Source organism: Thermobia domestica, chromosome 13 (assembly GCF_964235325.1).
Source record: "Thermobia domestica chromosome 13, izTheDome1.hap1.1, whole genome shotgun sequence".
Classification (NCBI taxonomy): Eukaryota; Metazoa; Arthropoda; class Insecta; order Zygentoma; family Lepismatidae; genus Thermobia; species Thermobia domestica.
The window spans coordinates 33,009,979-33,072,703 of record NC_137466.1 but is presented as its reverse complement, the minus strand read 5'-3'; the positions used below and the strand labels follow the sequence as shown (position 1 = coordinate 33,072,703).

General features: G+C 36.2%; 1 protein-coding gene and 1 long non-coding RNA gene across 3 annotated transcripts; one reads left to right on the top strand and one right to left on the bottom strand.

Annotated features, from left to right (window-relative positions):
- Positions 1–7,683: 7,683 nt before the first annotated feature.
- On the top strand, positions 7,684–28,250 carry LOC145669157 (uncharacterized). Of its 2 annotated transcripts, none has more exons than XR_014128152.1 (3): positions 7,684–7,874; positions 22,230–22,335; positions 27,872–28,250. It is a non-coding gene; the product is annotated as an uncharacterized LOC145669157 (long non-coding RNA). The 2 variants fall into 2 exon arrangements; XR_014128153.1 differs by lacking the exon at positions 27,872–28,250 and adding an exon at positions 23,192–23,845.
- On the bottom strand, positions 10,590–19,785 carry LOC145668085 (uncharacterized). Its single transcript, XM_081735598.1, has 2 exons — positions 18,429–19,785; positions 10,590–13,543 (listed from the first exon to the last, which is right to left on the bottom strand). Exon 2 carries the CDS (start codon positions 13,530–13,532, stop codon positions 11,550–11,552), a length of 1,983 nt encoding a protein of 660 aa, XP_081591724.1. The 5' UTR covers positions 13,533–13,543; positions 18,429–19,785; the 3' UTR covers positions 10,590–11,549.
- Positions 28,251–62,725: the final 34,475 nt, after the last annotated feature.

The following is a 62,725-nucleotide window of genomic DNA, read 5'->3' as shown; positions in this document are numbered from 1 at the left end:
TACTTCTTAGTGTTTTGACATGTAATTGAAGAACTGAATACCTTTCGAAAATTCGAGGAGGCAACTGCTCCCTTGCACCCATGTTTAATGTTCTAAAAAATAGCTCCCCTACATCTCTTTAGAAAGCCCTGCACTTTTACCTACAGTTGGCATTGAATCAATGGAATGCGGATTTTCTTTTGTCAACTCAAATCTTTATTTGCTGCCAAAGTATCAGAATTTCTAACGTAGCATCTTTACGCCCCTTTGGCGTGGGAGACCCGGGTTCGATTCCCGGCGGGAGCTCATGTGGTTCGGATTCCACGTTAATCAGTAGGTCCACGTCTGATATAGCCTCGCTGCTGAACGGGACGTTAAACTCAAAAAATCAACTCAACTCAACTCAGAATATGGTAGCCATTCTAAAGCAACATAGTGTCCAAGATTTATTGAACAAAAACTGTACATATCAAGTTTCATTAAAATTGAATAAGTGCTACTAAAGTACTCATGGAACAGAGACACGGACAGATGGATACACACACAAATGTTAATTGAGTCGAATAATTGAATCTTTGTTTAAGTTTACAACTATGAACAATGTATCCGGGCAACGTGAAATATTCAGATAGCGACAAGAACTTCCTTCTGGTGGATGCGAAAAAGCTATCACTCCGCTATCTTTAGAATGTCAGTGACATTTCGATCTAGATTTTATATCGGATCACCCAGTGATCCTGATTTGATGACTTTAAGTGAAATAAAGCAGGAAATTGAATTCCGTGCCAAAAGAGGATACGATACTCTGATTATTCTTCCAATTAGAGGACAAAGATGGGTTCGTCGTATGTTATTGTTAGCAAACACGCTACGGTCAGCAACCGTATTGTCATCGTGTGGAGTTGTTGTGACCCATTGGATGGAATTGCGTCCTACTCTTACATGTGGCTTTGTTTATGGATCCGTAGGATCGATGTTAGCCTATGAATTGCTGCGTAACTACACAAATGTCTGCCGATATAAATTGTTTTGGTCTCCAGAGTCAAACATGCCTGTTCCAAACTATCTCTTCGGTCCGTGGAGATCCTCTTTGGTTGTTGAGAAGCATAATGAACTGAAAAAAAGACTTCTTCACATAGCCATGTGTTTAGCTGCTGTTATTTGGTGCAGTGTATGATCACAAGTAGAAAATTGTTCTATGCGAATTATTATATTCAATGTGTTATTCTGTCTAGTTGTCTAACATAGTATATGCCAAGAAATTAACAAAATCATGTTTATTATAACTTAATAAATGTATCTTAACTGTTCAAAACGGTAGTTCTTTATAGACTTTTAAACTATACTATGTATAGGAAGTCTTATTGCAATTACTATGTCCCTCCATTATCTGTCTGTTGATAGATATTGGAGCAAAACTGATTGAAGGAAGCGAACTGTTGACAACGGACAAATAGAAACATTGATGGTTTTACAGATACACCACTCCAACTTACAGCCACGGTGTAGTTTCCGACAACTCGGTTTTGGTTGTTTATCGCGATATTGTTATTGCTGATTAATCTTATCTCATAATCGTAAAGATTGATACAAAATCAATTCATAAGCGAAAGGTTGCCAGATGACTATAACAATCTGTAAGATTTATAACCGGAATACATACTGATGGCGCAAAGCATTTTATTGTAGTACTGCTCTATCAACTGTCAACCTCACATTTAAGTTTGTTTCACCGAGTTCAAGCTCTCTAGGTAATCATTTGCGTGGTTAGAAGGCAACCAAATTAATATGACTTATATTTTGAGTATGTTTGAAGGTGTAGTCAACGTTGAATCTAAGCATATCATCTGAACCACCCATAAGGCGGTGAGACAGATCTTTGAGAAGGAGGTGCCGTTAAAAGTTATCTTTTCTTTTAATTATTCATAATTTGATTACAGATTAAATTAAACAAAATTATATTTCAATATTTAATTTAAAGATTTTTTAAAACATTCTTTGGCAACAAGAATAAAGTTTACTCCAATGATAATACAGGGTGGGCAGGGAAAAGGGAAACTTTTAATGTTAGAGTTTGCAACACTATAGTCGCGACAGTCGTTGGAAACTAATTCGTAGTTGTGATGAACGCGTTGCAGTTACTTTATTTACCTTGTTAATAATCATGCAGCATTCGACTTGTGCGGAACGTGCTATCGCTGTGAGAGCGTTTAACAAGGATAGTGATAGTATGGCTGCTGTGCAAAGGGTATTTCGACAGCATTATTACTTGACCAGCGAACGAGTGCAGGCGGCCAGTTTTAGAACTAAAATGCAAGCAGCAGTGTTTCTAACCGGATTACTTGTAATCAATCTATCACAGTTCTTTTTGTTCTGTTCGTAGTAAACCACTTCACGCATATGCTCAAGTCAGGGGCAAATCCAGGAGGCGATCGGGGCGATTGCCACCCCATAATATGATATTTTTTTTTATTTTAAAAATACAACCTAAGAATTTTCACCTTTGTATTATAAATGTAAAATAAAACTCAAAATAGGTAGGCCTTACTTATTTTGTTTTACGTTGCAGAAGTCAAAGCAATAAATTGCAAGAAATTAGTTACATTGGCGTTCTTGCTCAAAAAAATGTCCACCTTCGAAATCGCAGGTGGCCATTTCTGTTCTAGAAATTGCAGACAGTAGCTACTTCTCCTTTTCTAAAGTTTTTACTTTTTTTTTTTTTTTTTTTGCAAAACACTCTTACCTTGATTTGACTTCGAAGGACAGACCCCCGAAACATTCAGCCTGGATCAAGTTAAGACAAACAGTTTCAAAAGTTATTGAAGTTATTTGCAGAACATATTAAGTAACAAGCAAAAAAAAAAAAAAAAAAACTACAACAAAAATACACCCTCCATATTAACTTGCGAACAAACTAGCGAGCGTTTTACAGGCTGCTCCTGTTTTATAATGACACCGAATAAAACGTAATCAATTTATATACAATCTGCTTAATACATGGTAGAAGCTCACTGAATTGTCAATTGTGCTATGTTGTTCTTAAATTGGTAATTTCCATTCATATATCACTATTCACAGTACATCTGCATTACTGCAGGAATAGTTCACTACAACCACATAATTTACGGCGTTCTTTATTAAGCGGAAAGAGATTAGGCTTTGCATAACATCCAAACGGCAACTTTTAGAAACCGTTGGATACACTGCAGAGTGAAAGTCTCCGCTCCCCTGTCCCACCGCGCTTGCCAAGAAACTGATGTAAACACAACAGCAGCGCCATCCTCCCAAAACCGCACTGCTATCCTGGTCAGGTAATACAAGCTAGAACGTCATGGACGTATCCGATCTACTCATGTGATTACAACGTAGGCGAGTAATTTTAAGAAAACTTGTTCAGCCTTGAAGAAATGACTGCAGATGGAGTTCGAACTGTACGTAACCCAGAGAAGATTGCAGCTGTTCGAGTTTCCATCGAGATGAACCCTCGCTGCTCCGTTGGCCAATATGCATCTGCGCTAGAGATTGGGCGACAAAGCATACAAAGAATAGTGCACGAGTTAAATTTCTCCCTGTAAGTTACAGATTGTGCAGAAATTACATTCATGAGACCCTGTGTTGCATAGGAGTTGTTGTCTAAAATCAACGTGGACGCCAATTTCCTTAACAACATATGAATGTCATACGAAGCCCACTTCCACCTTAATAAATACGTTAACAAACAGAATTTCCGTTAGTGGGCGTAGGAAAGTCATTGTGAGCTTCACAAGGGTCCATTACATAATGCCAAAGTTACAGTATAGTGTGCTGTATCATGTTATCGTGAACTTACTTTTTTGAACGTGAAGATAGCCTTGCAACAAGAGTAACATACGCTCGGTATACTTGAAACATTCTTTACACCAAGACTCCGCGATCTTAAACTTAACATCGAAAACATATGGTTTCAGCAGGACGAAGCCACGTCACATACTGCTCTAAAATCGATGGAAACCATTCGCCAATTGTTCGCAAGACGCGTGTTTTCACATTACGGTAACATTCCATGGCCTGCAAGGTCCCTTGTGTGCGATTTCTTCCTATGGGGACATCTTAAGGGCAAGATGTAGGCGTACTGCACACATCCGGAAACAGAAGATTGAAGACAAAATCACTACCATTTTCCGAGAAATGCTATACCGAACATTCGGAAGTGTTCGTAACAGATTATTAGAATGCGAACGCACTCTTTCCGATGTCATCTTTAAGAAGAAAAGAGAGAATTTGTGATTTTGTGATGGAAATATAAATGGCACACTGTATACACGCACTTTCATTACTAAAAGTTGTTTTTCCCATGTTTGTTTGTGCAAATTACGTTACTTCAAAATTTTCCGTTTCCACCCTGTGACTTCTACATAGTTATTCGTCTATTTTCAGTTCCACAGTAATTATTAAAATACATTGGAGGTGATTCTTTCACTTAGGATTACGTTTAGAAGTTAAATTTCTGGGCTTTCGGCATCTACGGCCATGTTAACCCGTCACACACATGAGGGATGACATCCCTCTGCGATCACGCTGCCCGGGGAATTGGAGAGAAGGAAGAAGCGGACCTAAGAATATTATGTTCGGCACCATCTCGGCATTTGTCTGGTGCGAAAGAAAAAACCTAGGGAAAATTTCACTATGGATGACTAATTAACTAACTCTATGGCCTATGGAACCCGGAGGTTAAATGCCGCGTTCACAAAAGCTCTCCACTGACTTCTATCCTTAGCTAACTGCATCCAGTTTCTACTTTGCATTCCAATCTCTGCGAGATCCATCTTAATATTGTCCTCCCATTTGTGCCTAGGTCTTCCTAATGGTCGTTTTCCGATTGATTTTCCAGTCAAGACTTTGAAACCGTTTCTACTTTCTTCCATTCTAGCTACATGACCCGCCCACCTAAGCCTCCTAGACTTGACGACCCTAACAATGTTGGGTAAACCGTATAAATTATGTAGTTCCTCGTTATGAAGTTTCCGCCATTCCTCATTCCCGTTCCTCTTGAGTCCGAATATTCGTCTCAGGATCTTGTTCTCAAACACTTTCAATCTATGTTCTTCCCTCAGTGTAAGCGACCATGTTTCGCAACCATAGAGAACAACATGCATGATTATCGTTGTATGACTGACTGACCTGAAAAAGTTGTTACACTTTTACGACCGGGAGTCGATCACGGGACCGCTGGCACTAAAGCCGAGGGCATTAGCGACCACGCTACATGGCGTCACTCGATTCTCTCACAGTCTTTCTGAAACAAGATGAAATGTGCATGAACTGAGGCAGTGAAGGGTATAGTAGAAAAACTACCAGAAGTAATGAAACCTTCACAAAGTACAGAAAGCCAGTGCAGTTTGTCGTATGATTTGATAGCAGAACTAAACGGATTGAGTAATTATTTTTACAAGTTTGAACCTTTGATTTTCTCGAATGTTTGGTGGGAAATTTTAGACTATATAAATGTAAGGGATTATATTCTGCAGTCGAAAGATAAGTACTTTGATACTGAAGTGAAGAACGATAAGGCTCTTAAGGTTATCGTAGTTAAGGATGTAAGAGGTATAGGGTTTATGGTATAAATACTTAAGAACTAAAAAAAAATAAAATAAAACAGGATTGAGGCAGAAAAAGATGGGAAGGAAAAGGAAGGTGTTCTATGAATCTGATTACGGTGACGGTGGAGCATCTAAAATACTTCTAGAAGAAGCTGAAGAAGAACAAGTTAAAATATTGATTTTTCATATATAATTGTACACAAGATAGTATCTCAAATCCATGAATTCTCGGTATGAAAAGATGAGAAATATTTGTGCAACTTTTCAAGTCTTCTCAGAATAAACACTTTGAATGGAACTAATGCAATCAAGAAATTAATTACAACCCATTCTGTTTATCTGGCTGTGAGTGACAATCTTGTCAGAGAAAACAAGAATTTTAGGAATGATAAAAAAAATGGATCTAAAGTTTGCGATGTTGGACAATAGTTATTTTTTGGATCACAGGTCACAAATTTTTTGAACGACCCCTAAATCGAGTTTTCGTATTTTTTACGTAACAAGTACATCATACTGAGTTAAGTGATAGTTTGGGTTTGGCCCCACTCTATGTAGTTCTCAGATATAAGTCGTACAAGGAAATTTTTGATTGAAATAAATTGGACCTTTTGGTGTATTTTTAGATCAGGGAGCCACAAAATTATTGAACAACCCTTAAATCGAGTTTCTTCTTTTTTTTTAAAACGGAATAAGCACATCATACTGAGGTATGATAGTTTGGGTTTGGCTACACTATATGTAGATGTCCAGATATAAGGCGTACAAGAAAAATTTTGCCTGAAATATATCGGATCTTTTGATCCAAAAACAAACATGTAAGTCAGTGTGTGTACAGCTACTTTCCCGGATCTCGCCAAATCAACAGAAAATAAAGGGCCTTCATTTCTTCTTCTTAACGAAATTTATAAATTGAAGTTAAATTTTATCTTTCCTCGAATTTTACATTGCACCCAGAATTGTCATTATCCTTCTTGCTGTTTTGAGATGAGGGATGCTTTAGTAAATTTGAGATCACAGAGCTCAACTTTTAGGTCATTCTTTTCACGATCCTATGGACACATATGTTTTAAATTAGTTTCATTTGATTCAGAACCCTCGAATTGGTAAGAGTTAGAATTAGCAGAGTGCTACGTCAGATCAACTTTGAACTTTGTAACCTAACATGTATATTGTTACATTTGACATTTTGTAACTTTTCCTGTTCTTCTGGCAGCCAGAATTATCTAAATGTTTCTTAAGCAAGTTAAATCTGGTTCTGTTGTCGCATAGCATAACGGAAGATTAGAACAGGTGATGTTAAAAATGAAATGAAATCTTTAGATTTTACGTTCCACGGTTATGCTGACTAGGCTAAAGAGACGGTGATGATGAGAAATGAATGAAATGGTGGAACGAAGAAAGTGGGAGAACCATGAGAAAACTCACACATACGGTGTTTGTCCACCACAAAGATCACTTGGCGCGAGCTGGGATCCATAGAACCAAGGACCCCATGCATCAGAGGTGAACGCTCTACCACTGAGCCACCGCGGCCCGAGGCGATATTAAGAATGTCGTTAGAAGAGTAAATACAAGTATATCAATTTATAAAGTATTGTGAAATTAGGGATTTTTGGGTTCGTTTATTAGCAGCTTAATATTCTTTTTCAACAGAGAGGCTGTATGAGACCTCTCTCGTCCTAAGGCGAGAACATTTACCATTTATTCTCAAGTATAGATGTGTTTCACAACCGTAGCTGATACGAGATGTATGTGTCAATCTTCAAGATAATAAGATCAGATAAATCCTTAATAAAAATACCGTGGCAAACTACCCGCTACCGTTTTTTAGATTAATGTCCCACGTTTATACTTTTAGGCTAAAGAAGACAAATGATTAATGAAAGTAAAACTACACTGTTAAAAATGATTTATTCAAAAATGAATACATTTTACTACTCAAAAAAAAAAAAAAAGAGTAAATTTGTCTCAATTTTGAGGAGAAAATAACTCAAAAAATGAGAATGAGGAAATTTAGTTGCATATTTGAGTCAGAGACTGGTTCTCAAAAACGAGTAATAATGTAGTCTTAAAAAATATTGTTTTATGATATAGATACATAATTGAATATCGTGAGATATAAAAGACAGTTTGCAAATGCAAGACTATGGAAAACAAGTACGAACAAGCTAACATAAGAGCACAAAAGTCCTTTATAATCCTGAACTATATGTTCTCATTCTGGCTGATGGAGGAACTACTTAGCGGATGGATAAAGAGAAAGTTAGAAGGAACATGGTTGAGAAGTGTTGTTTACCAACATAAAGGATTTCGCAGGTAAGTACTGCTAGCAACATGAATTTAGTTTTAAGTGTGAATGCAACATTGCTTGTGTGCAGGGCCGGCGAGAGGGGAGGGCAGGAGGGGCCAGAGCCCTGGGGCCCAGGGCCCTAAAGGGGGCCCGGCGGCCGAGGATAAAGAATTACTAAATGTTGTATATTCTTGCTCAGTTCGCTTCCAATCAGTGCGCTCTTTGTGTAACAATTTTTGTGTACTGTGGTCTTGCAAAGAAATGACAGGTGACCAGATCCAAGAATAAGCAGCTGCACTAGTCCAGCGATACCCAAAAGATTTAGGAGATGATCTTTCTGATGCACTGCATAGCCTGAAATTAATATATTCGGCTAATTGTGGTGAGAAAACGCTTTCACCATGGGATCTCCTAAATAACATCAAAACTTTGAATCTAGAAACTTTATTTCCAAATCTGACAGTGACCCTTTGTATATTCGCCACAATCCCTGCTACTGTTGCTAGTGCAGAGCGCTCTTTCTCTCTGTTAAATAGAGTAAAAAATGTTACGCTCTACAATGTGTCAAGACAGATTATCAAGCTTAGGCGTGTTGACAGTGGAGACAGAACTTGTCACGTGTACTAACCTGGATGCTATCATTGATGAATTCGTCCTGAAAAAGGCCAGAAAGGGAATTTTGTTGTAACTATACGTAGAAAAGGATACATCGTAACTGTAACAATTGTCTAGTAGTAATTCATTTACTCCTACAGACAATTACTATCAATATCACGATATTAATCACACTATAATTAATTTGAGCAATATTTCAATGAAATAACTAAATTAGACCTAATGCCTCATGTCTGTAGTTAAGGAAGACTAACTGCATAGTTTACTTCTATATAATTATTTATATCAACAATTTGTGCAAAGATATGCATAGTACAGGGTAGGTTGGATGGTTGAGAAAATTTACTTTCTCAACGTTTATTAACTATTTAATACGTTGTCTTTGCATTTCCTTCACAAATTATTTTGTTTTGAGCATTTGATTGAGCATTGGGGAAGAAATTTTGCTATTACAAATAGATAAGTTACTTTTTTCTGTATTTTGATACCATTGTATACTTATATATATAATTCATTTTAGTTTTGAAGCCTTCAAAAATCTTAGAACCAATAAGTGTAGGGTCTAAACAAAATCATACATAGTGAATTAATGAGTTTTTTTTTCAGCGAACAGTGAACATAGGCTAGGTTCAGAGTTCTTATTATTCATTTATTTGGAGATATAGCAATACTTTTTAACATGTAAATTAAACGCACTAATGGTCTAATAAAGAGTTCAAAATAAGTCTTAATGTTCATTTTAGTTTACCTCCGTCCAAAGTGGTAAGTACGTAAAATGTCATAAGGGAATATGTAAGGGGCCCCGGGATTGCTCAGCCCCGGGGCCCGCGACCGCTCTCGCCGGCCCTGCTTGTGTGCGATCATTGTAATCGATTGACGGTTAATCACGACAATCCATTATTTTCCTTCGAAAATCATGAGTAATGCTTCTAAGTACTGGTTCCCAGATAGAATGCCCGGATGCCTCACTCTATGCTTCTAGGCATTCTATATCTTAGACAAAGTTGTTGTGTTAATGATATGCGACTTTCCAATATATTCAGTAAATGGTTTCCTTTTATTTATTTATTTATTTATTTATTTATTTATTTATTTATTTATTTTATTTATTTATTTATTTTTATTTTTTTGTGAATTGGGGCGTGCAGGTTTACTTTTGGCGCTGCACTCTAAATAACTGTAATACAATTCTTTTAATAATTTCCTTCTTATTGTCCCCTAAAAGATTTGTGGTGGGTGACATGAAAAAACTCCCTTGCGGGAAGGTTCTAGATTACTGGTCCCCCATGTAGGTTAGTAGCTGGGTTGGTTTCTTTCTCTACTAAAGTTGATACATTTAATCCACACAGTATTGCCGAGCGAGCGTTAGCGAGTGAAGGCGGTTTAGAGCCCCGCAGGGCACTTTGTTTTCTGTCTTTATTATTGCTCAATGGGAAGGGGGACCAGTAATCTAGAACCTTGCCCTCACTTGCAGGCCCGTATCCACGCGGGGGTCTAGGGGGTCGGGCTCCTAAATTTTTACTGCCTGCCTAAAATGTTCACGGTAGGCTTGCAAATGAACTATAATATGGTTGGATTCCCCCCCCACACACACACATTTTTGGGCTGGCTACCGGCCTGCTCACTTGCAAAGATAAAATTTCAAGGGACCACCAGAAGTATTAGTTAAAAAATTGCAATTCCTTTACGATTGCCATATAAATACGGATTCCGTATCTGTTGCATAAAAGCTACAATGTAAAAAAAAAACACAGGCATTACTCGAGCAGACTGTTCTATCAAGTTTTGACACATTTCTTACATTCTCAGGTTGGGTTAAAGTTCTTTTTTTTTTTTTTTTTTTTTTTTAGCAGCACTAAATAAGAAGCTCCAGTACTACATACAGATTAACTTCAGAAGGGCTCGATGTAAATACAGTGTGGACGTTTGGCATAAACACGAACGAACTTGTGCTAGGTGGCAATAAAAGCATGAATGCTATCTAACCGAGTCAGTGCAGGACGAACCTAGTGGCACTGTTCGTAGGTTTCTTTAAGAAAATTTCCCTCGACTGACACAAACTTTGTTGTATGATTGACGTTTGCGTTTCGCGCAGGTTCTTCTTTTTCTTCAAATAAAATAGGATCTCCTTTTGGTAAGCGTGAGAAGTTTATTGAAGTTAATAAGAAAAATAGAAGTTACAAGTTCCACAACAAACAACTACAAAATCTCACTGACTGTTCTTTCAGTAAAATTATTAAAGTTCCACTTTAGATAAAGATTGGAAACACTAGATACGACGAAATACAAAACTATATGAATTCGAAGATGTATATATATATTGTTCCAAGATTCTAGTTACATGTAAAGACATATGTATATAGAACTAAGATACTATTTACTATTTAATTCTCGTCCCTAAGATACAGACCGCAGAACGAAAAATGATAATATGACAGTCTATCCCTGGAATGTGCCAAACATTGTATAGTCACTAGTATATAAAACTATCGTAAGCACAAAGATCGAATCATCACATGAGTTTAGGTCGACACGTGGACGCACGTGGAGACCTATCATACAGACTTTGAAACTGGACTTAGTAATCCATGCTCTCACTGCGTGATGTACACGCGCGTACATTATCATACTTCCTTGAAAAAGAAACCATTACAAAAGAGAGTATTTTGAAAGTACGTACACTATCATCACATATGTATGACCCTTCAGTGACCCTACATCCTGTTCTTGGCTGGCACATTATCAATAGCTTAAAGAATAAAGATTCGTCTTTTATACAATATTAACATTGACTTCAAAAATAATATAACAACTATAAAATACACTAACTTATAATCGAACCCCGATCCTTTATATACACTATATACAGTGACATTCCAGGTAAGTACTGCTAAGAGGGGAGGTGCATCGAAGGTGATAAACAAAATAAGAAAAAGAAAAAGAAAAAAAATAACAGTAAATATATGTTCATACAACACCTCCCTCCTTTTTTGAATTTTCATATCAAATTGCGAATTTGGTTGCGAATTTGGATACTGAAAATTCACAGTCTGATATGAAACATTAAAAAGATTTTTTTTTTTTTTTTACCTTTCCTTACGTAGATTAGGACTCTTCTTAGGGGGAACAGCTACCTGTAACTCATCTGTAATCTCAGTGAGTTGCTCAGCAATTTTTGACATGACTACAGGCTCAGTGGTATCTTGTTTTTGATTTATTTTGGTAATAATAAAAGGTTTAATGCATATTTGTTTACAACAACTATCATCATCAAAATACCTTTTGAAAAAGCGAAAACATTTACATCGGTAACAACAACAAAATAGTAATATTAGAGCTATCAGAACTGTACCAAAATATGAAAACCAAGAGAGATGAGTTACCTTTTCAGAATGAAGTAGTTTCCATTGTTCATCATCTATTTTCTTTTCTACTTCCTGAATTTTATGGCTTGCTACCTTTAAGTCACTAACCGAATTAATTACATGTTGAATAGGTAGGTTAATTTGCATATCTTCCAGGTATATATGAGAATTTAATATTTCACAACAATTATCAGTAAGATTTAATTTTGGAGTAAAGTCTTTACCTGTAACATTGGTTTCATACCATGTTTGTGTTTGGAGGATCGCCTTCAAACCATAAGCTTTACAATTATTATCTAGATGAATAATACCTGAATTTGTTAGAATTAAATCATAAGGTTCAAATCCATTACATAATATTGTCATTTTCTCTTCCTGTGGAGCAGCAAAAATCCACTCATTATTATTTAAGGTTACGAATATACAATGATCAATTTGTATCACATGTTTATTACAATCCATGGGAACATAATGAACATATTGTAATAATTTCATTTCACACTCTTGATTTATATGACTAGACAAGATAGGAAACGTTTGTTTACACAAAAACCAATCTTGTTTAAGAATCTTACATTTATTGAACTCAATTTCAGTCATTTTTGCGTAATATTGCTTAATTGAATCAACTAAAAGGTAAGGTTTTTCAGGTTGAATAAAAACAAATTTATTTGTTGTATTCTTTATTTTAGTGGGGAAGGGAGTTAACTTATATACTAGATAACGAATGGAATCTGTCAAAGGGAGACGAATTACATAGGCTAATATTCCATTATTGATAAACACATCTAAATTAATTATTTTCAATAACAAGTAACTATTCCTAGTACTTGTCCCAATTGGTAAAGATAACGCACTATGGAGGTCACTTTGACTAGCCTTCCAATGTTGGATTATTTGATAAGGAGTAATTATGTGAGGCTGTAATACACCTTTCTGTGCATTTAAAATTGCTTGCAAAACAATTTCATACTGATCCTTTAAATCTCTTAAATACCTTTCAACTTTTGCGATATGTTCATTTATTGTATACTTTAAATTTAAATCCAAAAATGCTTCATTTAAATGTCTCTCTCTTTTTGATATTTCTTTACTTATATGCTCTAAACCTTGACTCAAAATATTTTCGTTAGTCTCTACTGTGTGAAGAGTGTTATTAATACCTTGTAGGGTAGATTTAACAATAGTCATCTGCTCTTTACTCAATTTCAAGAAATCTAATTGTTCTTTTTCTAGTTTATTGATTTTCTGAGTGTAATAATTGGCATCTTCATCGTCCAAGGTGCCAAATAGAAATTTAGCAAGGTGACCAATACCATCTATTAACCCTCGTTTTCTTCTACTTTCTTGCGAAGAAATTTTTGTTACTTCTTTTATTATTTCCTTAACCTCTTTGATATCAGATACCTTAGTCAAAACTTGATTTACGAACACTGTAGCACAACTTGTTTTATTTGATTTTACCACTGAGTGTCTACACAGGTTTTGTGTCCTATCTACGTAAGTTTCCAAATTACGAAAGCTTATATCTAGCTTAGTTAAGTTAACGTAAGAGACCAATTGCCAGTAAGTATTATATAACTGAACCTCTCCTAAAGAGTCATAATAAATACCTGCCGTATTTTCAAATTTCTTTATGCGTGCTCCAAGCTCTAGACTACTACATATAAGAGAAACCAGTAGAATAGCTTTAAGTCCTATCATTTTGAACAATCCTGTAAATATAGAAACGTTATTTTACTTTCCTTACTTTTTTTTTTTTTTTTTTTTTTTTTTTTACAAGATAACATGAAGAATTTGAGTTACTTAATAATACATCTTTAATCTATTGGCATGCACAGTCATCTCTTGTTTGCCAACCTTTAAGGTACAGTTTACACCTTTTGTTCGAATTATATCGTACGGTCCGCGCCAGAGACTGTCAAGTTTCTTTGATCTGCCGCGGCGGACTGACTCATCATATAATAACACTTTATCTCCTTTCTGAAAAATGCATTCGTTTTCGTTTCTATCATAATATTCTTTACTTTTCTCCTTTTTGTCAATGAGGTTTGCTCTAGCTAATCCGTGCATCTCCTGCAATTTGTGTCTCAACTGTTTTACATAGTCATCGTAATTGTATACAACTTCAGAGGGTTTTCTTTGTAATACACCTGGTACATTTACAGGTTTCCCGAATAACAGTTCGAAGGGAGTATATTGAGTGGAACTATGAGGAGTGGTATTATAACAGAAAGTAGCATATGATGCTAATTCGTCCCAATTATTCTGATTTTCTGCCACATAACATCGCAAGAAAAATTTTAAAGACTGATGGAATTTTTCTATACCACCATTCGATGCCGGATGGTATGGGGTTGTATGTAGTTTTTCTATTTGTAACAATTTACAAATACGCGTGAAGACATCGCTTAAGAAATTACTTCCGCAATCAGACAATATACTGTGTGGAATGCCAAATTTTAGCACTACATTCTCGACAAAGGCTTTGCTGATTGTATCAGCATCTTGAGAAGGGATGGGAATTGCAATAACAAATTTTGAAAGGTTGTCTTGTACAGTCAATAAATATTTGTTTCTGTGTTCTAAAGTTTCTGGGAGAGGCCCGACTAAATCTAAAGAGACCTTTTCAAAAACTGTACTGGGCGTGTCAGTTATTACCATCTTCATTTTTACCTTTTGTTGTGTGTTCCTATTCTTTTGACATATTTCACACCCTTTTATGTAATCTTCAACATCTTCCTTCAGTTTTGGCCATTCTTTAATGTCAATATTATTTAAAGAAAGGTACTTTCTAATCTTTTCATAACACCTATTCATTCCTATATGTCCACCTAGAATTTGAGTATGAAACTCTTCTAAAATTTTGTTTTTCGTTTCTAAGTCTAAAGCTTCAGCCTTTTCTTTCTGTTGTGAATCACAATTTGATACCCTATCTTCTTCTTCAATAACATCTAAAGAATACATTCGTGACAAGGCGTCAGAATTTGTATTTAAGCTTCCTTTCTTATACACAATTTCGTATTGATATTCCTCTAAAAGTATTCTCCATTTCAAAAGTCTAGATGTCGGATTTTGTACTCTAAAAACCCACGTTAGTGGCTTGCAATCTGTGACAAAAGTTACTTTTGTTCCGTAAATGTACGGTCTAAAAACTTTGCTAGCCCACACTAGAGCCGCCAGTTCCCGTTCAGTCGCTGAGTACGATCTCTCTGCTTTATTGAAAACTCTACTAGCATACGCAATTGGAAGATCTTTGTTTATTTCACCCTGTGAGAGAATAGCTCCGCAGGCAAATGCCGAAGCATCCGATGTGATTATAAAAGGCTTTTTAAAATCAGGATACTGCAAAATTGGAGGAGTTGTCAATTTCTCTTTAAGAGAATCAAATGCAACTTGTTGTTTGACTCCCCAAGAAAACTGGACCTTTTCTTTTAATAAGGACGTTAAGGGTAAAGCAATTTTACTGTAGTCTTTTAGAAATTTCCTATAATATCCAGTAAGTCCTAGAAATCCCTTAATTTGTTTCTTATTCTGAGGAACAGGAAAGTTCTGAACTTTCTCCACTAATCTTGGATCTGGTTTTACTCCGTTAGGTGTAATGACATGTCCTAAGTATGTTAATTCTGGCTTCAAAAATTCAGTCTTATCTACACTTAACTGCAAATTGCTTTTGCGAAATCTTTGCAAAATCTCACGTAATCTACTATTATGCTCTTCTAAAGAACTAGAGAAGACCACTAAATCATCCAGGTAGATGAAACAACTCGTACCTGTCAGCCCTGCTAACACTGTATTCATCAATCTTTGAAAAGTGGCCGGTGCTGTCGCCAGACCGAAAGCAAGTCGCTTGAATTGATAATGATTTTCAGGTGTACTGAACGCAGTTATAGGTCTATCCTTTTCCCTAATATAGCATTGATGGTACCCGCTATGGAGATCTAAACTGGAAAAGTAACGCGCATTGGCTAAATTACTCAAAATGTCGTCTATGTTAGGTAACGGAAAGGATGAATGGACACATAGATCATTGACAGATCGATAATCGACTATTAGTCTATATTTCTGTTTTCCTGATGCATCGAGTTTCTTTGGAATAAGGAAAATAGAACTGTTCCAAGGAGAAGTTGACACTTCTATAATGTCTTGCTTTAACAACTCTTCTATTTGTCTATTTAATTCTTCCTTATGACATTCTGGCACTCGGTAATTCTTTTTGTTAACAATTTTGCCTACATGTTTGGGATCAATAATAATTTCATGTTCAAGAACATTTGTAGCAGTTAGTTTGTCTCCTGGTAGAAAGAAAACATCATTGAATTCATCACAAAGTTCAAGTATACTTTCTTTTTCTTTGGGTGGTAAATGACCTAGCCTTAATAGCTTATGAAGCAATTTTAAACGTTCAGTTAAACTTTCTGAATTTGACTTTTGTGGAACCCTGTCTTTTTCACACTGAATATTTAAAACATGGTTTTCTTCTAATTTCTCTAAGTCTATCGGATCTAAAGTAATATTCTCTACTGAAGAATTCACATTTAACACACTAGCTATACATTTATTTTCTTTCGCTACTGTCAAACAAGAAGAAAGAAAAACACCCGGTTTAATCTCTCGTTTTTCTACAATTCCAATTCCTGTGCTGTTTGTGGGAACAAAAACTAACTTCTCGCATCGAGCTGGAATACTATATGTCAACGGTAGTATAAGCTTATCGCTGCCCTTAAGGTCAAGTTTCTGGCAAGCATGTGTTGACAAGGGAGGAGGAGGAGGAGGAGGATGGAATTCTAACAAACAATTTTTTTGTTTCAAAAAATCACGTCCAAGAATGTGTCTGCCTTCTGATAAGCATCCTTCAGAAATAACATGAAATTTATGTGAGAATTCTACTCCTTTTATCACTAACGTTAGATAAATAGTACCTAGTGACCTAGTTTTAACATTGTTTAATCCTTTCAATGTCACAGTTTGTGTTGTATCAATATTCTTTCTAAAACTGCATGGAAGTGCATGGATTTGCCAAAGACTTAAATCACTGCCTGTATCTAAGAGAAAAGTTGCATCAACATGCAATTCTTTAATGAATGCCGTAATAATACCTTCTTCTTGATTTGTTACTATGCAACCCTTCGTGTTATCTGAGATGCAAACAGGTTGCTTATTTACATCCATTTGCGGTTTCCCTGACCATTACAACTTGAGCACATCTGACTACTGCAGGCTTTTACATCATTAAAATGCAGAGAACTTTGTTCTTTATCACAAATTCTCGCATTTCCACTAGTATTTACCCTACTAGTATTTCCACTAGTATTTATCTTACTAGCAACATGCAAACAATTGCTATAACCTTCCGTGCCTCGCGCGGCGCTCTCGGAAAAATTACAATTAACCCCTCCTGTGCCTCTCGCGGCGATCTCAGGAGAATTTCCATTAACACATCCTGTGCCTCTCGCGGCGATCTCAGGAGAATTTCCATTAACACATCCTGTGCCTCTCGCGGCGATCTCAGGACAAATTTCACAAACGTGTACCGTTTTCATAAACTGATTAGAAGAATTTCCTCTTTCCTTTCTTTTCTGTAATTTGCATTGAGCTTTGGTGTGACCAGGCTTATGGCATAGGTAACATACTAATTCTTTCTTTTGAGCTTTCTTACTATTTACATTTGAAAAGGGGAGAGAAGTGTGGGAAGTGATCTGGGTTTCTTCTTCTAGAACGAGTTCGATAATATATCCTAAGGATGTATCATCATCGCTTTTAGATCGTACAATCATCTGAATTCTGTCATTTGTTAGCCCCTGAATAAAACTTGCTTTAGCTAAAATTTCAACAAGTGCTATAGCTCCTGGCAATTTAGATGCATCTATAACACGAGCAACGGCTTCGCGTAATTGACTTTGAAGAGTATCTACTTTACTTGCCCATGAAGCAATTGAATCAGTTTTGGTTTGTCTAGCACTAAAAAGCTGGCATGCATAAAAATCAATAGTTCGTCTAATGGAATAATTTTCTATTAATATTTGTTTAACAGCTTCCCACGTAGTAGTGGTTTTTCTAACTAATAACTTAGATCTAGCATCCCCAGTTATTTTTGCTTTAACAAATTTCAAAAGTGTACTATGCTTAGCTGGGTCAACCAATTCAAAAGCAGCGTCTACATTAGACAGAAATTCTTCTAATGCTTCTCTTTTTCCCGAAAATGGTACCGAAATTAACTTTAGTGCTTCTGACACACTACAATACTCTACTTCTGTATCAGAAGAATCAGCACTACCACTGGTAGCCATTGGCAATTAGTACTTACGTTAAACTATACAATTTAAATTTACAAAAATTTTGTTAGCGACAATACCTTTCTTACACCTTCTGTTTTGCCAAGTATTCCCAAGATTAAACGAATGAAATATTTTAATCCTTCCCTAGAGGAACGGTGAATACTAAAGCCTTCTATCCTAGACTGTTCTTGTCTTGATTTTACGTTATTCACTTCACAAGTAAACAACAACCGCGGTAACCAAAGAACAAATCTTTTCTATCTCCAGGCGTAACACTTTCAAATTTTGGAAGTTCAAACAAGCAATGAAAATTGTAACCCACCTTGAATTTCCTGTGATGGGGGGTGCTGCTGGCGTCGATCCTGGTACTTTCCTGATGTTGGTTTAAAGATGAGGCCTCTGGATTTCCACAAGATCTCCGCTTGGAATGTTGCTCAATTGGGACCAGCCACACTTGAGAATGGTACTGCTTACTGGATCTCTGGAACTGGTTGCAATAAAACTGGAACACTGGAACGGTGTGTACGCCGAGGTATCCGCTACACCTAGTACAGGCAAGCTTCTTGCACTCACAGTAAAAAAGGTGTTGTCGACGAAGTGCGGTCTGTATCTGGACGTAACGATATTTTAAAACGTATCAGCTTCGTGTCGAAGAACGAACTCTGACTACAATGATGAATGTTCAACTTGGTAACTGTGGAACGTGCACTGGAATCGAACTTCGAGTACTTCGGTTGAGATCCTGCCTAGCTGCCACCACTTTATTTTCCTGTTGTATGATTGACGTTTGCGTTTCGCGCAGGTTCTTCTTTTTCTTCAAATAAAATAGGATCTCCTTTTGGTAAGCGTGAGAAGTTTATTGAAGTTAATAAGAAAAATAGAAGTTACAAGTTCCACAACAAACAACTACAAAATCTCACTGACTGTTCTTTCAGTAAAATTATTAAAGTTCCACTTTAGATAAAGATTGGAAACACTAGATACGACGAAATACAAAACTATATGAATTCGAAGATGTATATATATATTGTTCCAAGATTCTAGTTACATGTAAAGACATATGTATATAGAACTAAGATACTATTTACTATTTAATTCTCGTCCCTAAGATACAGACCGCAGAACGAAAAATGATAATATGACAGTCTATCCCTGGAATGTGCCAAACATTGTATAGTCACTAGTATATAAAACTATCGTAAGCACAAAGATCGAATCATCACATGAGTTTAGGTCGACACGTGGACGCACGTGGAGACCTATCATACAGACTTTGAAACTGGACTTAGTAATCCATGCTCTCACTGCGTGATGTACACGCGCGTACATTATCATACTTCCTTGAAAAAGAAACCATTACAAAAGAGAGTATTTTGAAAGTACGTACACTATCATCACATATGTATGACCCTTCAGTGACCCTACATCCTGTTCTTGGCTGGCACATTATCAATAGCTTAAAGAATAAAGATTCGTCTTTTATACAATATTAACATTGACTTCAAAAATAATATAACAACTATAAAATACACTAACTTATAATCGAACCCCGATCCTTTATATACACTATATACAGTGACATTCCAGGTAAGTACTGCTAAGAGGGGAGGTGCATCGAAGGTGATAAACAAAATAAGAAAAAGAAAAAGAAAAAAAATAACAGTAAATATATGTTCATACAACAACTTTTCACTTTATCAAATTTTCCGTTGTTTGTTGAGTGTCCAATACGTATGACAGAAGTTATGTAATAATTTTAATTTAGCTATATTAAGGGAACTACCACCAGTGGCGTCATTTAGGGGGCAGGGAGAGGTAATTGCACCCCCTGAGATTGAGATTTATATAGATTTTTTGAGTAGAATAGTAGTCAGTGAAAAACGGAAAATTTTCTTATATCAAGGGGTCTTGCCCTCCCACAAGCAAAATCTGAAATGACGCTTCTGCTACCAACCACATTTGTTTTATTCATTTACTTTTACCTTCTATTTTTACGTTTACGTTAGTTTTTTTTTTTTTTTTTTTTTGGGCAAAAGTATACACACAGCCAACAAAATGAAATATAGTGAAATCTTTCAGTTTAACATCCCATGATTATGCCTTTAGATTAAGGACCTCGTCAAAATCCACGAACACAATGTTGTTTATCACAAGCTTGCTTGGGTGAAAATCGTACCAAGGAAACCATGCACCTCAGGTAAGCGCTCCCCACTGAGCCACCGTGCACCCCACCAGCTAATAATGGGTGCAAATTATGCTACTTGCAGCACACACAAACTATTGCAATTGTATTGATTTATTTCTGAATAACAAAGAACAATTTAAGTAGTGATGTTCGTTAATCAGTCAACTAGAGAATTCCCCTGAATTTTTCACGTTTTATCGAAAGATTCCCTTTTTTTCTTTTTGCTAAATTTACCTATGAAATTTCCCTAGACTAGGGAACTTTCCCTCAAACTACGAACACTACGGTGGCTGTTTCAGCTGAATTACTTATTGTTTAACACGGGTGTTGGTTTCGTTACTCATCGGGAAGTGTAGGAGCCTGAAAAATGAAGGTATGCGAGTTGCACAGAAGGTTAGTTTTTTCGAGTTTCATATCAATTCCTTCATTGTACCTATTTTTGTATTATTATTCATACGTCTCATCCATCACTGTCTCCCTTTACCGTCTGGTTAGATTCTTTGGCTTCGTGCAGTTCAACCTGGTTAATGTTTTGTCCGTACAATGCTGGGACTTTATACTGGTACATTTCAGTCAGGATATGAATCTGACAGTACAGTGCTTTTGAATCCGTCTTACCAAGGGCCGAGGTGGTGCATAGTGTTCTTCGTTCGATCCCAACTTCCGCCAAGTGAACTTTGTAGTAGACAAACACCGTGTGCGTGGGTTTTCTCGGAGTTCTCCCGTTTCCTCACACTTCTCCATTCCCCCATTTCCTTTATTTCTCAAGTGACAAATTCATCTCTCATTCCCCCTGCGTACATATGAAAGAAAAGCACGTTGTTTAAGGGATACAGCTTTTTTTTTTATATTCAACTACTACCTTCGTTTTCCCTGTAATGGAATCTACAATTAAAAATCTGCCTTGACAAGATTCAATACTTATGACTATTATGTACTATTCTACTCCTCCCCCCCGCAATTTCCTTGTACACGCCCCTGGATGGAAAAGGACTAGTCCCCAAAATCCAAGTCTATCAATCAATATCATATTTAGTTATTACTTCAATTAAACAAAAGTAGGCTTCGGAAGAAACCAATAAACTTCTGATTTTCTTTCCCTTCAAAATAAGAAATAACCATTCTCATATACAGCTTTACAAAACATACGACCTCATTGTTTCGGGACTTCGGCCTTCAAGACTTCAACCTCTGTAGCATACAGAGTATAAATGTAAGGCATTATACTGAAACTTTGATTTCATTTGTTTCATTTGAATGTTTGCAACGATATGATTTGGCAGGGTTTTTCATAGTAACGAAATACTTCTGGCATTTATCTTTTATTCTGTCTTTTATAGTAGTCAGTATTCTAATCCAAACAATTTCGGTAGCCCCTACTACCTTCCTCATTAGAGTTGAGAATTTTACAAGCAAAGCATACATGCAAAACTCTACGATGACATCGTGAGAGGTGTAATATTTTCCATGTGAGTTATTCGTGCAACTGAGAAGGTAGCAAGCGCTACCGAAATGCCACTAATATAATACTCAATACTAAAGAACACGAAGTAAACTGAAAATATTTCGAGGTTTTGAAGAACAGGTTTACACGTTTAGCTCGAAAGTTTAGTCTTATTTCAGTGTTTTTTATCAGATACCAAATTAATATAAAACTAAATGTTATTAGGTAAAAATTTATCATACTAATTTCGGGAATATCTAACTTATTAGTTGTACGTACAACCAGTAACAGCACGATCTGCCTGGTTTTATCATAGTTTACTTTGCCTGAACAAGAGTCTAATTGCTACTTCACATTATTCATGTATGCGCATTTCTAACATTGCAGTAAAACATTATGACAATGAACTACTTTGGAACTTCATGACTAGAAAAAGGTAAAATATATTATTTAATAGAATATATTTGTATAACAATTAAATCTTTATATTTCAGATGGATGCTGAATTTAAAAATTTGTTCGGCGCGACAGAGTCTGTTTTCAATGTCATCTGTTTGGCAGTGATAATTTTCTTTAAGGTTTCGCTAGAGAAAGTTCTTGGTGAGTAAGATCAAGTTTTCGTGTATATTTATCATATTTCAGGTTGCATGTATAAATATATACACAAGAGTCTATTTGTCATCAACACAACCCTACTTCTGGCAAAGCACCCATTTGTTTTTTTTTTCTTTCTTTACATTATCTTTTTATAGTGTCTATTCACAAACATTGTTTTATTGTTATAATTCAATCGCAGCAAATAGTAGCTTTTATATGCTTTACTTTGAGAAGTAAAAATAAGTCAGTATTTTGAAACACATAATACCTTTTAAATAAACGTACATGAACTCAAAATTGCACATCTTTGGCTTATTATCTTCACGTCTTAAGACAGTGATGGGCAAAGCATGGCCCGCGGATTAGATGTAGCTCCTTAAACGTTTCCACCCAGCCCACGACGTGATTCATTACCTGACGAATATAACTTCACTTCTGAGAATCAGTGGATTATACTTCCAGCCAAATTATGAGAAATGTTTAAAAATACATTCACAATACCATTTATCACATTCCCCTTCATGATCTTTCGAGTATTAATAGAGCTTGGTTTTACAAGTGATACAATCACTGTTTTTTTTTTTTTAATTATATTGGCCCACCTATATTTTTTTTCGTTTTTCTTTAGCCTGCGGCCCAAAATGTTTCCCCATCATTGTGCTAAGGAATATAACAATTGTCTAGGGCTTTAGAAAGCAGTACACTTTAAGTAAAACCTTATTTCAACTCATGGACGTAGTTTTTGAATAATTTAGTGTGATTCACATTGTACTTCAAAAAATATTTTGGCAGACAATAGCAATATCTACTAATTCCAAACATTATTATATACTGACTTAGTCATATTTTCTCTCTATAGCAATCAATTGCGTACTACATTTGCTTCCATTTCTACTACCACAAGGTGTAACCATACGTAAGAAAGGAGCTAAAATAGTAAGGAGAAGGCCGGCATCTTACAGGAGCCACGAATATGTCATTGCAGAGCTACAAGTAGGTCGTGTCAGGCGTTTCATTGGACACATAATTTTTGTATACCTTCCTGATTAGGAATATGTCCATTATCGTTCAATTGTAGTCATAGTTTCATAATTACAGAGTTAATACATTTACTTTCCAGGTTATACGTTTTGGAAATATCTTAATAGAAGGATGGTTTTATAAATAATTTGATTTGCATACTAATGGATGGTTCTAACGTCATCTGTATATGTAGCAGGGTTGGCAAAAACCATAGCTTTTATTGAAAAAAACAAAAAAACGGGTTTTTTGGTTTAAACCAGGTTTATTTGGTTTAAATAATTTGATCTATATATTCATATCATATATGGACAGAAATAAGTTTGTTTCGCCTTGATGTTATTATGCAACAGCCGGGTTATGCTGGAAGGGGTCACATAAGCTTAAAGCGGAATAAAAACTGCTTCTCGAGTTACATCCGAGAAAAAATGTCCTCCATTTGTACTCGGAACCAGGACTAATTGGCCACAAATACGATATGTCTGCCGACTCACTCACGAAGGAATCCTGATAAAAATACGTTGTACTGATCTTTACATGCTTCTTAATATAGCTCTCAAGAGTCATTTCAGAAGGACAAAAAGATAAACAGTGCACAAGTGAAACCATTATACTGAATTACATATGGACAATTTCAAAGTACTACGGAGTACAGAAGAACTAATTTAATTCAAGTTAGTTAACAACGACTTTTATTGGTCCAAATTAAAGAAATACAACGACTTAATTTGCATATCACAAAGATACGAATTATTTGAGTCCACTTTGGCTCAGACTCATTTATACATAAATAGATATCGAAGATACTTCTCATTTCACTAAATGCCTCTCGTGGGGTCTGTATGACGCTCCCCCCCCCCACACACACAAAGTACGGCATTTCGATGTATTTTATCAATAGTAAACAAAACAATATTTAGAATGTTTCTTTGATTGCAATTACATAACAATAATAACTACAAAAAAATCACAAAACAAACATTTATATACTTACATAAAAAAAAAGTTGCTTTTGTAGTATAATCTTTTTGAGTAATGAATGGGGAATTTAGGTCTGAATATAATACGAATAATATACGGGAGTGAAACGTGATAACCCACAAATGTGTGTTCATCAAGATTTTACAAACACTTACACTTTTACGAACATTTTCGTTTTTTGGTTTAAACCAGTTGGTTTTTTTGAAAAAACCAGCTGCTTTAAACATTGGTTTAAACAATGTTTTAAACCAGCCAACCCTGATATGTAGTCATTAAGTTTCCTTTTTGTGAATAAAGAATCTGTATTCTCAAGCAGTGGCGTAACTAACAGGCTCCCGGTATTTAAGTTTCGGAGTATAACTTTATAATGTTTGGATGTTAAAAGCACTTTGCAGAGTTCCTCCGTGGCTAAGCGGTTAGCGTACGCGCTCTTGGCGCGGGAGACCCGGGTTCGATTCCCGGCGAGAGCTCATGTGGTTCGGATTCCACGTTAATCAGTAGGTCCACGTCTCACATAGCATCGCTGCTGAAAGGGACGCTAAACTGAAATTCAACTCCATTCAAAAGCACTTTGCAGGTTTCATATTACTGCAAGAGTACTCTACTTAGAGGAAAAAGAAATCACGGAACCAGCTATAATAGATTTAGTGAATTCTACTCGGAAAATGTATCGCCTTTTGTTGCAACAACTAACAAGTTTCCGATGAGTAGTGAAGAACAAACAATTTAGTGAAATTTTAACTTGGAATTAATTAGCCAATTATTTAGTCGTAGATAACTTCCTATGTTAGTAGTGTTCTGGATTTGTGTACTTCTTTGCAACTGTATCTCACTGTCCCTCTGACGAAGCCAATCCTGAGCGATCATTCAGTACACTAAAAGCCATCAAACTTTATATTCGTAGAACAAGGTCGAAGATGAAATTGAGCTCAGCCCCGTAACTTGGGCTTTTTCTTGGAAGACCAAACATTAATTAGACCTCCTAAAATATGTCAAGTTGAGGCCCCCTAGAATAATGATGGCATTTGAAGTGAAATCCTTACTAAACGTGTTCGATACTTCTTGGGGCGCCAGTTGATGGTTTACTAAACTAAGATCCAAATTACATATATGCTACATCTTAAAGGAATGTATTTCGTTCAGATAGTGGGGCAGCAGAAACATCTTAAATTATTTGCAATGCTTTTTAAAATAGTACGGTGCTTCACAAGTTAACTAAATGAGACAATATGTTGAAAGCCTTACTAAATATATATTTTGTCTGGGGCTCTAATAGGACACATTTTACTGAATGAGGCTCGGAACACATTTTCGTTTCATTTTTTTTTTCCTGTTATGTGGTAAACCTATTCCAAGCTTTATTTATAAGTTCCTGTTCATATCACATCATACAAAGCCACAAAGTTTTAACTCAAATGAATCCTATCAAACAACTGGAAGCTTAATTGGGGGGCAGTTTCCCCATTCCCCCGCAAAAGTTACGGCATTGGTTGAGCCCTTTGTCAATCCTGAGCACTGAAAGCGAAGAATGGCACCACGTTGATATTGAGAAAGTAGTCAGCGAATTACTCTCCGAAAAAAAAAAAAAACGCCGGTTTAGAAATATGTGAGCAAGTTCCACAAGTTTTGACGAGTTTTCATATGTTAGTTGTAATGTGAACGTTAGGAAGAAATTATTTCTGCTCTTGCCTTTGAGGTGAGCGGTCCCAGGTTCGACTCCTGGTGGGGACACTCGGCCGAAAGAGTGTAACAGCTTTTTCAGACCTGCCATCTTGAGTGAAGTCTTTCTTGGGTTTCGTTCATTCATACCATTCAAATGCCGGGATGGAGGTACCTAATATAATGGTCCCAGGCTGCTTCCTCCCTTTCCCAATCCTTTCTTCCTTCCCTTTCATCGTACAGTGGGCTCGCTGAGGGACGTCATCCTTCATACGGGATGGGCTAACGTGGCCTTAGATGCCGACAGCCCAGAAATCTAATTCCTAATTCCTAGAAATTATTTCTTTTAAGAAACTTTTTAGTCCCATGTAATTGCTTAATAATAATAATAATAATAATAATAATAATGTGCAATTTTTGTATATTAGCAAGTAATGTCTGACTAGATGGAAAAATAACTCTACTACTGTATAAATTGTACGTGTGCCATGAACGTAGAAACAGGAAGAGCCCTTTGGCATTTTCGCGGGTGGAGGGGGGCATGCATTCTTAGTTACGCTACTGTTCTCAAAGCATTCTAGTAATTGGTTTAACAATTGCTAAAAAAGTAGAAATCGAATAACGGTGAAATTTTATATAAATTAGAATTTGTGGTGTGATTCATTGTTTCTTTCTTTCTTTTTTTTCCTGGAAGGGAAACAGTGAAGGAAACTGATAAGAGGATTTTACTTATGTTGGTGACTCATAGCCTTTCTTAAAACGGTTCGACTTTGAGTAAATGTATTAGGTGTGGCAGAACAAGTATTGATTCAGGAAGCTCTGCTAAAAGACGCCACTTATGTTTTTTTTTTTTTTCGTCACACATAAGCAGAAATGACTGATTTCCAGGTTTGTTGTTTCCTTGTCTTGCATAGATGAAACAGATCGAAATGTTTTTGGTTACCTTTCAATTTCCTTATTTATTATAATCTTATTTCAATTAATATTAATCCTTCCAGAACGTGACAACCCTACTATTATTATAAAGATAGCCATAGACGAGTCAGGTCTTAAGTCTTTCATTTGATGTTTATTAGGATGACGCAAGTGGGATATATATAATATTGTAGTGTTAGTACCATAGGTGTTCATTTTACTCCAACCTCACTCACCTTCATTCTCACAGTGAATTGGCCCTCGCCCTCACCTTCGAAGAGAGTTGACCATCGCCCTCGCCTTCGTGTTGGGAATTTGTCCTCGCTCTAGCCCTGACAGTGACAGTTGACCCTCGCCCTCGCTGTCCAAGCTTGTCATTGTCCTCGCGTCATTATTGTTGAGAGAATTTGAGGGTGAGGATGCCCTCGAGACTGCCATCCTCGCAAGGGTAAACACCTCTGGCTAAGTACGTCCGTTACACCGCTCAATAACTCTTCAACAAAAGATAATTTTAAAATTGTTTTCTGGAATCAACAGCTAGATAATTATCTCGAAGGAGTTCGTTAATGGATGTGATCCACCTACTTGTAGTGATAGAAATAAACCATTTCCGGTTAACGTTGATCACTATAGAGCATAGACAGTAATCTCACATTGTATATTTTTTAATCGATTAAGCGTCCCCAGAATATATTCCATTTCCACTCTAATCACTCTGCTAAAACACTAAATGGTAGATCTACTACAACTTCTGGTTTCAATATTAATTGAAGAAATATTGCGTAATTCTCTTTACTGTCTTTACCAGAGTCTATATTATCGTATTTCAATTGATACTAATTCAAATTAGAACGTAGCAACACTATTATTATTCGAGATATCGCCATACACGAATAAGATTTATAAGTATTTCATTTTATTTTTATTTCTATTGTCACTAATTACACAATCTCTTTGTTTCCAGGGAGATGAAGGCATAGACACATTTATAGCAAATGAAAAACTTCTGGGAGGATCTCGAACATAGCCCACGTTGATATTGAGAAAGTAGTCAGCGAATTACTCTCCGAAAAAAAAAATACGCCGGTTTAGAAATATGTGAGCAAGTTCTACAAGTTTTGACGAGTTTTCATATGTTAGTTGTAATGTGAACGTTAGGAAGAAATTATTTGATTAAATGTTGGAATTGGCACTGAATTGGCAGTCAACACAGACTGTTTTCCAACGAATGCATACATCTGTCATAGTACTTTGTAGGCATATTCAGAGGGTTCATGTATCCTCATTGTCTTATGTAAGTTGTTATAAAAATTGTGCTCATGTATAGACTTAGTTTATTATTTGACAAATAAAAAATACAATGTACAAACATATTTTCCTTTAATCAAAATGAAACAAATATATATATATACATTTAAGTTTGTTTGTTTGTGTGTGTGTGTGTGTAACGTCGCATGATTATGTTTCAAGGCTAAAGGAGAAGGCAATGATAATGAAGTGATGCAATGAAGAAAGTAGGAGGAAACGAGAATACATCGAGAAAACCAGTGCACATAAAATTTGTCCACCATATCAGGCTTACTTGTTTAAAACTACGCAAACCAACATAATAAGTTACAAGGAGCTTGCGTGTTGATTAAATTAAAATTCTCATCTATGCTATTTATGGAAACAACAGGTCTCAGCATAAAAATGTAACCTTGCAGATTCAAAATTGAGTAAAAAATACTTTAACAATTAGATTATATTAGTATTCAAAAATAGGAATGGGAGTATTTATTCTGCTGCCTTGCAGGCACAGGGAAAGTTCCCCAAAATTACAAAGGTAGATGAATTTCACATTGCACTAAAAAATTTATAGTAAGTACGCCTTCTACACATTAATATTGATGTTAGACATTTTCATCTTCAAAGCTGGGAAATAGAAGTAATTTTTGAAGTACTCGTATTTTTTTCAAAAACTGATTTCTATTTTCCAACTTTTAAGAGGAAAATGTTTTAACTTCAATATTAATGTGTAGAAGGCGTACTTACTATAAATTGGCCAGTGCAATGTGAGAGTAATCTTCCTTTCTAGTTCCAGGAAACCTTCCCTGTGTCAGCAAGGCAGCAGAATAAGTAATTTTTTCTCATTTTTGAATACTAATAAAATCTCATTTTTGAGTACTTTTTTACTCATTTTTTTTAAAAAACCCTTCTTACTTTTGAGAAGAGTTTTTCTTAAATTTGAGAGGAAATATTCTCAATTTTTGAGAACGTGTGTTTCTCAATTTTGCGGCTATCTGAGCATTTCGAATACTTTTCTACTCACTTTTGAGTATACATGTTCTCAATTGTGAGGAGAGCATTACTAGTTTTTGAACAAAGAGTTTCTCAATGTTGATTACATTCATCTCATTTTACGGTTAACTTTCTCATTTTTGAGAAAATACGTTCTCGTTATTTTTGAGAAATAGCAGTTTCTCATTTTATTTAAGAATATTTTATCTCGCTTTTAAGAGAATTTTTACTCAAAAGTGAGTAAAATTTACTCAAATTTGAGTACATATTGTTCTTATATTTTGAACACCCACATATTCTCACTTTTGAGAACAATGTATTCGGAGCTATTCTGAGAACACAATGTTCTCAAATTTGAGTCAATTTTACTCATTTTTGAGTAAGTATTTTTAACAGTGTATTGTGAAATTAATTCTTTTGTGCTCCTCCATCGGAAATCGAACCCAGAAATGGAAAGGCACACGCATAATACAGATTTATGTTGTGTAACTTGTGTATAGTGTAACAATGAGAAAAGAAATTTCTCGTCTCATCTCGAAAATGAGACGAGAAGTGTTTTTAAATTGAGACGAGACAAAAAAAATTATAACAGTGGTCTACATATGAAAACTTTTTTTCTGCTGACTGAAATATTTGACTTGTTTTTTAAAAAATCGAGGTCGCTGATTCCAGTGGTGTAGTTAGTTTTTGCCTATCACGTCAGAATTTTCCACAATCGGATCATAATTACACTCACAGAAGTTTCTTATTTGTTCCATATATCTTGTTATTAAGAAACTTACATTAAATATTGTACTATTGCCTTAATATTAATGTAAATACGGAACAAGTTACGATATACTGACACCCCCCACCCCCCTACACATATATATATTAGTATACGATTTGATGTGCAATATTATGTTTATGGTTCCAGAATATTACGTATGGAGTAGTTTTACAAACCTATTTGTCAGTAATGAATTCAGATTGATAGAATGTTAAGCAAATCCATTACATAATGTAATGGATTTGCTTATTTAAATTTCATTTACGACCTCGAGCTGATAAATGCACACAATAAAATAACCCAACGTGCTTACCTATTTAGGCAAAAATCTTCATTTCTTTGATTTTCTAGAGTAAGTGGCCTCCGGAACGTCACGCTGCAAGCACCAGCAATAGTCCGCCATCATATTTCGTTCGACCTTCCCTGGTATACCGGTTCTCCATGGTTTTGATATCCTGGTGAAATCGTTCACCCTGTTCTTCACTAAGGGCACGAAGATTGGAAGGAAAATAGTCTAGATGGCTGTGTGTAGGAGGTGAAGCTTGACACTCATATTTACTCCTAACTTCTGAAATGTGGCCAACAAATTGTCAACAAGTTTCTCGTAGTGGTCCGCTTTAAAGTTTCCAATTAAGTTTGAAACAACGGCACACAAAGCATCCCATGCATCTCTTTCTGTGGGGTTCATGGTTTGCAAGAACTCTTTATCTTTCATTAGCAACCTTATTTGGGGGCCCTCAAAAATACCAGCTTTCATGTTCTCCTGTGTCAATGCAGGAAATTTCGAGCAAATGTATTTGAAGCAAGGACCATCCTGATTCAAAGCTTTTACATACTGTTTCATTAATCCCAGCTTTATGTGTAGTGGAGGGAGTAACACTTTCTTAGGGTCAACAAGCGGTTCGTTCTGGATGTTTTTCTCTCCCACTTCAAAGTTTATTCTGGCAGACCACAATCTTCGTACCCAGTGTTCACTCCTTGCATGGCTGTCCCATAAACAAATAATTTTAATTGAACATGATTTTGAATTACCTATACTTTATTTAATATATTCTTTAATTCTTACATTTAAATGTTTTCCAATAACTCGTAAAAATAAAATTAAACATAACAGTGTATGTGGTGTCATCTTGTGACATCTTTTAGAACTACATTACGATTAATGGTTCTAAAGCATACATGAAATATTAGATAAAATTTCATTTAGTGTAAAAACCTGACGTGATAGAGGAAAACGGGTTTCATTTTTAGATTTAGCAGACTTGAATTATTAAAGAACAGCTGGTAGCCTCCAGTCAGCAAAATTGATGTAGACCAGTGTAATTCTCGTCATGTTTCCGAGACGTGACAAGATGCTTCAAGAGTCTCTTGGTCAACATTAGTTCACCCAAGTCTTAAATCCAAACATGAAATGCATGCAGAAAACATGAAGTGATGTATGCTGTACAGTATGACCACATATAATTTTAAAATAAACAAAACATCAACGGAAAACTTGATCTAATTCTTAGAAAAATAATTTAAACATTACTGTTCATTCATCGTGAGGCAAACTGGGGAACCATGTGAATAAAATCCGTGACGGCGCCTGTTATTCCTGTTAGAGACAAAGTAACGCAGCGCACTAACCACATATTCGTCGCTAGGGTGAACGTAGTTCAACTGGTCGCTAACAGATGACGTTGGAGCTTCTCAGGTACACGAAAAGGGCTGTTACACCATGTGGTTTGGTTTGGTTCATTGATAAATAATTACACACATATGAAAAAGTTAGCTTGTTAAAATTTTTAAATATTGAAAAAAAAAATCCTTGATAGATGATTTCTTTCCCTTGTCGTTTTAGGGAGGCGTTAAAGAACCATCAAATTGTTCAAAAAATAAAAATACGTATTTCTCATTTTATTACGGAGCTTTTTTTTTTTTTAAAAAAAACTATGCTGGATAACTGAAAGATTACTGAACCACTTCCCATAGGTAATCCGGCGACAAAGAAAAAAAGTAATAATAAACATAATAAAGAATTTAACATGAACAAGGTTGCCACTGACAAGTAAGAACATTATTCATTATGACATACATATCCACCTACTTTACTCCAGCGAATGATTTTAAACATTAAAGACATATACAGGGTGTTTCAAAACAACATCGGCAACGTTTGGGAGGTGATTCCTGATACCAAGATAAGTTGAAAAGTTTAGACCAACTTGGGTGCACAAATGCTTCCTTTCGGAGTTATAAGCTGCCGAAAACATGAAAAAATGGAGTTTAAAGGTCCATAGCTTCAAAACCATCGGACCTACTGTGGTCGGGTCAAGACTTCACTTAGGAACTAATATGTGCGCTATCCAAAAAATACATGTTTCAGATTCCTAAGGTATTCACGCAACAATTTTTATAGAGGGAGTTTGGCTACAGGCATATAATTAGAAGTACTCACCAACTACCACTGTAATAATTGTTGCAGAAGTATCACATATTTGGATAGAGCACATACTAGTTCCTAAATAAAGTCTTGACCCGACTACGGTAGGTCTGATACTATTGGAGCTAGGGACCTTTAAAGTTAATTTTTTCATGTTTTCGGGACCCTATAACTCCTAAAGGAAGCATTTGTGCACCCAGGTTGGTCTATACTTTTCGTCTTATCTTGGTGTCAGGAATACTTTCCCAAACGTTGTTGATGTTTTTGAAACACCCTATATATATATCGTGTGTTCCAAAATTGATAGACTACCATTACACGGACTACAGAGCACTATAATACAAGTCAAAATAAAGCGAAAAGTACCTTTCGAATTCTCATCTGGAGAAGCGAATTGCACTACCAATCTATCAAATAGTTAAATAGTTACATTGATTCTTATACACGATAAGTCGATATACGTTAACACTAGCACCATTTATTAACATAACAATCGATGTAATCGCTTGACGGATTCGTACAGCAATGCTAATGGTTCCAAGTTAATCTGCGACGTTGTCACATAGTGAAATTTTGATTCCCTATAACGGCTGAAGGAAGCCCTGAAGAAAGAGGTCTGCATGGGCCGGAATTTTTAGCCCAGGCCCGGCCCGAGCTCGTGTAAAAATCAAATGAGCCCGAAATAAGACCGAATTACAGAAACTTACTCATTAACGTATAATTGATTTTTTTTACGGCAATTAGAGGTTTAATTTTGCAGTTGTGCTTTAAAAGTTCTCCAGAAAGAACGGTGCAATATATATCGTTGTACAGTATATTTATATACTTAGGCCCGAGAAATATGGTTGTATATTTAAAAAATTATGGTCCAAGCCCCGCCCGGGCTCGAAGTGATATATGATTTGTAGGCCCGTACCCGTGCAGACATCTACCTAGAGGATACCATTATATGGAATTTTCGCTTTATTTTGACCTGAAGAAGAGCGTTCTGTTGTTCGTGGATTTATATTTATTTCTGTTGTGTGGATCTTAGCTTATAACTCTTTCGCATTTTTCCTAGTATATTACTGTATTTCTGTTATGTATTGAATAAACTGCATTAGCAAATATATTTCTTTTTCTTTTTTTCTATCTTTTTTTTTTTTTTTTGCTTTATTACAATTTATAACTTAACAGTGAAGTGATGATTTTCACACATCTATTATTGCATTTGACAGTAGATGCAAACCCGCAAAGAACATTAACGGTTTCTTTTGACAGTTAATACAAATATAGGGGAGAGGTGAGTAAAATGATCCCTGCAGGTAAAACGATCCCCTCCCCCTACAGTGGAAACTGGTAGTGCTGCCTGTCGTTGAGCTGAGAAACGTTTTGTTAGTCTTCCAGACGAAAAAATAACATTTTCATAACATTGTTTATAAGGTAAATGCTAGCTTTTGCTGTACTTGTACTAACGCATGAATTAGCATATAAATGAGATACTATTTGTTGAAACGTCAGTGCTTAATTTTATACATTTAGCAATGCAGATGGAAATCTTCTCCATGTTTTGTCACACAAGTACGTATTTAATATAAGTCATATAAAAAGGCAAAACGATTCCGGGATCATTTTACCTTAGGATTATTCCATTTTCTTAGGGATCATTTTGCTGCTTTTGTTTATTTGACTTAAGGTAATCCAGATGAGGATGATAATGAAATTCTTGGAGATAGGCCTACTTTAAGTGATGTCCAGCTTTGGTAGTGATGACCCATTTAGGGCTGCTGTTCTGGAAGCTGCTGTTCCAAAATTAAAGGAATATAAAAAGAAGGCGATGATTTCTAAAACGAAAAAGTTGCAGAGCGCAAAAAAGAAATATTAAGTATCATTTGTCTTTGACGACGAATCCATGATAGATACCGAGTGTATCTATTGTCATGACTTATATTCAATGGAGGTGAGGGTTGGATAATATATCAGCAGTTCCAAGAATGGGCCCACCATCAGTGTGCTAGTGTTGATGAAGATGAAGATTTCGTTGTGTGTGACACGTGTTCTGCCACTTAGGCTACAAGAAAGCTGATCCCTAAAAAAGTATACAGAATTATGGGTTCAAAAAACTTTTCAATATTGAATAATATACCTTTATTAGCCTACTTTAACAAACTATAAATACTAATACTGTATTACTAACATACTTTAACACAGTATTACTACACCATGTACTTCATTTTTTTTAAAATATAATTATTTTTGTAAGTTCACAAGATTTTTCTATTATTTTCAATGCAGGGATCATTTTACCCACCCCCTAAAGGAAAATGGTCCTTTCGCAATAGGTTCAAATTTGTGTCAAAATAATATCGACATTTTTATTGCCAATGTTCAAAATTGCACGTTAGAAACCTGACGTTGTGAGATAACACCTTATCCTACCGACAAAATTACCACAATGTAGATCATTAGAGCTAAGATCTGGAGGCCAATTTGTCTTAAGGGGAGCATTTTATCCACCTCTACCCTATAATGCTAATTCCCTTTTCTACCATGTCCGATCTGACAACTAGCAGATCCAGAAGAGTCGTTTGGGGTTAGAGGTTATTACGTTCTGGACAATTAATGTAGACTTAAAATACTTAGTTTTTCATCACTTCAGAATAGAGTAGTGTAATATAGGTCTATACAAAGTTAGCCTTTTGAAGGGTAGTTGCCCCAGTTTTCTCCCCGTGAATCCGCCAGTGAATTCAACTGTTCCTCAGTAGAAAGATCTGTTCCTCATTTACATGCAGATTTTTATCAGAAAATATTATTATTTTGTGTTTGTCAACTGTTTTCCCTCTCTCTCATTGTTTTTGCTCTTTTCCCAATTTTTCGATCACGGAAGTCAAGCTAACCATCAGTAGAACACGATAGGGGAGAAATGTGAACAAATAAAAAAAAATGTTACGAGAAAGCTATCTTTTATTCATGTTTCGATCTGTGGCAAAGATGCTTTTTTTTATTATTATTTTGTATTGGCAATCGAGCATAAAAGCCAACAGGACGTGATTCTGTCAGACCGAGAACAGTAGCGCCATATAGTGGCGGCTGGTAGATTTTTTTTTTTTTTTTTTTAAGTCGAAAGGGAACATTTTTCATAATAAAACAGCCTTCTTGCAGGGCTTCCATCTCCGACGTTTTTCTCAAAGAGAATTAAAGCATGAAAAATTTTTCACACATACAGAAAATCTCTCTCCATTATAGGTTCATCTCACGGGGTAAGGAATATAGCCAAGGGCCTGTAAGAGCTATAGAATATTCAAAACGTAATAGCAATTTTTAAAATTTCAGCACAAGATAATTTGGTTGAAAATAAAAATTATATGTGTGTACGATGCAATAAGGTTGGAGAAAACTAAAAAACCTCCGTAATAAAATTAGGAATGATTAATTAATATTTTTATTCTGGGACTTCCTTTTCTTGTTATAAATTTTAAAATGTAACGTACAGTCTGTAACAAACATTCATAAAGCACTAGTTTATACTAAGACATGAGAAAATATGAACAAGAGTGGGGTTTTGGTATAAATAGTGTATTTTTAATTGTATGGGAGGGGCAGAAAGTGAGAATTATAGGACTCCGGAGTTTTTGTTATCCATACCGTTGCCCTTCTACCATATTACATTAGATAACCGGAACCCTTCTGTATTTATGAAACATTAACAAAATTCCCCGATCTGTTTTTGAGGGAAAAAAAATCTCGGCCTAAGAATACGATATTTCTTCTAAATTTCTCCCAGGGAAAATATTTTTAGTATATTATAGAGGTGTTAATGAAATATTAATTTTTGGAATAGTACTAGCAGAATACCCGATCTTCGCACGTGGAGAATATCTTTCATTTTGGACATAAATGGCTGCATTTCGATTTAAACGGCATCGGAAGTGTCACTATTCGTCTCAGCTACCATGAAAATTATGGATTGAACACTAATATCGGTAATTTTCTATCATTTTAAAATATCTTCCCCGTCATCCTCCCCTAAGCTGCACCGTCGAAGTGAACTGATAAAAACCATCCCAGGACAGAACCTAATTTATTTTGAAAATTTGATTGATCTCATGGTTCAAGGGTTATTAAGTCACAAACGTAGTTACTTTCATTTTTATGTATTTTCGTATATCTCCTCCTCCTCCTCCCTAACTCTTGCTCCATCAAAGTGAAAGGATAAAAACCATCCTAGGTTCAAACCCTATCTATGTTGAAAATTTCATAGAGATCGGTCAGGTGGTTCAAGAATTATTAAGTTTATATATATTATATATCAATCTATATATAAGGAGAGATTTATATATATATATATATATATATATATATATATATATATATATATATATATATATATATATATATATATATATATATATATATATAGGGTGGTAGGTAAGAAAAAAAGAAAGAAATGAAATGAAAGAAATGAAAGAAAAAATGTTCTTATAAACATAGGTCGAAAAAAGTCTCATTTCATAGTTATGAACCGCCGAAAATTCGAAAAATCATGTTTCGAAACGCCCTGCCTTAGAAACTATAGGTCCTATAACAAGCGGTTTAAGGAATTACACAGGAACTAGTATGCGAACTATCTAAATATCCATGTTTTACCATCCTCCGTTTCGCCGATAACGGAGGATGGTAAAACGTGGATATTTAGATAGTTCGCATACTAGTTCCTTTGTAATTCCTTAAACCGCTTGGGATCGGTCTTGTAGTTTCTAAGGCAGAGCGTTTTGAAACGTGAATTTTCGAATTTTCGGCAGTTCATAACTCTGAAAGGAGACGTTTTTCGTCCCATGTTTATTAGAACTTTTTTTCTTTCATTTCATATATGGAATCAGCTCCCAAAGTTTGTCGGTGGAGTTACCTACCACCCTGTACATACATACATATACATAGTACGTCCAGAAAGTAAGTTCCGTTTCAATTTATCTCCGCTGCAGCGCTGCGATCGCAGTTCCGCCCATGCGCGGCAGACGCTCTGTATCAAGGAGAAGAAACTTGCGCCATTTGGTGATTCTGAATGCGAGGAAAGTGAAACCAAGTGAAATTTATCGGCAAATTTGCGATGTTTACTCGCTCTCGGTATGGAATATGGTATGCTTGGCGGTAAACACTTCAACAATGACGACGAGCTGAAAGAAACTGTTTCCAACTGATTGAAGACACAAGCGGCAAACTTCTATGAAGAAGGTATACAAAACCTTGTGCCACGCTATGACAAATGCCTGCAAAATTTCGGCAGTTATGTGGAAAAGTAGTTTAAGAGTTGTAGAATTTTGTGCAATAAATATTTTTTCTGTATCTGTACACAATTTAATTTTATTACCAAACGGAACTTACTTTCTGGACGTGCATCGTATATATATATATATAATATCCCTTCCCCTTCCATAAGTTCTACCGCCAAAGTGAAATGATGAAAACCATCCCAGGCCCGAACCTCAACTACGTTGAAAATTTGGTTGAGATCGGTCAGGTGATTCAAGAGATTGAAGTCACATAGTCACTTTCATTTTTATATAGATAGATAAATAAAATCGTTAGAGCTGTTTTTGAGAAAATAATAGTTTGCGATTTTCATTCTCTGGTAAACTGTTCTTATTTTTGAAAGTAGGGAATAAATTCGAAAAAAAAAGAAAAAAAACAGTATTTGAAGAACCTTTGAGCATGTTTAATTAAAAATTTTGTCTGAATACGTTGAACAGAGATGAACAGATGAACATTTAAAATCACGAATTCAGAATATAAAACCACTAAAATCTCGAATTCAAATTTTTCATGATCTACAATACTTTCTTCTCTCTTTTTGAGTCTAAAAAATAAATAAATAATATTTCATGGTAGATAATGGAACATTAAACCCTATTCTTAAGTTCTGCTGTAAACAATGCATATTTGAATTTTATTAGAGGGGGCGCGGTGGCTAAGTGGTAGAGCGTTCCCCTCTGGGGACCCTGGTTCGATCCCAACTCGCGCTGTGTGGATTTTGTGGTGGACAATCACCGTGCTCTTGGGTTTTCTCTGGGTTCTCCCGTTTCCTCCCACTTTCTTCATTCCACAATTGCATTCCTTTTTAAAGAAAAAGGAAAAAATATAAATTTTAATAAGCCGGATGCTATCAGCTTTGAAAACTTAGAAACTGAACTCAAATGTTCTAAGTAAAATGTTCTGCAACCTTTTAACATCGTTTTTCTTTCTTCCTTGGATGTCATTAAACATGCCGGCCTTTCAAAGCAAAGACTATTTATGGAACTACAATTTACTTTACAGTGAATTCCGGATTACGAGGGGTAAGCAGAAAGATTTGAGATACTAAAATTAAAATACCATTCCCATACTGAAATGTATCACGTTTAAAAACTTATGCCCTGTCGTCGTGGTGAAAGGTACAACTGCAAAGCTGGTTTGGAACTGCAGATTTGGCTCCCTGCGATTTTGCTTTCTTCAAAACAAACAAACAAACAAACAAACAAAAAAGCTTCGAGGACGCCTTCAAACAATTGAACAGGCTATCAAAGCCAATAACAATGAAATTTCTGATATTCCAAAAGACGATTTTTTAAAAAAAAATATTTGACATGGTTTTTAAGAATGCAATACTGTATTGATGCTTATGGAGATTATTTTGAGAAATTACAAAAAAAGGTCTTATGTTAATATATTGATTTTTCAAAGAGGATTTAAAAATTTTCGGCATATTCCTCGTATATGAACCGCATTAGAGGAAAAGCCATAGGGAGGGCTATATGCAGTACGTACGCATTTCGTCGATGATATCAAGCGAAAGTACTCAGTGGTTCTTCTGTTGTGATTTCACGTTATTCGATTTACATATGAAAACAAATTGCTACTGTGTTCGCGTGGAAGAAATGGAAACAGCGTTTCTACCACGCCTACTTGCGGTGACTTTTCCCCTCCCTCCTCCCAGAGCTAAGGTTGATTCAGTTGCGGTTACATGTCACTCTTTTGTAGGACATTTCTTTAGCAAATAGCGTCCGAGTGCAGCCACTTACATTTCTATTTTGCCTTCCTTTCCCCCCCCCTTTTTTTTTTTTTTTTTTTTTTGAAGAAAGCTTGAATGGGAAACATGCGGGAATTATAGTACAAGGTAATTAAGGTTGATAGCAGTAAGGAAAAGATTCGTTACCCTTTCTAATCTGATCTTTTTTTTTTCTTTTTCTGTTTTCCTTTTCATTTTACAAATGAATTATCTTCTTTCTAATTATTTCCTTTCTGGATTTTCTTCACCATTTAGTGCCTCAAGCAAGAACAGTGAATGAAAATAAATACGTACTGAAATGAACTTGGTCAAGTAAGGTTTCCCATTATGTTGTTCTCTCGGTCTCCACGATCCTGATGGAACAGTACGCAGCTGCGATCTATCGGCAAAGAACGGAACTACAACGTACAATCGCCACATATTATGGGCTACGAAAGCCAAGAAAATTAGGGATCCTAATTAGAATTTCCCAGGCAGAGGGGATTGAAAGCTGTGTATAGAGTGTAGCTCTATGGAATGTAGACAAATAACATAGATTCTTTGCTGGAAAAGGAACGAGAAAAAATTATAATTATTCGAGGTGTGTTGGAGAAGAATGCTGCGTGTGTTAATAGGTATTATCTGTCAGGAAAGTAAATGCACACCTATTTTTCGAGTCTGGCATTCCTGCGCTCCATCCGTGGAGAGTATGAGAATTAAATCAATCAAATGTTTACTGAGGGACAAAAAGAAAAGTTTAATCTCAATAAGACATTGCAGAGGGCACAAGCTGTGAATACGAATAGTGCATAGTGTAAATAAAGGACGACACCGAAAGAGAAAGCCAGAAACAGCTGTTAAACTTAGAAAAAAAGAGTAAAAATTGTCGAAGTGAGAACATAAAACACAAACATAACAAAGACACCGACAACTAAGCGTTCACCACGCCGTGACCTTGGTGTAGTGGTTAAGGTGCTGGCTTACAAATGCAAAGGTCGCCAGTTCGAATCTTCGGCGAGGACCTTTTTAAAAATTGTTTGTTACTAATACATGCAGTTCATGAGAGATGCTAAAAGAGGTCGTATTTAGTTTTTCGTAGCAATTATTATTGGTAATGTTTAGTACTGATAATACTTTTTGTCTTTGCGTATTGCTTTTATTCTTTTCTTCATTTCAAAAGAGAAGAATATCCGAACAAATGCCACCAAAATTCCTCATATTTTGAATGTAAACACCATTTGCAATTAGTAAAGAATAAAAATTGAACGTTCCGATGTAGCTGCAAAAAGTAAAAAGAAAAACATGGAAGTGGACCATACTCATGGTTATTAAAAATACAATTTCTACATGCCTTACACCTCCCGACCACGTTTCTACGTTAGCAAGTAAGAGGTTTCTGTTTAGGTTAGGCTGGTCAATAGTTTTGCAAAGGGGCCCGGTTTAGCTCTGACGCACCACAGGTGCGAAAAGGGAGCAAAACACTTTTTCACTCTCCCTCTGTGTGTCTATTTATCTATCTATCTGTAACGCTACTTGTGAATGCCATAACCACCCTAATTTTCAGCGGATTGAGACGAAACTTGGCACAAACATTAATTGTTCAAATATCTTGATGAGTTCGTTAACCAGAATAATCAGACGAAAATGTTCAAAATGGCGGCCCTTCAAACTCTTAAAAACTTCCAAGGGAACCAAATTTCGCCCATAAATAGGTATTCCGAAAGTTAGAATAACTTTTCCGCTTTTACTGAAATATTTGTGTGCAGAGACTTATTGAAATATTGGACTCGATTAATCGCATAAAGAAGGTTCACGCCCTTTTGCTACGGTCAGGATTTTTATTTTTTGCAGGAGGGGGTTATTTTCGTATCGGAACAAGATGATTGTTAGTGATGATATGAAATTACTTGAATTCACATTGAAAGTGAAGTAACTTGTGAAACGTGTTATTTGAAAGAATAATATAATAAATGTGCTTTCCTCTAACAGAGAACTGTAAATCATGTATTTCGAGTTCTGGAGCGTGAATGGCGAGGAGTGTTATTTGATTTGCTTTTTAGTAACACATTGCATTGCAAATAAAGGTAGGCAATATTAGTGGTAAGTAAAACAACAATAATAATAATAATAATAATAATAATAATAATAATAATAATAATAATAATAATAATAATAATAGTTGTTGTTTGTGGCAAGGCAATATCTTCCTCAATTCGTCCTCAAACGTAATGATTGTAACGCCATATCTCCCTTACAAACAAAATATTAGCAATTTATATCGAGAGAACGGGAAATTGTAGAGTGATGGGAGCAACGTTGGATAGTAAGCACTCATAGTACTCAGAAAAATAAGCGATTTCAATGCAAAATGAACGAAGAGTCATTGTCATGGATAGTCATGTAGCCACGGCAGAGCCGTCTTTACGCAAAATGTCAATAACTTATATCGAGAGAACAGGAGGTGATAGTGAGATGGCATTAACGTTGGACACCGTGGACCCATAAGGCGCATCGAAAAAATTGGGGGGGGGGCGCCAGCCAGCCTTACTTATTTCCACATAATAATATAAAATTATATTGTCGAAATACACACACGAGTTAGCTAGTGATATTTCATATTATTATTATTATTATTATTATTATTATTATTATTATTATTATTATTATTATTATTATTATTATTATTATTATTATTATTATTTTGACAGTGTCTTTTCATTACGTGTGCATGTTTGACATGAAGCCAAAGAGAAGATCCATCATTCGTAGAAAGAATAAGAATAGTCAGTTACTTTAACTGTGAACGATGCCGAAAAATACAAAAAGAGTGTCTACCTGTAGCGAAAATAAACAATACTTTCTCTCAAATGAATAAAAAAATAAGCAGAGATAGATTCGAACTTGCATGGACGGCGCGAAAAGCCAGTTCATTGTCCACCTTTTATTTTAACTGACTCACCGAACGTGTTTTAGTAACTTACTTATTGCTAATTTTACTTCCTTCACTCGTTGAACTTGCTTTTTCTAATAACTTATAACGACAGGGACACGAACACAGAAACATCGAGTACAGTTAAAAATCATAGATGCTCTCCCGCCGGGAATCGAACCCGGGACACCATACACCAAAGGCGCACGTGCTAGCCACTAGACCAGCGGGGAGGGCACGGCTCACCCTCTGTGTCCTTAGGGATTACGACCACTGTATTGCCAGCTATCACTTCTGTGGGTTGTATACTATGATCACATGTTTCTTCTTTGCTGGAAGAGTTAAACCTACATTCTATGTAATACATGAGGTATTTAGACCTACATGCTCTTCATATAATGTAATAAAAGGGTCATGCTGATTATAAGAAAAAGAACATTCCTTGGACAAAACGGAAACTATTGGCATCAGAAATATTTACCTACGAGGCATGCGCAGTAGCATATTTCAGAATAGTTACTGTTTAGTCCAGTAAACGAAGAAAGGGGTATAAAAAAGCAAATATTTCGCATCAACGAGACCGACCAGAGTTGACAGAGGCGAAAGCAGATGTGTAGTAATACAACAACTTGGTTAAATTGATATTTGGTTCTTTATTCTGTAGTAGATCGTATCACAACTTTACGGAGGAGCAAAGAAAGACTTACTAACGCTGTCATGTAGTAAGCTTTAGTAACACGATCATATAGACACAAATGGATGTAACTGTGAGTACTACAACTTGGATTTAACGAAAGCCGTTTAGATATTCAGTGGTTTGCAGGGTTGTATAAGACACAAAAAGATAAGACACAATACAATTCTTCATACCTCAGCTTCCAGTAACTAGATACATGCAATTTCTGGATAGATACTGAAACTGCTGTTGGATTTTAATACATGACGTATTGCAGGATACAAAATGCTTTGCATTACTTGTTTGTTTGTAGACAGCTACTAGCTTAGTGTTCTGAAAGGTTGTGTATAAACTAGAGATAGCCAATTCCGGAATTATTACTTTTCGGACTCCCGAAAGTAAAACCGGACAAATTCCGGAATTCGGAAAATTCCGATTTTGGAATAATTCCGGAATTCGGAAAAATCCGGAATTTAGAAATTACTGAATTCCATAATTTTCCGAAATCCATAAAGTGAAAAATCCGCATCCAAAAAATGAAATTATTTTGGTTAATATGAATCGTGGCGGAAATAAGTCTTTGACCAGGTAATTGCGACTGCTTTGAAAGAAATGGGGTGTATGAGAGTTCAATCTGAAATATTTGTAGTTTCGTGTGGAGAAAAAACAAACTTGTGAACCAGCGGTTTAAGAACAACTCAAGTTATTAATGTAAACTTTTCCGACTTCATAAAAGAAATATGAAAGACATTTTGAATCGAAGAAATATAACATACAAGTTTGCAAGCGGAGACAAAGAAACCTAACGTAACCAGACTAAAACCGAATCTTTTACCGCGTAGCGATCGCGGTTCAGTGGTCAAGGTGCTTGTGCGAATGTATATTGTAATTTTTTTTTTACTTTAGGATTTTTGATGGCGATTGATCGGCGATAACATACGTTTTATTATATTCAGATATTTGAATACTCGGATGTTTCAATACTTGAACTATCAAATCTTCAGGGATAATAATAGTAATAATTATAAACTAATAATAATTATTATTATCTCGTAGAAGATTAAAAGCTAGTAGCTAATTATCGCTCAGGTCATACCATTACAAGCAGAAAGTGACATTTGGAAAAAATATTTCGGTTTGGATTAATGTTGCTCACGAGAAGAGGAGTTTCTCATCTCGCTTCTAAAACAAATAAAATAACATGAGAATTAACATTTTACATTCGCGACGGGTCAAGGCTAACTCAAAATTTTCGTCTTTCTTTGGAGATGAGAATCGAGACGAGACGAAAAGTATCGTAAACATTTCCCCTCTTGTCTCGATTCTCGAAATAGTGTATGTCCATTCTTTAAGTAACAATTGCTCTGTAGACTGAATCTCATAGGCTATTTCGTTACATTATATTTCAGAGCTCATTGAATTATGCTCTGTGTAGGTATTTTGTAGGAATGCTTTTATATTTACCTCTGCATATCCTAAAAATTAGTTTATTATATGCCTTACTGTTGCGTGATATTCAGTTATATTTATTACAGTTATTTCAGGCAAGTTTAAAATTTTTATTATTATTATTATTATTATTATTATTATTATTATTATTATTATTATTATTATTATTATTATATCGACACCGTGTATAATCTTTAAAAGATATGCGGTTTGTATCTGAATATTAAAAGCTAATTGACTGTCGATCTCGGTCGTCGAGAAGTCTTCAGAAGGGAAGGACATTGGTCACGTTCTGGGTTTGAGTTCCGAAGGGGCAAGTATTTGGGCTCGAGCCAAAAATTGTTAAAAGTTATAGGCTTCAGCCAAACATATTCAAAACATCTGGGACCGGGTTTAGGCTTCTCAACGGCTCGAGCGGCTCGGCTTACAGCTCATTCACAATCGAACCGAACCGAGAAGTGAGCCGAGCCAACAGGTCACCCAACCGAGCCGATTTGAGCCATCGGCTTAGTTGAGCTGAATCGAAACGTGCCGATGGACTAGTTTCAACTTAGCTGGCTTGAACCGGTTCACATGAGCCGAGTAGGGGACCCATCCCAACCAAGAAAGCTCGAGCCATCGGCTCAATTGAGCTGAGTCGATGGCTCATTCCAACTGAGCCGGCTCAGGGCATCGGCTCATCCCAACCGAGCCGACTCGAGCTGTTCGCTGAGTTGATACGAGCCGAGCCAGTTGATATCACTACCCGAGTTGGTCTTCTGCTTGGGCTCAAGAATTCGACCGTGCAGGTCTCAGCCTTGATTTTAAGAACTACAGTATATACTTATATTGGTGATTACGACATTTGAAGTTGTCTCGTAATAATAAAAAAAAAAACTCTTGTCTTCTCGTTATCTAGACGAGACGAGATACACTGAAATTGCCCCATGAGATGCACTAAAATTACGAGACGAGATACACTGAAATTGAACCACGAGATGCACTAAAATTACGAGTTGAGACGCACCCCTGTCGTGAGCTACACTAAAAGTATTCCACATTACTGCTTACATTTCTCATGGCTTTCGCTTTCCAGTCTAATCAGGCCATTATTTCAAAACGAGCTAAAACGAGCTGAACGAGCGAGCGAGCCATTATCAAACTCGACTCAACTCGAAACTCGACCTCGAAAACAGCTTGACCTTGATCGCTACGCGGTAAACGATTCGTCTTTAGTCTGGTTACGTTAGGTTTCTTTGTCTCCGCTTGCAAACTTGTGTGTTATATTTCTTCGATTCGAAATGTCTTTCGTATTTCTTTTATAATGTCGGCAAAGCTTTCATTAATAACTTGAGTTTTTCTTAAACCGTTGGTTCACAAGTTTGTTTTTTCTCCACACGAAACTACAAATATGACAGTTTGAATTCTCATACTCTCTATTTCTTTCAAAGCAGTGACCATTACCTGGTCAAAGATTTATTTCCGTCACATTTCATATTAACCAAAATAAATTCATTTTTTGGAAGCGGAACTTTCACTTTACGGATTTCGGAAAAATATGGAATTCAATTAAACTTCCCAATTGAGAAGAATTCCGGAACTCGGGAAGAATCCGGAATTTAGAAAAGTCCGGAATTGAGAAAAACTCCGGATTTCGAAAAAAAATCCGGATTTTTCCGAATTCCGGAATGTTAACGAAATCAGAAATGTCTAAATTCTGGATTTTTCCGAATTCCGGAATTATTCCAAAATCGGAATTTTCCGAATTCCAGAATTTGTCCGGTTTTACCTTCGGAAGTCCGGAAAGTAATAATTCCGGAATTGGCTATCTCTAGTTTATACACAACCTTTCAGAACACTAAGCTAGTAGCTGTCTACAAACAAACAAGTAATGCAAAACATTTTGTATCCTGCAATACATCATGTATTAAAATCCAACAGCAGTTTCAGTATCTAACCAGAAAATGCATGTATCCAGTTACTGGAAGCTGAGGTATGAAGAATTGTATTGTGTCTTATCTTTTTGTGTCTTATACAACCCTGCAAACCACTGAATATCTAAACGGCTTTCGTTAAATCCAAGTTGTAGTACTCACAGTTACATCCATTTGTGTCTATATGATCGTGTTACTAAAGCTTACTTATGACAGCGTCAGTAAGTCTTTCTTTGCTCTCCCGTAAAGTTGTGATACGATCTACTACAGAATAAAGAACCAAATATCAATTTAACCAAGTTGTTGCATTACTACACATCTGCTTTCGCCTCTGTCAACTCTGGTCGGTCTCGTTGACGCGAAATATTTGCTTTTTTATACCCCTTTCTTCGTTTACTGAACTAAACAGTAACTATTCCGAAATATACTACTGCGCATGCCTCGTAGGTAAATATTTCTGATGCCAATAGTTTCCGTTTTGTCCAAGGAATGTTCTTTTTCTTATTCCCAGCATGACCCTTTTATTACATTATATGAGGAGCATGTAGGTCTAAATACCTCATGTATTACATAGAATGTAGGTTTAACTCTTCCAGCAAAGAAGAAACATGTGATCGTAGTATACAACCCACAGAAGTGATAGCTGGCAATACAGTGGTCGTAATCCCTAACGACACAGGGAGTGAGCAGTGCTCTCCCTGCTGGTGTAATGGCTAGCACGTGCGCCTTTGGTGTATGGTGTCCCGGGTTCGATTCCCAGCGGGAGAGCATCTATGATTTTTAACTGTACTCGATGTTTCTGTGTTCGTGTCCCTGTCGTTATAAGTTATTAGAAAAAGCAAGGTAAACGAGTGAAGGAAGTAAAATTAGCAATAAGTAAGTTAATAAAACACGTTCGGTGAGTCAGTTAAAGAAAAAGTGGGCAATGAACTGGCTGTTCGCGCCGACCATGTGAGTTCCAATCTATCTTGGCTTGATTTTTTATCCATTTGAGAGAAAGTATTGTTTATTTTCGCTACAGGCAGTCACTCTTTTCGTATTTTTCCGCATCGTCCACAGTTAAAGTAACTGACTATTCTTATTCTTTCTACGAATGATGGATCTTCTCTTTGGCTTCATGCCAAACATGCACACGTAATGAAAAGACACTGTCAAAATAATAATAATAATAATAGTAATAATAATAATAATAATAATAATAATAATAATAATAATAATAATAATAATAATAATAATAATAATAATATGAAATATCACTAGCTAACTCGTGTGTGTATTTCGACAATATAATTTTATATTATTATGTGGAAATAAGTAAGGCTGGCTGGCGCCCCCCCCCCCCCCCCCAATTTTTTCGATGCGCCTTATGGGTCCACGGTGTCCAACGTTAATGCCATCTCACTATCACCTCCTGTTCTCTCGATATAAGTTATTGACATTTTGCGTAAAGACGGCTCTGCCGTGGCTACATGACTATCCATGACAATGACTCTTCGTTCATTTTGCATTGAAATCGCTTATTTTTCTGAGTACTATGAGTGCTTACTATCCAACGTTGCTCCCATCACTCTACAATTTCCCGTTCTCTCGATATAAATTGCTAATATTTTGTTTGTAAGGGAGATATGGCGTTACAATCATTACGTTTGAGGACGAATTGAGGAAGATATTGCCTTGCCACAAACAACAACTATTATTATTATTATTATTATTATTATTATTATTATTATTATTATTATTATTATTATTATTATTATTATTATTATTATTATTGTTTTACTTACCACTAATATTGCCTACCTTTATTTGCAATGCAATGTGTTACTAAAAAGCAAATCAAATAACACTCCTCGCCATTCACGCTCCAGAACTCGAAATACATGATTTACAGTTCTCTGTGTTAGAGGAAAGCACATTTATTATATTATTCTTTCAAATAACACGTTTCACAAGTTACTTCACTTTCAATGTGAATTCAAGTAATTTCATATCATCACTAACAATCATCTTGTTCCGATACGAAAATAACCCTCTCCTGCAAAAAATAAAAATCCTGACCGTAGCAAAAGGGCGTGAACCTTCTTTATGCGATTAATCGGGTCCAATATTTCAATAAGTCTCTGCACACAAATATTTCAGTAAAAGCGGAAAAGTTATTCTAACTTTCGGAATACCTATTTATGGGCGAAATTTGGTTTCCTTGGAAGTTTTTAAGAGTTTGAAGGGCCGCCATTTTGAACATTTTCGTCTGATTATTCTGGTTAACGAACTCATCAAGATATTTGAACAATTAATGTTTGTGCCAAGTTTCGTCTCAATCCGCTGAAAATTAGGGTGGTTATGGCATTCACAAGTAGCGTTACAGATAGATAGATAAATAGACACACAGAGGGAGAGAGAAAAAGTGTTTTGCTCCCTTTTCGCACCTGTGGTGCGTCAGAGCTAAACCGGGCCCCTTTGCAAAACTATTGACCAGCCTAACCTAAACAGAAACCTCTTACTTGCTAACGTAGAAACGTGGTCGGGAGGTGTAAGGCATGTAGAAATTGTATTTTTAATAACCATGAGTATGGTCCACTTCCATGTTTTTCTTTTTACTTTTTGCAGCTACATCGGAACGTTCAATTTTTATTCTTTACTAATTGCAAATGGTGTTTACATTCAAAATATGAGGAATTTTGGTGGCATTTGTTCGGATATTCTTCTCTTTTGAAATGAAGAAAAGAATAAAAGCAATACGCAAAGACAAAATGTATTATCAGTACTAAACATTACCAATAATAATTGCTACGAAAAACTAAATACGACCTCTTTTAGCATCTCTCATGAACTGCATGTATTAGTAACAAACAATTTTTAAAAAGGTCCTCGCCGAAGATTCGAACTGGCGACCTTTGCATTTGTAAGCCAGCACCTTAACCACTACACCAAGATCATGGCATGGTGAACGCTTAGTTGTCGGCGTCTTTGGTATGTTTATGTTTTATGTTCCCACTTCGACAATTTTTACTCTTTTTTTCAAGTTTAATAGCTGTTTTTGGCTTTCTCTTTCGGTGTCGTCCTTTATTTACACAATGCACTATTCGTATTCACAGTTTGTGCCTTGTGCAATGTCTTATTGAGATTAAACTTTTCTTTTTGTCCCTCAGTAAACATTTGATTGATTTAATTCTCATACTCTCCACGGATGGAGCGCAGGAATGCCAGACTCGAAAAATAGGTGTACATTTACTTTCCTGGCAGATAATACATATATCACCTGCTCTATCACAGAATAAAAGAAAAGCCGATGCATTCCTTACAAAAGAAATGATTAACGATTTAATTATCTTATCAGAACTGAGCCTAAAAGTTGGAGAAACAACTGGACTGAAAAGCAAAGAAAGAAATGTATGGACAGTGTCGGACTGGACAGGGTGGCGAGGCGGAGATATCCGACTGCGCGCACCCTCGTTTGGCGCCCCTTTGTCAGAATAAAACAGGCTTAGTTGTATTGAAGTCATGACAATTTTAGTTAAAATTTTCATTATTGTCTTTTATAAAAAATATCATATAACAGAGTTATTGCAGGTTTGCGTAGATTATTTAAAGGCTATAAGCTGTCAAGTCGCCGTGCTCTCCTCGTTGCGGGTACCAGCACTGCCAGATATCCTAGGTGATATGTAACAACTCGATCTGATCTAGTATTATCACAAGTCGCATTGTGACTGCTGTATGGCTCATTCTCTTGTTGTGTTATTTGACTGTGGTAATGATATGGTGTTAGCATCGAGACTCAACGTACTTTCCTACCGCCTGTGTGTTCTCAGGTAGGAAAGTAGGTGTTAATTAAGACAAGAATATGGTGTGCTATTGTTTAAAGTGTTATTTAGTAATGTAATTTGACTTTGGTAGTCATAGATATTTAGGTAAAAATGGAAATATTTTTTTATATATAAAATTTTCTTCAGAATTTTAATATCCAAATTTTGCTTAAATTACGTTTAACATATCTGAAAGACATCTTCACATTTCGTCTGGCTGAATTTTCAGTAGTTATGAAATTATGTTTATTTTGGTTAAAAAGTTAACAGTCGCTCTTTTTTTAATTATTATTATTAGATCATTGTATCGTCCGCATTGTAAGACGAAAAAGTATGTACATTTAACGTTTTAAATTTTGTTAGAACGACAGGAAGTTTGGATTTTATATTGAAACCTCAATAGCCCAATATTTATTTATATCTATATATTAAAATGCTAGGTTTATATGTTTGTCTCGAAAGAAAATTTATACAGAGTGGCCCAAAAGTAGGTATATAGACCTGCATCGATCAAGTATGACGTTTTAATTGATTAAGTTAATGAATTTATTTGCTCCGATGTTTTCCGAACTTAATGTAGGCCTATAAGTGAAAATAAATTAAGAACAAATAATGAAGGAACTAAGTTAACCTGTATGGATAAAAATAAGTAAATGATTTAAAATGCCCTGATTCAATCAGTACGGGACTGTATACCTAGTTTTGGGACAACTTGTATGTTTGTCTCCAATCCTTTCGACAATGAAATCATGAGTGCTAGCTAGAAACGTGCCGTTTTCGCTGGTCGATTCCAAATTTTATGTAGATTGTCCAGTTCTAATTGAATATTTAAAAACCGCGGCCGTTATTTCTTAATTACAGTAGAGCGTCGATTATCCGAAGTAATTGGGGGACATGGGTGTTCGGAAAACTGGTTTGTTCGGATAATCGAACTGTACATGTTTATTTGCCAAAAAGAAGTACTGTACAGTAAATTTATTCATAAAAAGAAGTGTGCTGATTGTTGAAACACAGCGACTGGCGGCTTGGTCGGTCAGCAGCGCCTTATGAAGGCCCCATTAGAAGCAATGTTCCGCCAGCGGTGGCTCAGTGCGGCGACTACTGTGGGAAACTTGGTTTGGGAGTGAGGGGGATGATGGACGGTAGGGTGGGAGAGTAACAGGTGCGAGCGAGTACACAGTTCGGTTAAGCGGTCGTTCGGTTCACCGACGTTCGGATAATCGACGCTCTACTGTACATTTTTTTAGGGGTACACTGGAAATGTTGAAATTTTAAAAAAATAAAGCACCATATCATTTGAATTATATACTCCAATACAACTGTAGTTGAATACAGGGGTTGTACATCTCTCAGGCGTTTGTTTCATGGCCAAATGATAATAGAAAACGAACGATAACAATTTCTCAAGGCTAAGATGAATTTTTATTGCTTGGAGTGTTTTCCCCAATAAACACCATACATTATAATTAATTGTGTATGTAATAGATTTGCTTATTACATACTGCATATAAGAAGAAAGAAAATACTGATCATACATAAATTAGAAACTCTAACTGAAAGTAGGCTCAATCTCGCAAACGGTGCGAGATATTGAAAAAATAATCGAAAAAATCTCCCCTTTATGATACCCCTTGCCGATTTTTATCAAGACATCCTTCACTTGTGTCTCTGAAGGGCCATGTACAGATGTTGTGAGGAATGACAAGGAGATTCATGCTCATATGAGAATGATGCGCTGTGTAGAGAGCGCAGGTTCAGCTAGTTGTAATTTAAAATAATATGCAGTACACATGTGGTGCAAAGAGAGCAGAGCAGTCAGAGCAAAAAGTTTATGAGATAAATAGTTGAAAGTCGAAACTCTAATCACAGAAGCTCTTTACACAGAGCTATTTAGGGCTTACAACACTAACTTCGAATTATCCACTGTCCCCAAAGATTGACTCCTTAACGGCGTGGAAAATGGTCCAAACACTAGCAACAAGTTTAAAGTCATTCAGAGAAGAATTTTCTCACCTGAATGGAAATGTTAAAATTTTTTCGGAAAATCTTAACAGAGAATAGGATGAAAACGAGCTTAATCTCAGGGTGGATGCTGATTTTGCAACGAAAAAAATTCGGTGCAAAAAGCTTTTTTTGATGAGAACTACTCTGATGAAGATTCGCCTTTGCAAGAAGAAGCCAAGTGGAAGAAGGACCAAATAGAATCCTTCTACAGAAATTGTGACACCCCTTTTACAAGTGTTGAGGAGAGGTTTATTCCAACTGAACATTTAATGAAAGATTGTGCCTGCTTGGACCCAAGGAGATTTGAAGAAATAATATATAAAAAAAAAAAAAATGGTTAAAAGATGGAGCCCTGAAAACATTAGCAGAAAATACAGGGGTGTGTAAAAAACTCCTGTCACGCGAACTCAAACAATTTGCGATTCATTACAAAGCTTATTGGAAGAATCTGAAGTATACTTCTACTCATGACTTCGATGTTGTTCAGTGCCCAGCTGATTCTGGAAATAAAGACGAATGGTGTGAAAACCAAACATAAAATCAGAATCAGCTGAATCCAGGATTGCATACACAGTGCGTTTACATTCTTGTATGAGCTGACTTTAAATGGAAGCAATGGAAATTTATATAGCAAAAAACTCAAGACGTCTTAAATGATTACTCATGATGTAAAATTTAATATAATCATACAATTGTAGCTACCCAATGGTATTTTTTCTTTCTGTTTGTATTGGAATAAGTAGACTATGGTAATTTATCCATCCTACACTCACATCTTTGTTGGCTGTAATTATATTATGAATCTGTGCTATGCAACACTTACATACTAGTCGTTTTGTGTGTAACTGTGTATGCTTAATACTCTCAACAAATTAAAAAGTCATTTTAAAAGCCAAAATGTTTACATAAATTTGTCCATGAGGCGCAACTCCGCCTAGCTCTGGCAGCTCAAGACGGATGATTAAGACAAGTGAATGATGATGGAAGAATTGGTGGAATGAGAATGTGGGAAGAAACAGGAGTACCCCTAGGAAACACACGGACACTATGTTGTCACCACAAACATACTTGCGTGGGAATCGAAAAAGGGACCCCACACAACAGGAGTAAGCGCTCTACCACTGAGCCACTTTTTATTTATTTTTTTTAAAAAAAGATCAACCGATCATATCTGTTTCTTGAGCACCCGAGTTTGTTCGTGCAGTTTTTTTTAACCCTTACCAAAAGGATAGGTACACAAATACAAACATATCCAGTACAGTTAAAATTCCAAAGGCTCTCCCACCGGGAATCGAACCTGGGAAGACGTACACCCAAGTCGCACGCGCTAGCCACTTTTTAAAATATATTTATTGAACTGTAATAACTATTACATTGCAAACACTGATGTTACATTGCATCAGACAAGTATAGAGGAAAGTGCCCAAATCTCGCCCACTTTTTTCTATTTCCATAGCATTTATACGTAAAGTTATGAAAAGCAAATAAATATTACTACGTACTCTACACTCGTGCTGTCGAAATCGGTTTTTAAAAAATCGAAAACCGGTTTTTGAAAAAGTGAAATTTCATAAAACCGAAATGTCGATTTTGAAAACCGGTTTTCTCAAAACCGAAAACCGCAAATGTCACAAAAATTCGACAGCACTACTCTACACACTATTACCTAAATACTCATTGCATCTTAAAATTAATTTAAGCAATCTACATGAAGAAAATATTTATTTTATTCATTAACGCAAAATTTGCCATTTTCAAAATGGGCTCCAAATTTCGCCCAGTACATATATTTCCATGTCTTAAACTTTGACACAAGCTAAACAAAAATGCTACAAGTTTTTAAGAACAAAATATTCAAACTTAAGGACACAAATAATTCTACACATAAAAATAAAATATTAATGAACCGCACACATAACTATATACTTTTTTTTTTTTGGTCAAGGAGAGAGGTCAACTCCGGAGAATGAGAAATTTATTTCGTTCACGGTACAATTTCTTCAAAAACTAATCCCTAGTTACCAAGACAAGTATCACAAGTAAAACAGGGATGTTTGGTTCCATGGTCAGCGCTTGTTTCATGGAACTAAGTGTGGCATTTTGCGCACGCAACCCACTTTTCACTTTTTCATTCTTATTTTAATTTATTTTATATTATTATTATTATTATTATTATTATTATTATTATTATTATTATTATTATTATTATTATTATTATTATTATTATTATTATTATTATTATTTTGCCATTCACAATGTACTCCGTTTCCTTTCAGGGTCACCTCCCATCTGAAAGGAAACGGGAGTACATTGTGACTTAACTGTGTAAAGTTTTACTTCCCACAAATTCTTACAATTGTGTAGAACGTGAAAAAAATGCTGATCTCACCCGACAACTCGATATTCACGCTGTCGGGGCTGGAGCAATAGTCGAACGGTAAGATATAAAACTGTAATGTGCAGAAATAAAATGCAGATTCCTCCTCTTGACCCCCATTAAAAAATAATACAGTTACTTACATCTTACATTTTATTATCGCTTTTTTGATACCAACGTACACTTATGAAGTTCTACACAAACTGGTGTCCCATTTTCGTACCATTCGAAATTAGGATGTACGAAGTGGGCGAAATAAGGGTTTCTTCTGCATGGTAATGATCAATCTCCAAAGCGCGGCTTCACACTTCTTTCCAGCCGAAGTATAACTGAATGTTATACTTCAATTGTCACTAATTAGCAATACGAATTTGAAATACGAAACAAACCTACTTTCAACTGCAGGTTTCACAAGAGAACTCCTCTGAAAAACTTCAGATGACGAAAATTATTTGATTTGTCACTGTGTTTTTACCAAGCACGCTACGCTGTTGACTTTCTCATAGATTACTATGTAGTATTACTGTTCCACGGGCAAACACTCAGCATAGTTGTCTACTCATAATAGCTAAGATATAATGGTGGGCGAAATTACGCTACTGGGTGAAATTTGGGTACTTTCCTCTACTATGGAAGCTTAGATCACTTTGAGAAAATTAAAAAAAAAAAACACAGATGTTTAATTCAGAGTGGTCATAGGAAAAGTCTGATGATGAGCATATTTTAAGTACAAATAATATTCCTCCACGGTACACTTCGGCATAGAGGACATAGCATAATAGACAGTCTGTCCGATAAGCCAATTAACGGCATTGAGTTTTGTTTATGAACACCTCACATAGTCCGGAAAGACAAGCATACGGAGGTCAAAATAGTTAGCTGGATCAACATGCTGTTGACCCACGACCCACTGACCCACTCAGATAACTTGATCCACTGACCCAGTCCATCTCTGGTTCGTATCTCACGTGAAGCTATAGTCTCTACGTCTCATATAACCTCGCTGCTGAAAGGTACGCTAAAGTCAAATTAAAAAAAAAAATAATGTGCATTATGTATTACTGGGATTGGCAGGCGTCCTAATTGTTTACGAACAATTTGTATTTTAAGAGTTGTATTCGTGTCCGTATCATATAACAAACGAAAAAACGTTTGTATTTTAAGAGTAGTGTCCGTGTCCGTATCGTACTCTTAAATAAGTGACAAGTTTGTATTTTAAGAGTTGTATCCTTGTTGGCATCGTACAAATGATTACCGTTTGTATTTTGTTTCGTAGTCGAAAAATAGATTAATTACTTACTATTTCTTTACCATTACACCGACTACATGCTTACAATGGAAAATAGCGAGAGTTTAGTACTCTTTCATTTTAAAAATACATGAAAGATCATGAAAGAGACTGTGGTTTGTGAAAGCACAGCGGACTGCATGGTGAGTTTACCAACCATGCAGAGAATTATTAGCGTGAAGAAGAGATCTCTTATTGGAAGTGAAAATAAATTATTTAGTTCCCCTGAAAATCTAATCATAGATATGGATTGAGGTCCCTTAGTTCCCAAGGATGTTCCACTGCTTAACAGATTTGAAAAGATAACGGAATGAACCAAATATAATTTAAGTTAGAAAAAAAGAAAGAAAAAGAATTTCGGTGTCATATATGTTTTTAAATAACGTAAACAGATTAGCCTAGTTAATATAAAATTAATATCCTCAAAGTTATTATAAGACAGTAAAGTTCAAATTTGGGTTGAAACGTCGGAACCCCAATGTTAGGACATGTTCTCTCAGGGAGACGGTGCAAAAGGCCACACACGGCTTGCACCAAGGCAATTACATACTACATCAGACATTTCCCAATTGTGTGATTTCTCGCTTTGCTGAGATCGAATGGCTTCTCCATTCCCCAGATTTAATTGTTCCAGATTTTTCTTATGGGGCTATTTAAAGTATCAAGTCTATGTCAATAAACCAATTAACGTAGAGGATCTGAAAGCTGCCATAAGAAATCAATTAACTTGATATCAAATGAAGCTCTTGCGAAAGTTATTGATGACGTGTTGGTTCGTTGTCAGAAATGCATACGATTCAAGGGAGGTTACCTAAAGACTGTAATTTTCAAAAACATAGGCAATGCTTGTTACTGCTCTGTATGTTCATGCATCATAATACTTACTACTTCGATTTTGTAGTTGAAAGTTTTACATGAATTAAATTGTATTAAATATAAATGTGGCCATTAATTAATTGTTATTCTGTATATTTATTTGTTATAATAAAGAGTTTTATTGTAAAAGGTTTACCTGTGAGAACTCCAGAACTTCGAAAACTACAAGTAATAAAAGGGGGCACGGTAGAGACCAGCACGGGCAGGCCGACTCTGTTATTTCGTTGGGCCGACCGGGCTTGGGCGGGCCGACACTGATTTCTCTTCAGGTCGGGCCGGGCTGGGGCCGATTAATTGCAATTCTTTAATAATTATTGCTTTTCGTTAAACGATAATTGGAATAAAGCCAAACGTTGAAGAAGTGTGCCCGTGAATAATGTTACAAAGAATGCAATAGCTATTTACAGTTTGCGTTGCTTAGCGTCTCCACTTCACTATTATATAGAGGATTGCAGGCATTGCCCGGTAAGTTGAACTCTGACCTTGATCTTCACTGAACCCAAAATATGACAAGAAGGGGTGAGAAAGTTTTGCTTGTCGCTAAATATTGCCATCGGCACTTAATGCTAAAATCAATTAAGTTAGATTTTTGTTACAGAAAATAGAGTTTTTGTTCTCTCGATGACAGGCAAAGTTCTAGGAGGCTAGGAGGCATTCGGGAGGCAAGCGTCAGGTTGTCAACCAGAGTTTAGAAAATATTTCTGAGGGTTAGGTCAGGTTTAATACTACATTTTGAGAAAGATTGGGGCTCGAGCTAATTTTTTTAAAAAAATTATCGGGCCGGGGTCGGGCCAGAAACTTTTAAAATTTATCGGGCCCGTGCCGGGCTTGGGCCAAGAATTTTAAAAAAACTTATCGGGCCGGGCCGGGCTCGGGTCGAAAATCTCCAAAAATTTTCGGGCCCGGGCTGGATTGGGCTCGGGCCGAAAAATTCGGCCCGTGCAGGTCTCTAGGGCACGGTGGTTCAGTTGTAGAGCGCTTACCTCTAGTGCTTGGAGCCCCTGGTTCGATCCCCGGGCAAATAAATTTGTAGTGAACAACATCGTGTCCGTGTGTTTTCTCGAAGTACTCTCTTTCCTCCCATATTACCATTTTGCCAATTCTTCGATGATCATTCACTTGCCTAAAACATCGTCTCCCTTAGCCTAAATCACATAATCGTGTAATATTAAACTGAAAGATTTCATTTCATTTTTGCAAGTAACAAAAAATAAGTTTTGTTTTATTGTAGAAAACAATCAATGGTATAAAGCTTCATTCAAATGACCACCTCTGCTTCGGTGGCTCCAATTTACACCACTTTTGCACACGTATTACGCAATAAACTCGCAATAGCGTGTTCAGTATTCCCTTTCAGTTCACGAATTGTTCGTTGCACATTTCCATAAACCTAAGACTTGAGATAACCCCATAGAAAATAATCCAGAGGGAGAGATATTACATGAACTGAGCAGCCAGTTTACATCATTTCTCGACAGAATACGTCAGCGGAACACACACCAAAGCAGGGGACACTTGAACAACATTATCCTCGCAACATAACACCATTAATTGCTTTCCATAATAAAATAGAACCTATTTCAAATCATTTGTCGCTCTTATTCTGTATCATTTTAAAGTTCTGGCGCTCTTATAGGTAAACCCTTTACTTGTTCCATTAAAGCTCTTCGCTTTTCTTCATGAGTTAATTCATATCAAAGTGTTTATTGCGGGAAGGGCGCAATTTTTCCTGTACCCTATTTCATAGAACTTAGGCCTATATAGTTACATATAGCTATTACATATGCATGTTCTACATACATTGGTTAGATAGCATTCGTGCTTTTAGTGACCACCTAGCACAGGTTGGTAGTTTTTTGCCAAACAATCTGAAAGCCGTATTTATTCGCAAATCGTATAAGAATTGTAAATTCCAACAATTCTGATAGCCCTCTTGAATTTTACCTATGCCAAGTGAGATATGTTCGTCACCCAGCGGAAACCTTTTAGGGGAAAGTAAGAAGGAACTTAGTGAAAGAATTATAATTTTTCAACCATTTTTCCTAGTGGTGTGACAAAAGTAAACCGTACGTTAAAATGTGCACCTTCTAACCTTCTAACAAGGGTCGTAGCTTGCTAAGTTCACAATTGTCTTATAATTCATCATTGTTATAATTTATAAGTAACACGACGTATTCATACAATCTAGTTTTTCTATTATACTAGTTGGCTACTGTTGTTTGCTTATTGTTGTATGTCGCACATGTACAGACATTGAAGAATAGCAAGTTTGAGACCAACGTTCTCAGAATAATAATAATAAAAAAGAAGAAAAAGAAAGAAAAGAAAATAATCAAAAAGTCAGAAATGAATTTTAAAGTGATTTTGTAACAAAAAATCATATTTCACTGAGCAAATAAAGCGCGAATAATAGTCGATGAATGTAAATGGTTGGGAAAAAAGAATCATTTTTACCACCACACAAGCTATCAATGCTTCTTTTCCTTTCTTTCACCCACTTATACAGCCCGTACCCCTCCTTTATTCCGAAAAGAAGGAAAGAGGAGAGAGAGAAACGTAATCGAAATCAGCCATGAGTTTAGGAAAAACTGGAGCATACAACGAGCGAACGAAAAAAAAGCAAAATTTAAAAATTGGTTTTACAGAAAGGTAGGGGGAAACAAAGGAAAAATCGTGCCGAAATTGTAAAAACTTCTTTTTCCCTTAACGTCATGGCTATGAATTATATATTCTATAAAAGCCATTACGAGGTTTTTGTGATTGTCCACAGTTTAAAGCTAGCCCAACCTCTCTCCTGTGATATGCGATCAAATCAAACGGCAAACCCAACCCACGAAAGAGGGAGAGTGGGAAGCCAGTGGATTGATACATAAATATGAAAGTGTTCCAATATTTTTCTCTTTCTTTTTCAAGTAGAAGAAGAAAAAAGGTAAAAGAAAAGAAAAACTGGATGATGAACGGATTGAGTTGAAATAATGTGTTCTATGAAATGTGAATTCTTTTCTATTTTTGTCGATCTACCCCCTTCTCCCCTCCCCTGTTCGTCTCTCAGGAAGATTTTCCCCAGAATAATGAAGGCGACGGAGCGTAAAATGAGGGGGAGCCGCAGTCGTTCTGATTGATAGTTGCAGGCGACACGACTTAAGTTCCACAGATCAGTGGCCACCACATTAGGATTTATCTTGATGTAGCTGTCATCTAGGCATGTCACGGATGAATTATCTACGTAGTTACTTAAAATTGAGACACGCGAACACGGCTAGCATGTTCTACAAGATAACACCAATAATTGTTATAAAAAATAATAATAAACAAATGAAAAGAAGAAAAAAGGAGAGAAACATAAGCAAAATTGTGTTTGATTAATATTATCGAAATCAATTTATTGAGTTAAAACTCGAACTATTATCTGTTCGGGCGTACCATTAAACCGCGATAAACAAAGACACATATAAATAAAGCATCTTGATTATGTGTTGGCAGTAGCGTATTTACGATTTTGTTTCGGGAGGGGCTTGGCACACTTTCGGGGGGCTTTGCCTGGAAATGTGAAAATTCTGCAAGATATTTCATTTACTTTACTAAGTAAGATTTCGGGGGGGGGGGAATTAAGCCCGGAAGCCACCCCTTTAAATACGCCACTGTGTGTTGGATTAGGATTTTAGATTTCTGGGCTTTCGGTATCTATGGCCATTTAGCCTGTCAACTTTGAGGGATGATATCCCTCGGCGAGCACACGATCCGGGGAAAGGGAAGGAAGCAGTGGCGTAGGGAAGGGGGGGGGCGGAGGGGCCGGGCCCCCCCAAAGAGGTCCGACAATGTACTTTAGTACTTTGATGTATGTAATTTTTTATATATTTTTATGTTTATATATTTTTTTGTTTGTAATTTTTCTATATGTACCTACTAGCAGCGTTCACCCCGCTTCGCTGCGGTCACCCCGGAACGCAATAAACTTTGTTACTTAGATAATTTTTACTTTTTCGCTTTCAAGTGATATGATAAAAACCATAGAAGATTGCACTAATGTTAACATTATATCGCCTGTCATTTATGTTAACCCGCCCCGCTTCGCTGCGGTCACCCCAACCCGCCCCGCTTCGCTGCGGTCATCCCGGAACGCAATAAACTTTGTTACTTAGATAATTTTTACTTTTTCGCTTTCAAGTGATTTATAGCGCCTGTCATTTATGTTAACCCGCCGAGTCACAGGGTCATGCGGGTTGCATATAAGTACGTTTATTTTTATATGATGAACTAATAACAAAGGATTTGTACGTATGGACACCTGAATGGTCAATTATCTCAAGACACTGGTAATTGAAAATTAAAGTGATATGATAAAAAACATCTAGGGTCCAAATCCTAACAACCCCCCAAAAATGAAAGAAATCGGTTCAACCGTATTAGCGTGATGAGCGGACAAAGGATTTTTTCTACGTATGAACACCTGATTGGTCAATTATCTCAAGACACTGCTAATTGAAAATTAAAGTGATATGATAAAAACCATCTAGGGTCCAAATCCTAACAACCCCCCAAAAATGAAAGAAATCGGTTCACCCGTATTAGCGTGATGAGCGGACAAAGGATTTTGTGCGTTCTCTTTTATATATATAGATAAAAGCACTTGGCCCCCCCCAAACACACATCCTGGCTACGCTACTGGAAGGAAGAATGCGACCTGGGACCTATAAGTTAGGTACTACGCCAGGATTTGCCTGGTGTGAATGTGGAAAACCCAGGGAAACTTGATTCAGGGTGGCTGGCCTGCAAAAGGTTTTACATTTTTCGACTGAGTGCCCCAACCGGGAATCGAACCCGGGACCGCTCGCACCGAAGGTGAGAGCGCTGGCGACTACGCTACGCGGGGCCACAATTTGCTATTGGAGTTAAATTTACATTGAAATTGCACCATTCGATCATGATGTCATTACCACGTAATTACTCTACTTTCTACACACTCAACTTCATTGATTAAAAAAAAAAGTGAATTACATACTTTACGAAACAGCTGAGCAAGCATCAGTACAGTGAGCGAAGTGAGTCAGAAGCCCCGCAGAACTCGTTTTATTCCACCTTCCCCTCCCCAATAATAATACCACGTGACATTACGTCACGCTCGGGTGGGGCAAATTTGATGTAAATCTAACCTTACCCTTGCTGTTGGCCTACCGGTGCCTGTATTCCTCCGCAAAATAATTCACCGATTTTAATTATTATTGTTTTGTAACAACTATAAGAAACTCACATATTAACATATAAATGACAAAGATACAATACGGAGTAAGTATTAGTAATATTGTAATTGCGTATGCTTAGTGAAATATGGCTAATAGAAATATATATTACATTTAGGCATGCGCAGCGATGATGGAGCCAATTCAACTATGAATATGTGTTGTTTTCTTTGCTGCAATCTTCCACCCAGGATGTCAAAATGCTCGTGTATAATTTGCTCTTCCCATGAGAGAGTGGAAGTGATTCATCACTAGCCAATCATGTTTTTAAACAGCGTAAGGATACGAATATTGTTTATCTCCGTTTAGAGGTAAAGCTCAACAGATAATAGGTAATACGACCGTGGACATAATTAGTGTATTTTCTTCATAGTCGGTTATTTTATAGTCGTAGTACAGAGGTTATTCAGTCTACCTAAAAATTTAGAAAAATCCATGGCGCCAGGTCCGTAAGTGCTCGGTGTGTTTCCCTTGGTTCCTGACAATAGCCCGACAGCGTAATTTCCACTGTAATAGGCTTCTCTGAAGAACTGGGAGGAGAATCTTGTCCAATTCCCTTTGCACAGCTTTCCAAAGTCCTTCCACAGTTGTCACACGCCGTTTTCCCAAAGCCCCCTTCAGCAATCCAAATCCACAATAGTCCCTAGGACTTGCATCTGGAGATTTAACAGGTTCCTCATTGAAAGGTATCACCTGTATACCACTTGCCTCCTCCATCTCCCTGTAGAATGCGAGGGACGATCATGAGGTATGTGATGAGGCCTTGTCCATGTGATTGCGCACCAGATT

Bases quoted from the DNA above. Each gene is read 5' to 3' on its own strand.
- LOC145668085 (XM_081735598.1), bottom strand. From the start codon at position 13,532: ATGATAGGACTTAAAGCTATTCTACTGGTTTCTCTTATATGTAGTAGT.